Source organism: Antennarius striatus, chromosome 9 (assembly GCF_040054535.1).
Source record: "Antennarius striatus isolate MH-2024 chromosome 9, ASM4005453v1, whole genome shotgun sequence".
Classification (NCBI taxonomy): Eukaryota; Metazoa; Chordata; class Actinopteri; order Lophiiformes; family Antennariidae; genus Antennarius; species Antennarius striatus.
In genome coordinates, this window is record NC_090784.1 from 23,224,329 (window position 1) to 23,293,712 (window position 69,384).

The 69,384-nt window shown below is 46.6% G+C and overlaps 5 protein-coding genes and 1 long non-coding RNA gene across 19 annotated transcripts; 5 read left to right on the forward strand and 1 right to left on the reverse strand.

Annotated features, from left to right (window-relative positions):
- The first annotated feature begins 3,477 nt into the window (after positions 1-3,477).
- tmem106ba (transmembrane protein 106Ba) lies at positions 3,478-6,846 on the forward strand. The gene is made up of 8 exons (XM_068323744.1): positions 3,478-3,614; positions 4,382-4,594; positions 4,670-4,733; positions 4,826-4,985; positions 5,063-5,203; positions 5,375-5,424; positions 5,508-5,561; positions 5,675-6,846. The coding sequence occupies exons 2-8, from the start codon at positions 4,396-4,398 to the stop codon at positions 5,793-5,795; spliced, it is 789 nt and encodes a 262-aa protein (XP_068179845.1). The 5' UTR covers positions 3,478-3,614; positions 4,382-4,395; the 3' UTR covers positions 5,796-6,846.
- A 1,867-nt stretch (positions 6,847-8,713) lies between these two features.
- On the forward strand, positions 8,714-11,522 carry seraf (Schwann cell-specific EGF-like repeat autocrine factor). The gene is made up of 5 exons (XM_068324051.1): positions 8,714-9,086; positions 9,441-9,536; positions 10,219-10,323; positions 10,974-11,069; positions 11,149-11,522. Exons 1-5 carry the CDS (start codon positions 8,885-8,887, stop codon positions 11,259-11,261), a joined length of 612 nt encoding a protein of 203 aa, XP_068180152.1. The 5' UTR covers positions 8,714-8,884; the 3' UTR covers positions 11,262-11,522.
- Positions 11,523-11,660: 138 nt separating this feature from the next.
- vwde (von Willebrand factor D and EGF domains) lies at positions 11,661-25,895 on the reverse strand. Of its 2 annotated transcripts, XM_068324050.1 has the most exons (31): positions 25,711-25,895; positions 24,326-24,516; positions 23,745-23,976; positions 23,594-23,668; positions 22,875-23,104; positions 22,692-22,781; positions 22,442-22,592; positions 22,144-22,358; positions 21,992-22,065; positions 21,611-21,884; positions 21,331-21,527; positions 20,375-21,159; positions 19,532-19,668; positions 18,910-19,074; positions 18,728-18,832; positions 18,336-18,450; positions 17,903-18,159; positions 16,874-17,093; positions 16,664-16,801; positions 16,411-16,584; positions 15,499-15,840; positions 15,330-15,425; positions 15,164-15,259; positions 14,989-15,084; positions 13,713-13,808; positions 13,532-13,627; positions 13,362-13,457; positions 13,028-13,123; positions 12,428-12,523; positions 12,247-12,344; positions 11,661-12,153 (listed from the first exon to the last, which is right to left on the reverse strand). In XM_068324050.1, the coding sequence occupies exons 1-31, from the start codon at positions 25,769-25,771 to the stop codon at positions 12,139-12,141; spliced, it is 5,109 nt and encodes a 1,702-aa protein (XP_068180151.1). In that variant the 5' UTR covers positions 25,772-25,895; the 3' UTR covers positions 11,661-12,138. The 2 variants fall into 2 exon arrangements, with proteins under 2 accessions (XP_068180151.1, XP_068180150.1); XM_068324049.1 differs by having other exon boundaries at positions 16,664-17,093.
- A 2,420-nt stretch (positions 25,896-28,315) lies between these two features.
- Positions 28,316-30,242, forward strand: c9h7orf78 (chromosome 9 C7orf78 homolog). Of its 3 annotated transcripts, none has more exons than XM_068324431.1 (5): positions 28,316-28,399; positions 29,063-29,428; positions 29,536-29,620; positions 29,712-29,884; positions 29,984-30,242. In XM_068324431.1, exons 2-5 carry the CDS (start codon positions 29,261-29,263, stop codon positions 30,074-30,076), a joined length of 519 nt encoding a protein of 172 aa, XP_068180532.1. In that variant the 5' UTR covers positions 28,316-28,399; positions 29,063-29,260; the 3' UTR covers positions 30,077-30,242. The 3 variants fall into 3 exon arrangements, with proteins under 3 accessions (XP_068180532.1, XP_068180533.1, XP_068180531.1); XM_068324432.1 differs by lacking the exon at positions 28,316-28,399 and adding an exon at positions 28,445-28,623 and having other exon boundaries at positions 29,107-29,428; XM_068324430.1 differs by lacking the exon at positions 28,316-28,399 and having other exon boundaries at positions 28,688-29,428.
- A 1,167-nt stretch (positions 30,243-31,409) lies between these two features.
- arl4aa (ADP-ribosylation factor-like 4aa) lies at positions 31,410-34,888 on the forward strand. Of its 11 annotated transcripts, none has more exons than XM_068324173.1 (3): positions 31,495-31,535; positions 33,376-33,461; positions 33,535-34,888. In XM_068324173.1, the coding sequence occupies exon 3, from the start codon at positions 33,639-33,641 to the stop codon at positions 34,239-34,241; it is 603 nt and encodes a 200-aa protein (XP_068180274.1). In that variant the 5' UTR covers positions 31,495-31,535; positions 33,376-33,461; positions 33,535-33,638; the 3' UTR covers positions 34,242-34,888. The 11 variants fall into 11 exon arrangements, with proteins under 11 accessions (XP_068180281.1, XP_068180274.1, XP_068180280.1 ...); XM_068324174.1 differs by lacking the exon at positions 31,495-31,535 and adding an exon at positions 31,600-31,641; XM_068324171.1 differs by lacking the exon at positions 31,495-31,535 and adding an exon at positions 32,113-32,226.
- An 11,030-nt stretch (positions 34,889-45,918) lies between these two features.
- Positions 45,919-47,344, forward strand: LOC137602092 (uncharacterized). Its single transcript, XR_011037128.1, has 3 exons — positions 45,919-46,004; positions 46,079-46,303; positions 46,861-47,344. It is a non-coding gene; the product is annotated as an uncharacterized lncRNA (long non-coding RNA).
- Positions 47,345-69,384: the final 22,040 nt, after the last annotated feature.

Genomic DNA, 69,384 nt, shown 5'->3' on the forward strand with positions numbered 1-69,384 from the left:
CATTAAATCCAATGAAATGATGTGAACTAGATTTTAATTTTTCCATGTATTTTTTTAAACTGACGTATGATCAGAACGACTGAACTCTAAATGACCTGGACATGTATTTTATTTATTACGTGTTTTAATGTCCTGTAATTGTTTCTGGCCAGTCTGAGGGAATCGTTTTTTAGTAGAGTAGTAATGACATTTAAATGACCTCTAATGGAGATTACAGTAATCCCTCGTTACTCACGGTTAATGGGTTCCAGGAACCACCCGCAAAAACGAATTTCCGCGATACAGTGAGGAACTATTAATTTTATTATTTACAGTAATTTAAATGTTTCTGAACCCCCCCCATACTGATATTAAACCACCTTCTATCTGTATTACCTTTTCACAAACTCTCATAGACTGTTTAAAGCACTTTTGTCACTTTTCATGTGACTGCCTATTAAAAATCCGCGATGAGGTGAAGTCGCGAGGGATTACTGTATAGATTTAAATGTAATAAATAACGACTTACGAACAACCTCCCAGAATCGATTATGTTCGTATGTTGAGGACTTGTAATCTCTTGACTCTTTACTATTGATCCTGTTAGATTGATAGGTGAGCATCTCTCAGTGATTCCATCTAACAGGTTCTAAGCTATTATTAGCCCTTGGGGGACATATGTGGGTAACAAAGTGGCGTGTCTATTACGTATGAAGGTCATGCTTTTGCCTTGCAGCACTGGAGGAAAACAGAAATCCGGTGAGTCGCCGCACAGAGGATTCATTTTCCTTTTTCTTGCTAGTTTAAGGACGAGTTGACACCGCGCATCAGAAACGACAAACTTGGAATATCCTCCACTTCACCCGGCGAACGCCGTCTTTAACGCGTTTCCTGTGAAGCCCTGCTTCTCGGCTTGAAGTGCTGACACCTGAAGTCGGCTGATGTTCGCCTGCCGCTCACTGCTCCTTATCGTGGACTCGCAGGCGGCTTCCTCCCACAGCGGAGTGGCCCGGCACCCCCGCAGCCCGGCGCCGGGGGGGTTTGATATGCCCTCACGCTGAGCCAAAATGAGACGGTCCTCTCGGCGGACTACACCACTCTATTGATCCTGTGAGGCGCGGTGACAGCAGAGGATTCTGGGATCAGGGAGGACAAACTGTCCGTCCACGTTTACACGTGTCGGCATCACGTGTTCTTGTTTGGCGGTGGTTTTATTCCATTCTAGATCTACTCATCGAGAGGTTTTACAGATGCAAAAACCCAACGCGATGTGGAATACGGTAGCCCCTCGTTACTCGCGGTTAATGTGTTCCGGGACCACCCGCAACAAACAAAATTCCACTAAATAGCGACAAAGTATTTATTATTTACGGTAATTTAAACGTTTATGAACCCTCCCCATACTGGTATTAAACCACCTTATACTGTATCTGTATTACCTCTGATCTTCTTCTTCTTCTCCTTTGGGCTTTTCCCTTCAGGGGTCACCACAGCGAATCAACTGCCTCCATCTAACCCTGTCTTCTCATCCTCTTCTCTCACACCAACTACCTTCATGTCCTCTTTCACTACATCCATAAACCTCCTCTTTGGTCTTCCTCTAGGCCTCCTGCCTGGCAGTTCAAAACTCAGCATCCTTCTACCAATATATTCACTATCTCTCCTCTGGACATGTCCAAACCATCTCAGTCTGGCCTCTCTGACTTTATCTCCAGAACCTCTAACATGTGCTGTCCCTCTGATGGACTCATTCCTGATCCTATCCTTCCTGGTCACTCCCAGAGAGAACCTCAGCATCTTCATCTCTGCTACCTCCAGCTCTGTCTCCTGTCTTTTCCTCAGTGACACTGTCTCTAGACCAAACAACATCGCTGGTCTCACCACAGTTTTGTACACCTTTCCTTTCATTTTAGCTGAAACTCTTTTATCGATAGACTGATAGACTGTTAAAACAGTATAGTATATATGTATATAAAACAGTATATAAGCGAGGGATTGCTGTACTACCACGGGACGATTTGAGATTCATTTACACGATACAGTCTTGGCAAACAAGTCTAGGTGTTCACATATGGCTAACATTGGCATCAACGTCAAAATGATGTCCAATTGAAAATCTCCACATCTAGAGGCTTTCGCAAACATCTCCTCGCGAATTTTAGATCAAAACCAAAAATTTAAAGTTGTACAAATTTTCTATTTTATGCGCAAATGGCAAGCAAAACTCAACAAAATTTACAAGACTAAAAACCTTCGATTGGACATGGATAGAAAAACTAGAGTCTTGGTTCTCTTTGCCATCAGGGAAGGAAATCAAAAACATCTCAAAGCCTCAGTTGGTGGGATGAATCATAAATATATTCGTTACACAATTCTTCAGATGGGAGAAAACAAAGCGTAGCGATGGCCTCCTCCAGAAGCAACTGCAGCGCTGAACAATGGCTGGTTTCCTGCCAGGGCGCCTAGAGAGTCGACAAACCCACCACCACCTACTGGTTCTTAGCTGGTGGCGTCTTCCAACCCAGTTCATGAGAGAACAACTATTTCAGATCTGCATTTTCTTAAATCTTTTGAAACGTGTTAATTTTTGTTTTTCCTCGCTCGGAAAAGATCAGCTTTTGCTTATTGTGAACCTCTCGCTCTCAAATCTGTTTTAAGAGGATATCCAGATACTTATTTCTGTCATTTAGCGCTGGCAAGATGACAAACTTGTTGACAGCGCCAAGTAGGTCATTGTTAAAGCCAGTCTGCGTCAAACAGCATTTGCTATTTTAGTACATTTTTTAAAGTGACGACCAGACGGTCTGGGCACGCCGTTCCGCAACTCGCTAGTGTCGGTTGAGAAAATTTTTGTTTGAATTATTTACCCGGATCCATCTGGTTTGCAAATACATCCCAAACTTACGTGCGTATGATGTTCAGACCCGTGTTACACGCGTGTGGATATACTTTAAATCTGCAGGGGCCCTAATGGTCCCTCAAGGCCCAGCGCTATGGCCCTGGAGCCGGTCTTTTTATTCCCTCGTATTGGTTATGTTTTATTCAAAGCGTCTCCTCTGAAAACAGATTAATGATAAATCTATTTTCTCTGCAACTTGGAGCCGTTTACGCGCTTTAATGACCACGTTGTTGTTCATAAAAGGTTTTTTGGACGCGTTGCTGAGTCACGGAGTTAGACATGGCCGCTCACTGCCACCTTGTGGCTGAACGGAGGAAGTACATGAATAAAAAATATTAAAAATAATGTTAAAAATAACATTTCTTTCCTAATTACGACTGGATTTCGATTGGCTGCAGATTAATTCATTAATAACAAATTTGTCAGAATATTTCTGACTTTTATTTGACTGTAGGAGAACTATTTGTTTATTTCAATAAAACATCTCATATTTGTCATATTTAATTCACATTTTTAATTCTATAACATTTACTTCTATAATATTGTATTCTATATTATTTAATTCTATTTATAAAACGAGGTGGCGCGTCTTGTTTGTCCCTCAGCATCATTCTGTCCAATGAGGAGTGGCGGGGGGCGTTCCCGTCTGCCTCCGCCATCACCGGCGCGTGAACCACAACAACAAACGGCGACGGGACACCGAATGGGCGACGCGTCGGTGTAACCTGCCCCCCAGGTGAGACGGGAGGGAACGGCCCCCATGCGACAAACGAACCCCCCCCCCCTTCTTTCCACGGAGCCGGTGACGTAAACAGCCGCGCGGATGAAGCGAATGAATTGCGTGTCATTTGCGTATAATTAACCGTTACTGCGTCGGTGCGCGACGCGGCGCGTGTTAAACGCGCGGTTTCAAGAACAAACGGTCACCGCGGCGCGTGATGGACGCGGGTAAACCGCCCGCGAGCCGCCGGGACGCGGTGTTCTCGCTACCGGAATGGCGGCCGGGGCCGAGGTGCGCGCACACCGTGACGGTCTCTGGGCAACAGGCCGGAGTAACGCAGTACTTCTACTTGAGTACTGGTGTCAGGAAGTATTTTGGAACGAGGATCTACTGAAACGGGTTTAAATAAAACAATATCATGAGGTTCATTAAATATATAAAAAATATCCGGTTAAACTAAATAAACCAGTTTGGTCAGATAAAATAAACCAGAACCTGTTGATTTTAATTATTTTTCTCAGCCCTTATTTGTGTATATTAGAATCACCTGCTCAGTATCCCCGCCTCCTACCAGTAAGTCCACTGGGATTGGCTCCAGCAACCCCCCCCCCCCCCGCATACCACCGATTTCTAGAATACGTCTAATTATTATTACGACGCCATACAAACGTCCTCCAGTTCCTGGGAAATATTTTGCGGAACTCGGCCAGGTGTGGTTTCATACCTGTGTCGTGTTGAGTCGTCGCGCCTCGCTGCACCTTATCTTCTGTGTTTGTGTGCAGAAATACCCGCAGCTATGGGCAAGTCCCAGTCACACCTGTCCAAACACAAAGACGAGAGTCAGGACGCGCTGACTGCCGACGGTGAGTACCAAGACGGTCCGGCGGACGAGGATGCCAAGAACGGAGACGTGTCGCAGTTCCCCTATGTGGAGTTCACGGGGCGGGACAGCGTCACCTGCCCCACCTGCCAGGGCACCGGCAGGATCCCACGAGGTAAAGTTGTCTAGAGGCAACCAGGAAAAGAGCCTATCGGTGTCGTACGTCTGTAACGTCCGTCCCGTCCTACAGGTCAGGAGAATCAGCTGGTGGCTCTGATTCCCTACAGTGACCAGCGGCTCCGGCCCAGCAGGACGTGAGTCTGACGTGTTCTCGTAAAAGACCAGTTGACCTAAGCGGGGGTGTGACAAAACTCCATCTCTGTTTTCTCGTTTCTCCCCCCTCAAGGAAGCTGTACGTCACCATATCCGTGGCACTCTGCCTGCTGCTGTCCAGCCTGGCTGTCTTCTTCCTGTTCCCGCGCTCCATCGAAGTGTCATACGTCGGCGTGAAGAGCGCCTACGTCTCCTACGACGTGGAGAAACAGATCGTCTATCTCAACATCACGGTAAGGCAGTAGTCGTAGTTTGTCCTTACGTTTTCCTCGGCAAGCCTCCGTCTCATCCTTTCGTCTTCTTGGTCCAGAGCACTCTGAACATCACCAACAACAACTACTACGCCATCTCTGTGACCAACATCACCGCCCAGGTCCAGTTCTCCAAGACGGTGATCGGGAAGGCCAAGCTGAACAACAGCTCGGTGATCATACCGCTGGACGAACGGCAGGTACGGAATCCCCGGAGCGTCATCAGCATGTTTACACCTAAGATGGATGGTATCCCGTTCTTTTCTCGGAAATCCTATTCAAGCCTGGTTGTCTTCAAGTTGTGTGACGTCACAAACAAACTTTGGTTGTGTGTTTCTAATGTTCTCTTTGTTGTTCTTGTGTCGCTGCAGATGGACTTCATGGTTCCCACCACCATCGCCGACGAGATGAGTTATATGTAGTGAGTTTTTGGTCACGAGTGGTAGAATTATCGGCCTTTTCACGCCTGGATCACTACCAATCACAAATTTGCTTGTCTTCCAGCGACTACTGCACCCTGTCCACCATCAAAGTTCACAACATCGTGGTCATGATGCAGTAAGTACCGCTGAACGCACAACGCCCTGTAAAAGAAAGATCCGTAGCCCATAGGGCTAAGGTTAGTTTGCGAATACCTGCCCTGAAATAACGCGGATTGCCTTTCCTTGCAGGGTGACGGTCACCACGTCGTACTTCGGACACACAGAGCAGGTCTCCCAGGAGATGTACCAGTACGTGGACTGCGGGGGAAACACCACCTCCTTGCACGGCCACGTTCAGGTCTACCAGTAATCACACCAACAGGAACCGCACCCCGCCCGGCCGGCCGAGGTCAAGGTTCTCACGGAGACACCCGGGCTGGCCAAAGATGAATCTTTGCACAGTGACGAAGGAACCATGTACAAGGACATTCCATTAATTAGTCACGTGGCTCATCTGTGTTTAAACCCCGCCCCCAACCCAACCGCTGTCTTCCCCTTGCAGGTCACAGGTGTAAACTCATGTTGGATTTTGATCAGATTGCCACAGGATGTCTCTGGACAAGTATGTCCTCCTTGCGCCAACAGAACAGATGTTTAATATTCAACGGTTTCACAAATGACGCACTTTAAGCCATTTTCATCTCGGACAGAAGTAAGAATGTTGAACAAATTCAAGAAGAACACCTCAACTTTCACCACCTAGAATATTATTCAAAACTTTGGAGGAAACAGAAGCAGCAAGAAGTTTCTTGACTGAAACCACTCACCTTTTTTTTACCAGTTCTCCCTGCCCCCGTTTTGTTTTCCTAAGTTATCCTTCTTGATATTGTGTCGTGCAGCGTAGATTATATACGTCATCTGTTTGGGAGAGGGGGGTTTCAGAGGTTTTCATTTTTAGCAGAAGTAGTAAAAGTCTTTTGTTTGACCTTCATCTCAGAGATTTAAGTGCTATGACTACTGCGAGGACTTTTGAGTATGAGAGACTAAATAACTCAAGGATAGATTTTAATTCCTTAAAGTGAGATAATAAAATAATATTTAAATATAAAATATCTACTTTTCTTTTTGCTTGCTTCAAACATCTGATATCAAGAATAACCGTTAACCTGGGGGGGGGGAACTGTTCACCGTTTCTTTTTTCTGGTTTTGACTTCCTCTTATTATATCTCGGAAACAAAGAAATCCCCAAACGAAACTTTTAATCTTGAAGCTCTATTTGTCTACCCAGGTCAGAAAAACGTTGTAGTGGTTTTAAAACAAAAGAACTCGGATCATTCCTGATGTCTGGTGTGAGTTCTTCTCTGCTCTGACTTTACTGCAGTGATTTTGTGTTTTTCATGCATGGACTTGAAAATAAAATTGTGAGTGAAGTTTTCTTTTTGAGTTTTTTTCCTGTTGTTTGTAATATTCCTGGTTCTCACTAGATGGCGCTGGTGGGTCAACTGAAGTACATGTTAGTGTTTATGACAGCATTAACATGTCCCCCCTCAAGCCGCAGGTGAAACAGATTCAGTCAGAATTGCAATTTTGGGATTTCTTTCCAACTCATTAACCCTTTAATCTTTGACACACGTAACTGTTTGCAGGACAAAACCTTAAATTTAAGCCTTAAATATTTAGCATTCTGCTTTCGCTCCGTCTCTGGTTGCATCACGTCAGACTTTTCGTTGCAGACTTTTGACATCTGTTCCTCTCATTTACTCATTTCCTCTCCAAAGATCCAGGTCAATGCTTTCAGTCCCTGCTCCCATAGTAGAACTGGCTCAAGGCTGTTTCCCCCCTCATCCATCACCATAAATACTAATCCTCTGCTAACAATAAGTGGTTAAAGTACAACATCGATATATTACTACCAGCAAGTTATCACATGACCATTTGGATTTTGACAGGCAGTCGGACAAAGTCTGGAAAACGGTAAAAGCTGAATGTTCGAAACGTTCCTGATTCCGTTTCAGGAGGCTCAGCGATTGATTTGTGAAAGTTAGAACGTACTTATTCATCGTGACGGCACTGGATCAACCTCAGGCCTGATTTAATGTCTTGTTTATGGACTTGAAAGTCATGGGAGACTTAAATCGAATGTGATTTGGAGGCCATGACGTGCAAAGACTAAGAGACTCCTGGGCTTTAATGGAAATAAGTGCGAGAGCGGAGCAGCTCGGATCATATGGAAAGCTGCTTTCCTGTTCTGGTTGTGTTATTGCCATCAGAGGCCTTCCCTTCACCCCACAGCTCGTTCAGACACACACGTCCTCTCACCAGGTACAGGAAATGGCTTTTACACGTGTGTTCTCCAAGCACTCCTCTGGTTTCCTAAAATATGACTCTGGTCGACTGCAGGATCGCGTTTTGTTCCGTCTTTTTACTACGTCGACTGGTCTGACCGCCTTCCTCTTTTCTTGCAGGCAGTTACTACTTGTGGTTTTAACAGTTTGATCTGTTTGTACTGAATGACCTTTCAGGAGAGGTCAGCCGGGCTAATTGTGGTAGAGAAGGTCCTGCTAACGGCTAAGAAGTTCAATTAAAGCAACTTAAATGGACCCTTATTTCATCATGAGCAACACGTCTGATTCACCAACATAAAATATCTGCCTTATAAACTGCCATTAAAAGAACTTAAAATATCTACATATTATAAGTGAAGGGAAAAGGGTAGATGCTGGAGGGGAAAGCTGAAAGCAGAAGAAGACGACTTTTTATAACGGCATTTTTATATATAATGGCAGTTTTATATAATGTACATAAAAGAGTAATATATAAAAATATATTACATATATACACACACACACAAATGTAAATCAATACTAAGTGTGGATAATATCCTGATTTTTAAGTGTTTTCAAAATAATGTGTCAATTATTGTGATATATATTTTTTGTGATATATTATTGTGACTGTATTTTTTATTTTTTATTTTTTATTTTTTATTTTTTCTAAAATCAGGACAAACACAAAAGTATTTTAAATCAGCAGCATTTTTTCATTCATGTCAAAATAATAATATTAAACAGTAAAAATCACATGCTAGCTGAAACTAGCTAGCCTCGTTTAGCTGAATCCCTTAGCATGCTAGCCGGCTAACCGCTTTAAATGAACTGTGAAACATGCTAACGCAGCTAGCCTGGTGCTAATGGGGAAGAGTGTGTGATAAAACACGTGAATCCTGTTGAATCCATCTTGCTGGAGCTCCAGTGTGGAGCCCCCCAGCCGTGAACCTGCGACCCGCAGCCAGCCCCCCCACGCGTGGACACTCCCCCCACCACCACAGCTCTAACCTGGGCGCAGCTTCCCACTGAGCGCCAGCGGCTCGACGCGGAGGACTCAGCCCGGCCACTCGCTCTCCATCCCGGTCTACCTCCTGCCTGTGACCCGCTCTCCCCGCCGCGGACCGTGGGCAGCATGCGGCTCGGTTCGGCTCTGCTTCTGGCCTCCCTGGTGGCTCTGGGCTCCGCGGGTTCGGACGCGCCCCGGGGGGTCCCGGTCGGGTTCGTTTTTGACCCGAGGGCGACGTGCGAGCCTCAGTGCGAACACGCAGGGATCTGCATCCGCAACAACACGTGTTTGTGCGCCCGCGGATACGAGGGGGAAAGCTGCCAGTTCGGTGAAGTCACCTTTAAAACTATTTAATTATTTTTTTATTTATTTAAAATTATTTTATAATGAGTTATTTTAATTTTTTTGTTTGTGATAGTAAAATGTAATATATCTGTTAAGATGCAAAAATTATAATTTAGAAAGTATTTATACAGTCATATGAGCAGAATTTAAATACCATACAGACTTATTTGTTTAAAGTGTGTTTAATGTATTATTTTTAATTTATATCCAGAAATGAACTGAAAATTAATGCAAAATCATCTAAAAATAGGTCCCTCATCGTAACTTTTAAGTCCAACGAAAGCGGTTTTTGTTGTTTTAAATTCACACTTATGTTTTTATCGTTGTGTGTTTGCAGCCAACTGTTACCCCAAATGTAAGAACGGGGGAGTATGTCTCCGGCCGGGGAAGTGCAGATGTCCTCTTGGACTGGGAGGGAGATACTGCCATAAAGGTGAGCGGGTTCGCTGGCAGGGAATTTCATCTGTGGTCTGGAAGATGTTCAGAGCTGAGGGATCTGCTTTATTCATTCTGCCCTGATGTCAGAGTTCTGTCCATACATTCCAGCTCTTTCCAGACATCCGTATTACTTCTAACATCCAGTAGGAATAAATATGTTTATATTCTGCAAAAAGTCATCAAATGTACTGATCTTATTGTTAGACCTGACACTTATCATCCTATTGGTGTGTCAGATATTATGAAACTCAGGCTTAAATAAACCAGTGTTTCTGAAACATACAGCTCCACAGATTATTTTCATAGCCAGAAAAATAAAATATTTGGAAAATAAGATCTTCATGGATGAGTCTCGCAAATTTGTTGAAAAAAACTAACATATTTGTATAATTGTACAACAATGTAGCATAATTTTGCTTTAATTTGTAAAATTTTTGCATGCGGACACATGCATCAGGTTTTTCAGGAAAAAACTTATAAGGTAAGTCTCGAAATCCTGAAAAGCCGAGTGAATTTTGATGCCTTAAAGGATTAAAGTACAAATAAATAAAACTAACACAAGACTGAAAGATGATTTTAATCAAACCAGAAAAGCCAAAAACTTTGACAGCAAAGATTCCAGACAAGTTAAAATAAGAAATGAAACATAATTTAAACATCGTGTCCGCCTCTCGCAGTGGCGTGTGAGGGCGGGTGCTGGAACGGAGGCGAATGCATCGTCGTCAACGGGGTGGCCCAGTGTATCTGCCCCTCCAGCTGGACCGGCTCCAAATGCCAGGAGGGTACGTTCACACCCGCCTCTAGTCACCCCGGTAACAACCCGGGTCATTAAACTTACTGAAGAGACGTCGTTTCATGTTAGAATTTTATTCTTGCGGTTCCTGATTAGCTAAGCTATTTTAGCTAAAATCACCTGTGTTTGATAGAAATACGCTAGAGTTTCTAATTAGCTAGCAGGGTTAGCTGATGAGTCAGCTGAATGTTTGCCGAAATGTATGCTAATGATATTCTTCTCGCTGATCTTCTGTATCCAAACTACTTGTTTTTAGGTACCTGGGTTGTTAGCTAGCTCGTGTTTACGCTAGTTAGCTAACAAACAGACCAATATTTGGAGGGAAACAGCTAATTGTTTCCGTTATGCTAATCTAAACTGAAACTAGACCTGTTTTGTCTCGTCTGGCTAGCTAGCAACGTTAGTTAACAAGAAAAATCAGAAAACCGATGTTTGGAAAGAAAAAGGCTAATTATTTCCTTCCAATGTCTTGTACGTTTAAAGACTGGTTAGCCAGCGACATTTTCTTTTTGTGGATTTTCTAAATTAAAAATAATCCAACTAGTTTTTCTTAGCCGTTAGTTGAGCTAGTTAGGTTGGTAGCTAGCTGTTCTAGCTAATTAGCAAGACCTAAACTCCAGCGGTTTGTTCTCCGAACAGCGATCTGTCCTCAGGGATGTCAGAACGGCGGGATCTGCGTGGCGCCGGGAATCTGCAGCTGTCCAGAGGGCTGGCTGGGCGGAGCCTGTCATACCGGTGAGCCCCGCCCCTTTTTGGAATATACCGTGCGTATTTAACTTATTAATAACTAACTGGTAATTTTGTGTTTTCGTAGCGGTGTGCGATCTGCGCTGTCTGAACGGAGGGAAGTGCTTCTCGCCAAACAAATGCCGCTGCCGCCCCCCGTTCTCTGGCCCCCGCTGCCAGGAGAGGAGAAAGTCCTATTAGGGTGACCCCCTGTTGGGGTCAAAGGTCAAATGGGACCCAAAAGGGACTCCTTACAGATGGATGTTGAAACATTCATAGTTTTTTTTTTAACGCTATACGATTTGTTCTGACATTATATAAAGAAACTGGTTTTACCTCCTGGTTTTTGAGCCGTTCTACGGATGAAAGACAAATGAAATGATTTACAGACAGGAAATGGTACGTTTATTTTATCTCATGTAATTTGTACCACAATATAAGCTGCTGTCGGAATTTTTTTTTTATAAAACACATTTTATATAAACTCTAACAGGTAAAAACAACCTTTAATACATATTGGCATCAGTGTGTGTGTACTGTATTGTACGACTTAAACGGGGTCCAATCATGTACTGATGAAAACAATAAAGACAAATAAACAAGTTGTTGTATCCAAAAATATCCGACGTATACGAGTGTATGTAGTCTAACTGACGTAACTGACGTCTAACTGACGCCGTCTAAAGAAGACATGAAGCATCAACTGACAATGCTCAGAAACAAACGGAGCACATCCGACAGCGACGTGTCGAGAAATCAAGATAAAAGCCTGCTGTGTTAGCCTCGAGTTCTCAAATGAATCGGAACCGGAAGAGATTAATTACTTTCTTATTTCCCATAATGCATTGCTCTCAGTTCGACACAGACGAGTCGTTTTCAGCCTTGAGGTAGTGAGACACGGGGACGCCAGGGCGAGTGCAATACGTCAAGTCCCTCTGATGGCCTTCAGAGACACACACACACACACTCACACACACACACACACACACACACACAGACACACACACACACACGCACACATACACACACACACGCACTCCTCTCCCGGTGTATCTTTGTAATCCCTCTCTCTTTCCCATCATGCTTGTGATGCCTGTAAATGAATTCAGGATGTTATATTGTGCTCATCTTTCCTGCTACCAGGTGTGATCGGGCCCCGGGGCCCCAGGTGTGACTGGATACTGGCCTTTAGTGCACAGGTGAGACCCTTGAAGCCTTTCCGACAGTGGCAGTAGTCGGGGAGGACGCACCTTCCGCCGTTCACGCACCGTTGTCTGCAGACGGCTGAGGAGGGGACGGGCGTGAGCGACGGTTAGTTCACGCCGGACGGCGCCCTGGGTGTTAGCGTGTTGCTGCGTGACACTCACGTGTTTGACACTGGAGCCCCTCCCAGCCGGCGGGACACTGGCAGGTGTTCGGTCCCAAGCACTCGCCGCCATTTTTACACTTCTGCAGGCAGACGGCTGCGGGGGGAAACACAGACGGAGGCGTGAAGGCGTTAAACGGCAGCTGGTCAGCAGGTGGAGACTAATTTTACCCTGAATACAGTCTGTCAGGCAGCGGTCCCCAAATATTTCAGCACCACAAAACGGTTAAACACCAGACGGTACTTTAAAGTGTGATGGATAAATACAGCAAAATAAAATAGTTTTATTCTAACTATAATTATAAATATGAATCCTGTTTGTATCAACTTTATTAGCAGCGTCCTCGTAACGTCACATTTTTTTCTTGCTGGTTCTGCTAGCTTTGGAGTTTCAGTTTAGCGGTAATCTGTGTTAGCAGCCGGAGCGGCCCCTTTAAGAAGGTGGTCATGTGACAGAGGGAAGCATCTCAACAGATCCCCAACCACTGCTCTAAGGTGGTGACGGCCTCATGTCTGACCAATCAAAAGCTGTATTTGGGAACTGGTTACACACTCACCTGCGATGTGTTCGGTCTACGGGAAAAACAACGTGGTTACTCACGAATATTGCACCTCTTCCCTCGCCATCCCGAGGCACAGGAGCAGGTATTGGGTCCCACACACTTGCCTTTGTTCATGCACATGGGTTCACACACACCTGGAAACACGTCTGTTGTTAGATCGGCAGAAAACCGTCGGTGGAAAACTGAAAACTACTAAAATTAACGGCGCCGTTAATTTTAATTTATTTATTTTATTTATTTAACAATTTATTATAAAATTATTATTATTATTAAATTTAATTTAATTTAATTTAATTTAATTTAAAAAAATATTAAAATTAAATTAACCGTTGGTGGTATACTTGAACAGACGCCGTCGGCGCCGTTACTCACTCTTCTGGCACCTCTTTCCGGTGTAGCCCTCAGGGCAGGAGCAAACGTTGTTCCTCATGCACTGACCTCCGTTCTTGCAGGGCGGACTGCAAACCGCTGAGGAGCACAACAACGACGACACTGAACCCCACAAACACCGGACAGACATCACTAAAGTATGGTCGTCTCACCGATCTGACACTGGGAGCCGTAGAAGCCGCTGGGACACGCGCAGACGTCGGGCTTCACGCAGCTTCCTCCGTTCAGACAGACGGGGCTGCAGACGGCTGCGGGCGACGCAAAACGCCCACAGTTTTGTCTTACAGGCGTGTTTCTGAATCTGCAGGACGCGTGAGGCGTTGGGTTACGTACCTGAGTTACATGTCGGTCCGTACCAGCCCGGTTTGCACTCGCACACGTCGGGAGAAACACATTCGCCGCCGTTTTCACAGTGCCTGTTACACACCACTGACACATGTACAGAACAGTCACACACACACACCTAAAGGGGACACACACCTCAGGAGAATGACATCACAATGACATCACAGCGTCTACATATAGCTACTGTTTGAGAGCCATAGTGAGGTAACGGGCGTTTGTGGGCAACCCGGCAACGTGCAACCCACAGCGTTAGCGGGTAATAGCATTAGCGGCTAACTAAAATAAGGATGAGATTGACTGTGGAATAAAAAGTAAAATTAATTACAGTATTTTCCGCACTATAAGGCTCACTGGACTATAAGGCTCACTGGACTATAAGGCTCACTGGACTATAAGGCTCTCTGGACTATAAGGCTCACTGGACTATAAGGCTCACTGGACTATAAGGCTCACTGGACTATAAGGCTCTCTGGATTTTAAGGCTCACTGGACTATAAGGCGCACTGGACTATAAGGCTCACTGGACTATAAGGCTCACTGGACTATAAGGCTCACTGGACTATAAGGCTCACTGGACTATAAGGCTCTCTGGACTATAAGGCTCACTGGACTATAAGGCTCACTGGACTATAAGGCTCACTGGACTATAAGGCTCTCTGGATTTTAAGGCTCACTGGACTATAAGGCGCACTGGACTATAAGGCTCACTGGACTATAAGGCTCACTGGACTATAAGGTTCACTGGACTATAAGGCTCACTGGACTATAAGGCTCACTGGACTATAAGGCTCTCTGGACCATAAGGCTCACTGGACTATAAGGCTCACTGGACTATAAGGCTCACTGGACTATAAGGCTCACTGGACTATAAGGCTCTCTGGATTTTAAGGCTCACTGGACTATAAGGCGCACTGGACTATAAGGCTCACTGGACTATAAGGCTCACTGGACTATAAGGCTCTCTGGACTATAAGGCGCACTGGACTATAAGGCCCACTGGACTATAAGGCTCACTGGACTATAAGGCTCACTGGACTATAAGGCTCTCTGGACTATAAGGCTCACTAGACTATAAGGCGCACTGGACTATAAGGCGCTCTGTCGGTTTTTGAGGAAATTCAAGACTTTTAGTTGCGTCATAGTGCGGAAAATACTCTAATTGTTTACTGTCGTAAACTATCCCGTGTTGCCGTGTCGTAAGCCACAAATCTTGCTTGCTATGTCGTAAAACAAACGCGGCAGTGTGTTTGGGGTCTGGTCTCACTAATTTCACATCGGGGTCCGACGTAGCCGTACGAACAGGTGCACAGGTTCCTGGCCAGACAGGTGCCTCCGTGTCGACACGGCGGCTCGCAGCTCGCTGCGGGGGAAACAAAAGACGCCGGTCGATATTACGGCGTGGAGCGTGTAGGACAGGTGTGAACAGGAAACGGGGTTACCTTCCTCACAGGTGGGGCCGCCGTACCCCACAGGACACTCACACACGTCCGGTTCCACGCACCTCCCCCGGTTCTTGCAGTCGGGTCGACACACGGCTAAGGGAGGAGAATCACGGACGGTATTTAGAGGGTTAAAATCGTCGGAGTCGACGCGATGGCGTCTCACCGATGTGGCAGCTGTAGCCGGTGTAGCCGTCCTTGCAGGTGCAGGTGTTGGGCAGCGAGCACGCCATGTTCCTCCCACACGGGTACCTGCACACAGCTGGAGCCACAGGTTTACTTCACCCGACCCGGAATCGCACGACGTTCCCCCGATGCGTCCGGAGCGCCGGTACCTCGACACGAGACGCCGTCTCCGTGGTAACCGTAGGGGCAGCGTCCACACCGGAAGGAGCCGGCAGCGGTGGGCTCACAGGGGACGCCGGGGAAACACGGAGAGTCAGCGCAGGTCACGTGACGGGACGGCGACCCCCTGCTGGGGGGGAACGCCCCCGATGAGGTCCGGTCCTGAGGCGTCGTTGTGGACTTCCTGTCACTGGGAGGAAGTCTCCTCGTACCGGAGATGGTGGTTTTGGGTCTGGTCGTCCTGCTGGGGGGTCGTCTAGGCGAGGTGGGGGTGGGGGTCATGTCCTTGGTGATGTCATGACCATCTGCTCCAATGGCGCCCGACCCCCCACCTGGAAAACACTGGAAGTTATGACTTAATAACTAACAGCTCTGGTCTTGGTTCTGTGAATGAATTAAAATCATGAGTTCAACTATTTTAATACTAAAATCTCACATGAAGTTTTAATCTGGATCAGTTCATTTAAAATATTGATTCCTGTAAACTTAATAAAAGTTACTTGTGCTGGATTTTTTGATATGGGCGTTTTTCCCTATTGGTCCCAGGACTTAAAGGGTGCTGCCCCCTCCTGGTGACGTTTGGAGCTACACCCTGAACACCCGAACAACCACCGAGGAAACTAAACACGATCGATAACGGATTCAATCTGTGCGTTTGTACAAGAACAAAATTTGTTTGTTTTTTTATTCATTTTTTTGTCTTCATCTTTTGACAGAAACGATTTTAAGTTTTCTACATACAGAAAACAATATTTTATGTATTTAAACAAAAATTAGAAAAGCTACATTCAGGATTGGATTCATAACATTTCACTTATTCTGATAATTAAAGAACAAAACCAACATCACCTGATGGTGATAAACAACAATAATTGTTGTCATTTGACCGTTTTGTTTCTCACCTGTCGCCGTGCACATCCGTCCGTCTCCATGGAGACCGGGGGGACAGGGTCCGCAGACGAATCCAGCTGAGATGTGGACGCTCTCGAAACAATGGACCCCCGGGTGACACGGGCGCCGGGAGCAGGGCGCCACGCCCGGGGGCGGGGCTTTGCCTGGATTGACGGCGCCTTCAACTGGAGGGAAAAGAGAAAAAAAAGGACATCAAGAGCAGAAATAAAGAATTCACGCCGTAAACACGGGAAGACGACGTACGCGCGCAGTTCGTCCCGTCTCCGGCGAATCCTGGCGGACAAGCGCCGCAGACGAAAGAGCCCGGAGTGTTTCTGCATCCGACTCCAGGGAAACACGGCTGGGCGACGCACTCGTCCACGTCTTCTCTACACGTATGACCTGGAAACAAAAAAAAATACCGCAACCACACCGGAGCAACCTTTACGATGTCGTACTCCCCACGTGTCGTACCCGTCATCCCTGGGGGGCAGATGCAGGAGAAGGAGGCGACGCCGTCGATGCAGCGGCCCAGCCTGCAGGGGTTGGGTTTGCAGTCGTCGATGTCGGTCTCGCACCTGTCGCCGGTGAACCCGTCCGGACACACGCACACGTACGCGCCGCCGCCGGACGGGCGCTTGGGGTCGGAGGAGCAGGAAGCTCCGTTCAGACAGTCGCAGGAAGTGACCGACACCTGAGAGGAACAGGTGCAAGACGAGGAAACGGCGTCAGTGTGAACACAACTAGATCTGTTGAACCGATCTATGGAGTCAAGAACCGAAGATCGAAGGTTGTTATCGCCCTCTAGTGGATGGAGGCAGCAAAATGACAAAGCTGAATTACTAATGTTACTGTTAGAGACCCACAGCCCGACATTTGTCAAGAAATGACTTCATTATTAAGAAGAACCTCGAAATACGAGTTTAATCCGTTCAGTGGTTGAACTCGTAAGTCAAAGAAAATTTTAAATAACTTAAATCATATTAATTTGTTCCAGCCAATAAAAAAGCCCCAAACCCCCTAAATTATGGAAAAAACATTTTTATCAACAAATCGACACGCAGACTTTACCTGTGTGTAATTAATTATATATAACTTATGTAAATAATGATAACGAATGAAAACAAACACAAAAGTCCTGAGAACACACGAGCTACGTCTTTACTCCACCAACCAGAACGAGATCCGGTCTCACTGATGTCGTATCCATCCGCCAACACGTAAAGAACGAGATCCGGTCTCACTGATGTCGTATCCATCCACCAACACGTGGTAAAGAACGAGATCCGGTCTCGCTGATGTCGTATCCATCCGCCAACACGTGGTAAAGAACGAGATCCGGTCTCACTGATGTCGTATCCATCCGCCAACACGCACGACTCTTCTCTCATATAACTGGTATCTCCAGGTTCTACTGTTTCTGGAACTATTTCTCAGGTAGATTCTATAAATTCTCCTTCAGAGGAACAGAATCACAATCTGTTTCCATGACGACGATCGGACCTGGATGGAGGTTCTGGTCTCCGCCCCGCAGTCGTCCTTCGCCGTGACCTCCAGCATGTGCGTGTCGGTGGTTTTGTCCGTCGCCCTCCACGTCAGCAGGCCGTCGGGCGTCAGGGCGGCGCCGTCCGGACCCGATTCCAGGGCGAAGAGCACCGCCGAGCCCTCGGGGTCCCGCGCCGCCAGCTGGAACAGGAAGTTCTCCCCCAGGAAGGAGCGCAGGGGAACCGGGACCGGCTGGAGAACCGGAGGCTCGTTCTCTGAGAGAAGAAGAGAGGAAGTCGTCACGTCTGAATCAACCAATCACACGCCAGTAGATCGTCTCATCAGGGCTGCTACTTCCTGTTTATTTACTTTTTTATTTTTTAAATTTGATAAAATAATTGTTTATTTATTGATGATGTGTCTCCATAGCAACCAGACACTCTTTACGTACTCTCCTCTACCGACCACGTATGTCTGGACCGATCCGGGCGACACGTGAAGCAAGGGCTGCTGGGATTGGCCTCCCCCTCGCTGTAACACCGGCCCCCGATGCTGCAGGTCTTCTCCTGGGGGGGCCGAGACAAATAAACGTGTTCAGTGTTCATTACCCTTTGAGACAGACTTCCATCCCGGACACAGGGAGCAGTGTTCAGAGGGGGGGGTTCGCGACCCTGACCCCCCCAGTGAGAGGCAGCGGGAGAACAAGGCTGTCTCTGTTCGGAGGAAACTAAACATTTGGTGCGAGGACAACCCTAATTGGTACCCGTGTCCAGGGACACAATCAGATGGATTGGGGGGGGCGGGGGGGTACACTCTGATCCACGCACTAATTTCACGTCTTACCTTCAGCGTACACAGGACTTCGGTGTGGAGGCTGCACACCTGACAGGCGCCGTCGTACAGCGTCAGGATCTTGGCGTTGCTGTAGCTGTAGCCGTCGTTAGAAACCTGTCCTCAGCATAGATCGGGTTAATCTTAGTCTGGATTAAACTGACAATCGTTACTGAAGTTCACCAGAGACTGACTTTAATCTGCCAGCGGGCCAGCGGCTGGTTTGTGGTCGGTTCCACGTCTGAGTCTGCGGTACCGTGACTGTCCACTAGGGGGAGATGGCACTCCAGAGTCGTCTCATCCAGAAAGGAGGCCGAGACCAACCGGGGCTGGTCCAGAACCCCCTCGCCATCCGAGAACTGGACCAGAGACACAGAGGGAGAGGAGGAGGATGAAGATGACTCCCATCACTTCATTAAACAGTCTATCAGAATGTTTTAAAGGTAATACAGAAAGAAGGTGGTTTAATATCAGTATGGGGGGGGTTCAGAAACGTTTAAATTAACGTAAATAATAAGATAGTTTGTCGATAAATCACGGAATTAGCTATTCACGTGTGGTTCCTGGAACACCTTTACCTGGAGTATCGAGGGATCACTGTAAACAAACTGAACCCACAAACCCTACATTCTACTTCATATCACAAACTCTCGAGGGTTGCCCTTGAGCATCGATAAAGTCACGCAAACGTTGGCGGTCGATCTCCAGATTTCTCTCGTCCGTGTTTCTAAACTTGTTTCTGAGTCAACTTTGTTTGAAAAGAGTTTGTAGTTTGTTCACCAGGGAAAAGAGCGAGAAGCAGAAAAGCTGAAGTACCTTTTCTCTAACAAACTCACACTTGAGCTCGAAGGAGTCCTTGAAGCCGTGACCGTAGACCCAGACGATGGAACAGTCTCCCCGCTGGACGTCGCACAGACCCTGGTTCTCCAGCTGGGCGATCTCTGGGATCTGGTCTTCACAACATCACCGACATGCAGACAGATGGGGAACGTTAAACCAGACAAGACCACACGAAAAAAAAGGTCTTGCAGGTGGGCCAACCAACGAACTGAACCATCATCAAAACACTAGGTAACACCTAAACTGGGACAGGACAGAGTCTATACTTCTGCCTTTTCTCCCAACGGGATTGAAAGTGATAAAAGAAATACTTCTAGGACTTCTCAAATTTGAAGGTTTCTTTCCTGAACTTTGTGAAATTTGTCCCGTAGTTTTTGTAAAAGTCTGACAAGGCAGCCAGCGGACACGAAAACACAAATCCTGATGGAGGCAATTGAATCACCTCGAAACGCTTTTCCAAGTTCAGATTTTAACGACTGCAGGCTGACAGACGTAACATCTATGAAACATCACATCCTTTTAAGTTACCAGTGCTGCTAACACAGGCTAACATCAGCCGATGCTATAAGACAGTGGTCCCTGACGATTTAGCTCCATGGATCGGTTGAAGGTGAATATTCTGGTTCTGCTAGCATCTCCACAAGCACCAAGAGAGACTCATAGACAGACTGTATGTGGAGGAGAGAATCCACTCATTTACAACCGCGTTCACGGACCGACCCAGGGACCGGTACCGGTCCACCACCCGGGGGTTGGGGACCACTGCAATAGGACACAGCTGTGTGGGGCTAATGTGGCGGTGCAGGTGCAGGACGTTACCAGACAACACGCTGCAGTCGTACGACCCGAACCCGGGGAAGCAGACGCATCCCGACTCGGAGCAGCGGCCGTTCCAGCTGCACAGACCGGGACACCTGAGCGCGGCCAGAACCTCGGGGTGGTCCTCCTCCTGCCTCCTCTCCTCCACCACCCGCCTCTCGCACTCGTTCTCCAGCAGGGGGAGCGCCGCCGTCAGCCAGGCCAGCTCGTCCTTCAGCTGCAGGTCGCTCACGCACATCGCCACCACGTGGTTGATGATCCCCTCCCCCAGGAGGAGCCTGCATCCAGACGAGATGCTGGAGTTCAGCACCGCCTCCCGGCACTGGGTGGCGGCCCCCTGCTCCGTCAGGCCAGACGGCGTGGGCCAGGTAGGGGAAGAATCTGGTTGGACGGCTTCTTCGTGGTCCTCAGGAAAAAAGTAGGTGAACCCCTCCAGATCCGATTGGCTGAGTCTTTGGGGCGGTGAGCTGTGAAGGTAGCGGCGGTTCTGCCTCCGGCTTCTGGTCGACGTCCCTCCCCCGGAGAAGCGCCTTCGGCTTGCCCGAGTGTCAGTTCGTAGCTCCGCCCAGTGGGCGTACTCGTTGGTGACGTCCAGAGAGGGGATGATGCCGGACAGACGGACGTTGGTGTTATGGGAGCAGGCGGAGTCGGAGGAGGTGGTGGGCGGAGCTATGGCTCTCGGAGGGGTCAGGCGAGGTCCTGCCTGACAGGTGCAGGACTTCTGGGGGGTCGTGGCGCTCGGGTTGGATGGGGCGGAGTCAAAGAGGCTGGTGCCCGGAGGAAGTCTGAGGAAGACGAGGAGGCGACAGGAAATGAAGAAGCAGCTAACAGGTGAACAGCTAGCACACGGCTATGCTTATTTAGCTAGTCAAACTAGCCTGGAATTAGCTTATAGCTAGCCAGCTAACTAGTTAGCTAGTGATTAACACCCTCTGACGGATCCGTTAAACACCGACCTCCACTCAGACAAAAACGACTGCAGGTCCTCCAGGTTGGCGCCCCCTGCTGACTGGAGGTCGTTGTCTGGTTGTCCATCGTAAGTCCCACACAGGCCCTCGGTCTGGCCCCGGTCTGACCCGGGGGCCCTCAGGGTCAGACTCATCCCCCAATCGGACACGTCGGCACGAACCAACACCCCCGACGAGAAACTCATCTGTGACCAGAGGGAGAGGCGGTTAGCTCCAGCTACGTTAGCCGGTGACGTCGACGAGCTCCTTCCTTCCCGGCTTCCCTCACCGTGACCTTGCGACCTTGGTAGGACTCGGTGATGCGTACACCGCTCCGACTCGGGTCCTTGACCTTCAAGGAGAGGCGTGGTTTGGTTTCGCCTGTTTCTCCGTTGCACATGTCGAAACCCACGACGTCGCCGCCGTCTCTCGCCACGAAGCCGCAGACGCAGGAGGCGGCGTGGACGACGCTACCGCACTCCCACTGACGGACATGGACCTCCAGGGGCCCCGAGCGGCTCCGGTAGAGAACAAACGTTCCTACCTGGTAGTTGTCATAGCGCCTGGAAGCAAATAAACACAGCTCTGAATCCGGAGCAGCGTCGGAGTCGTTATCATTTCTCATTTATGGATCTGGGGTTTCCTGATTATCTTATGAGGACTGAAGTACCTGCCATCAAACGTGAGGATGTGAGGATCGGTGAATACGTAGCAGTACGCTGAAGGGACGTCCGTCACAGTTATCTGACGCGGATATAGAAACGGAAATGGAATAATCGAAATCAGGAATAGGAGAATAAAAAGCTAAAAACCCCCGTTTACCTCGACGGGTTCCGGAGAGTACCCGTTCCACAGGAAATCCTGGGTCTGGATGGAGTCAACGGAGATCCGAGTCGTTCTGTTCCCGTCTTTAACGAAGTCGGTGACTGGGCTGAAGTGGATCCGAGCTCGGCTACAAACCCCGTCCCTGCAGGGGCCCCGATCCAGATCCACCGCGCAGGAGGACAGGGTCAGGTCGGCCCCCAGGAAACCCTCATCTGACGTCGGTAAAAGAAGATCAACTTTCAAACCCACTGATTTAACACCTTTAAAAGTAAAGACCGCTAGCGTTAGCGCTCACCGGTGCTACTGGTGCTAAGGTGCAGCGACAGAGAGCAGTGTCCCGTAGAGGAAGAGGCGGAGCCATCCGGACACGGGACAGGAACCGTGCTCTCAAACAGAAGCTCGTACATCCGCCCATCTTCAGGTACGCTGCTCACCTCCGGTCTGATCTGCTCATAACCACCAGTTATAAACGCTTATAAACGCTAGCTTTTAGTTAGCTTTTAGCTAAGAGTTAGTTAAAAGAGCATCACGTCACCATGACGTACTTTAATCCCCACGAAGAACTCCGGACTTTCCGCCGAAGCGCCGCTAACATCGGGCACGTCCAGGAAGAAGCTGGAGCAGGAGCAGTAAATCTGACCGGGGGGGGGGGCAAACGTCCTTTAAGCTAATAGCTCCAAATGAAAGTAATGTGAGACGGACACGCTGAAGTTAGCGACGCCCATCACCTTGTCTCCCAGGCGCAGGTTGAAGCCGTCCAGCTCGATGACGACGGACGTCTGGATGGTGGTCTCCTGCTTCAGCTCCTCCTTGTGGCCCCCAGGGGACAGACGGGACCAGGCCACCACGTAACCCAGGGAGACGTTGGAGCTGCTCCCGAAGCTGCACCTGAGGTAGACGGCGTTCCCCATCGCCACGGAAACGATCTCCGGAACGGACGGAGTGGGAGGCTGCTTTTCTAAAGGGATGACGACGGGAGTGAAAGTTACGAAACCAGAGGAGAGAACGGAGATGTTCGAGGTTCTATCAAGAAACAAATGTTGAGAAAGTCTGACCAGGTGACCTGAACAGGAAGTCCTCAAGATACGAACATCTGACATAACAGCACTCATAGATGAACCACATGCCACCGTGTCCGACTACTGTAGTTCCCCTTTCTGCCACAACCCCCCCTGAGCAGCGTAACATTAACACTCCATAGATTCAGATTTCAGCAGACCATAGAACAAATTTATGTTCATGGAGACGTTCACCAACATGGAGACTGAAGACAATTCGGCTTACGAACAACCTCTCTGAACTGGTTGTGTTCGTATGCTGACGACTTCTTGTTCTATATTAGCAATATAACGAAAACAAGTCTAATAGAGGTAAAGCTCGCTCTTTCTCTTTGCGTCCACAAATTTCCCAGAATCCTCCCCGTGTTTGGCCAATCGCGCAATCTCACTTTGACACGTTCCAGCGAGGTCCACCTCGTCGGGGCCGCAGGTCGGTGACGTCGAGGGTAAAGCGTCCGACATCTCTGTGAGACAGACGTGAAGTCGTGAAGGAAGGGACAACAGATCGGAGCGACCCGGGGCCGCGGCCCCCGGACCTACCCTGCGCGCAGTACCCCATGCATCCCTGGGTCGGCTGGAGCAGGTAGACGTAGAAACCTCCGCAGTTGCGAACGCTGACCGGGATGCGGAACATGCAGCAGTCTTTGCCGCCGCCGGAGAAGAACTGCCAGGCGGCGCACGCTGTCAGCTGACGGACCTCCAAAGGACCCGGAAGGGACTCGCCGGCCCCCAGCGATAGCCACACGGGGGCCTGGGTACCGCAGTGGTTCACCTGCAGGTGCGGGTACATTAAAAAAATGGTTATGGGTTTGTGAAAGCAGCAGTTTGTTGGAGCTAATCCCACTAAGAGTCTTCGACATCGTCAGTCTTTCTGACATCGTCTTTCTGACATCGTCACAGTCGTTTCTTACCCATCAGCCACCGAGAACAGCGACGGAGGAAGGCTAATACCGTAGACGTGATGTTAGCATTCCACGGTGTGAGGTCAAGAGAATTCTCCAACAGAGATTAGCCTGTTTTACTGACGACAGTTTGATTTATGTGGATGTTTTGGACACTAATTGGACAGATGCTAAAACAGAGCTAGCCTGGCTACACCTACCACCTTAGGTCTTTCTCACCTCCACGCACTCGGTGGGCATGACGGCCGGCTTGTCAAAGATCTGGAACTGGTACCAGCCCGGCGTGAGGGAGTGGTCGCAGATGAAGTCCTGCAGGGACGATTGCTGAAGCCAGCTGGAGCTGAAGGTGGCGCTGCGGTACGGGTTCTGGAGGACCGAGTGGCCCCCCAGGGAACATTCTGGAGGGAAGACTGCAAGAGAACCCAAAAACTGTCACCGCAAACGGTCAAAAAGTTCTGCAAACTGGGAGGAGACACTTGGAGTTCATCACCTCAGGAAACAAACTTTTCCTTTTTTTTTGGTCCATTCCAAAAAATAAATTCCGACAAACGCAAAACCTACAAGAACGACAACGTCTCTAAAACTGTCCTGACTGGTCGGGTTGTGAAACGGCTTCAGATGACGGAAGGTCAAAGGTTAACTGAGAACTTTAAAACTAACACTTTGGTTGCTTTGGGATCAGTAGAGTCATAACATAAAATCACCTGAGGACACCTGAGGACACGGATCTGCTGGCTCTGAAACAGGAGACAAGTTGAGGACAGAAAAGCTGATTGACCTCCCATTGAGCCCATGACCAGGAGGTCGTCTCTAGACGTGACCCAACGAGGAACGTAACCTTCACAACCGTTCAGACAGAAAGACGAAACAAAAAGCTCATGACTCAGGCAGAAAAGGGGATGAAGATGAGAAGATGACCTTGAGAAACGTAGGACAAGGTCAAATTGTAACTTTTGTACACTCAGGAACTGGATAAGACGAGGAAGAAGGCCAGTGTGTAAGACCGTAGATCAAAGCTAGTGTTTTGATCAATGACAACAGGTCAGAGCATTAGCTTTGATCTTTGACCTGTGCAAGTAGGTCAGGTAAAATTTCGAATTCAGGGGTGTCGCGGGATGTTGCAGCCTGTGACTGCCTTGGTTCTAGTTAGCATCTGTTAGCATGTAGCTAAACTTCGCTGATTCTTCCGGAGTTGTAGTTTCCACGAACACAAACAGCAACAGGTAAAGGTAAATAACTCACAATTATCTGTGGTAAGAGTTCTTAACACGACCCTCGTTTGACCTATGACCTGCTGAACTTCCTGTTTAGCAGCTTGGGTCCAAACTCTTTTTCTTTGTTTTCTTTCATTGTCTCTCCTCAGAGACCATGTGGGTCAAACACTCTGGTTCCCATGACAACCCACGTGACATGCACGACAGCGACGTGAGGCACGAGAAGCTATTCGGTAAACGTCATCGGAGCTGCGTGGGATCGTGACGTCATCACCACCGGTGGATGAGAGTTCAGTAAAGTCACGTGTCTCCGGTAAACCGATCAAAAAACTACGCACGCGACACCCCGAGCCTCGTGTGACCGGTGCGCGTGACGCGAGGTGAGCTTACCTGTCTGCGCGCGCGCCGCGCGTAACAACACGAGAAGTGTCCAAAGTGGCTCGAGCCCCATTGTCCAGCCGGCGCGCGACTTCCTGTCCGACACAGCGCGAGCACCGAGCGCGAGCGCGGTGCAGCCGTCCAGACCGGTGGAGGTCCCGCCGCTGGCTCTGCCTCACGAGTCCGTCTGCCGTGACCGCGCGACGCCACGGGCACGCGGAAAGCCGTCACGCGCGCTCCGGTGGCGCGTGGAAGGAGGAGCGGAGTGGCTCGGTCGGTCCGGGGCGCGAGGCTGCAGCATCACGGCCGGTGAGGAGCTGTGACGTCATCGATCCCTGATCGATCCCTGATCGATTACCAGCTCTTTGGGCTCCAAAACAATAAGAGAGAGAATTAAATTAAACGTCGATGCTTTTGTTTGTTTGTTTCAGTACAGATCACGTGGTGTCACGTTTACCTGGATAAAAATGTACATGATGTAACTAGGATGAATGAACCGGAAGTTAAAGAAGCAGGAATTTAAAAAAAAAAAAAAAAAATCCACTTATGAATGTTCAAACAACAAGAACCTTTATTTAGCCTTTTTTTTGGGGGGGGGGTGATTTATTGAATAATTAGCTGTTATCTGAGCCCTAACATCTGATCTGCCATTTCATTGGTCGCCACAAACCGTTCTAACAGATGGCTGCATGCTGCTCTCCTCGGGGAGGCAGCCGGGGCCAAACCGGGGGCCGAACCGGGGGCCTTTGGATCAACCACACATCACATTCACGTCGTTTCCAGGCGGCCCCTGTTCCGTTCTCACGCTCTCCCCCAGCAGATGTGAGGTTTCCCTGGTGGAACCCGAGGAAGTGGAGCTGATTGGTCGGTTTGAAGACCTGAAACCCAAAGTCCTCCAGGGAGGAGAAGAAGTTGGGTGGATTCATTCAGGGACGGAGACTTCAGTCGAGGTGTCTCCCTCCCAGAGATGTTCGTCTACTTGACTCCCAGGCGGAGGAGGGATAGAACCCCTCCCTCGTAAATCTCCTGGACCTTCGGCGTGTGGGGGACCTGGAATAACCATCAGGTACGACCTACTTCCCTGAACGGAACGACCGGCGACACTTCCTGGAGAGTCAGCTGTTCCAGCTCCACCCACAAGGAGGCGTCGACCCCAGTCATGTGTCCTCAGGTGATCATAAAAGAGAAGTTTATGTGGAACACGTAAATAAATAGAATAAACAACAACAAACTCTAAACCAATCCGTTTCCACGCTGAAGGGTTTCTGTGGAGGACCAACGCGACCCCATGTTGGTGGGTCAAGACAGGAACTATTCCTGGATCCGACCCCCAGCCCCCATCACATACCCCGACCCAGACTGAGCTCTGAGCTCCCCGCCCAACAATGCCAACAATTCTTCAGTCTGGTCCAGAGAGCGACTGGAGCCCAACAGGGGGCGCTAACGGGGTTGCTAACGGTTGTTTCGAGTTGACCCGACTTAGTGAGAACTTCAGACAAGACGTAGAAACCAGCAACGGAACGAGGAGAAACGTCAAAACACGTCTAGTTTGTGAAGCAGATCTCTAGCATGCTAACCTGCTAGCCGCAGCCGCTTCTGTCTAGACGTCTAGTCGCACCTGGTGAGACAGTAGTGTAGTTTAGTCTGAACATCACTTCCTGGCTTCGTCACATGGGTTTGACCACTGCCCCGCCCCTTTCACTGAACATCCTGCCCCGCCCCTTTCACTGAACATCTTGCCCCGCCCCCTTACTTGAATGTCCTGATCCCATTTCCTCTGAATGAGATCACATGACCGACTGGAAGCGACCAATGTCGAACTCATCCACAACCAGAATGTCAGAGCTGACAAACTCCAGCGTCGCCAGCATCATGGCGGTGTGGGGGGGGTCAGAGGTCGGTGGGAGCCTCTGATGGTGGCAGATCCTGATTTAACGGGGGCAGTAAAGTGGGGCTGGTCGGGCTCCGCTCCGGTTTCCTGTTTCCTCGTCTCAGCTGTCCGGGTCGGGAGAACAAAGCAGAACCGCCGCAGATCGGCTGCTGTAAATCTGACGACCTCTGACACGCTGCTCGACTGTAGCGGGGCCTGGTTTACGGGGCCCGGATTACGGGGCCCGGTTTACGGGAGGAGGACCCCAATGAGACGTTCCCTAGAATGTTTTCATTCACTGTCAGCTCAGATTGAACGTTAATGTAAACCTTACATTGTAAAGACGTGAAGGTTAAAGCAGCTCTCCTCCACCTCGGGGATGCTGCCCCCTGCTGGGACAACTGTGACATCACAACTTCAGACATCACTGCCAATGTGTCCCACTGCATATATATTCTGGACTAAAGTTTTGTTTCACTTTTCAATGTTCTCGACTCTTTTGTTGATTCATTCATTTTCGTGGGTCACGGGGGTTGCTGGAGCCTATCCCAGTAGAATTACTTGGACTAAACCAACTTAATTTAATGAGGTCATTCAAAGTTGTTAAACTCAACTTTACTTTTGTGAAGCAACGACTTGATGATGGAAGCGCATGTTGCTCATCACAACTCAGTGCTTTTATTTTGAAAGCTGTACATTTCCACGCAGTTCAAAACCTGAGAATAAACTCTGGAGTCTTTCTGATGTGCATGACACCCCCCCCCTTTTTAAATGTGTTTTAAATAACACACTTAAAAAGCAGGTAAACAATCTGGAACTACTTAACTTGAGGTTCGTGAAGAATTCCAGCTGTTTAAATCAAGGCTTTGACTCTTTTCCACCATCTTTGATTAATTGAAAGTTTCTTCCTGTCGTCTTCTGTTTCTGTTTCATCTTCCATTTTACTGTGTTTATTAATCCTTTTTATGTGTCTTTTTATTGTTTCTTTCATTTTATTTCTAAAAACGTCGACGAACTTAAAAGTACGGACTCTATCTGGGACAAATTATCTTGAGGTTTGTTCGCGTCTGGATTTACAGTTTGCTGCTTGAATTTAATGAAAGCCTTTGCTGTTTATTTACGTGTTGCTGAACTGCTTCCTTTTCTCACCGTTTATTTGACTCTTCTTCAACGTCTTTTACGTCTGGGGTCTGTAACTTTATTTATAAGGTGTGTCCAGACTCTAAATGTACACAATCTGCTGTCGATTCAGAGTTTTTGTTGTTTGTGCCGTTGCTAAGTTCCTGTTTTTGTGGTGCGTCGACTCACAACTCCATTCTTATTGTGAAAAAAGACTCTTGTTACCAAGCAGCACTTTTAATGCATTCAATCCTCGTGTTGTTGGTGTCTAGACGCCAACAAAGTGTCCGTTGATGTGGATTTATTTATCTATATAACACCTCCTTCCTCACGATGGCTCCCTACAGTTTGCTTCCACTTTCTGTCTCTTTTGAGGATAAGATCAAGTTCTCCTCCGCTCAGCATCTCTCTGCTACCAGGAGCAAATGGTTCGACCCCCCCAGGGTGAGAGGTGACGGCGGCCGGTGGAGCGTCAAACCGCCAGACTTCTCCCTGAGACTCTACAAATCTACGACGGCTCCTCCGAGTCTAGGGCAACAGAAAGGTGTGGCTCCACCAAAGACCAGGACGGCAATGTGTCTGCCGAAGCTTCTACCCCAACTCCACCAGAGAGAAGACCCCCCCACCTTCATCACAACCTTCAGGCCTCCTGACGCTCTGGCGTCCCAGCTGAGGTTTGTCCGGATGGGGAAGTTCCCTTCTCTTCCCTACGAGAACCCGAAACCGCACGTCTTCAGACCGGTACGTCTCTGGACACCAAACATCAACACATGCTGGACTCTTCACGGCCACAAGGTGGCAGTAAACAGAAGGAAAAGGACATTTAATGCTGGCTTTTTCTCCCACAGCTGGACCAGGACCTTCTGGACGTGGTCACCACACACGACAAAGATCCCGGGAACATCAATTTGAAATTGAAGACGTTGGACTTCTGTAAGTCGATGGAAGTGCGTCAAATAAAACCCTGCTTCTCCACATCTTTAAAAGCTTTAAAGGCACTGCAATGTTTGGGGGTTTTTTCTAGTTGGGACCACCAGGACCACGACAGGCCACAACGGACCACCAGGACCACGACTGGTCAGAGTTCTGAGGGGAACCCAGACCAGGATGGACACCATGAAACCTCCAGAACCTCAATGGGACGCCGGACTCATCCTGCCCAAGTCGCCATGGCCTCCAAAATCAGCCTCCTATACGGTCAGCGGCTGAAATGGTTTTATTCCAACAGATATTTTATCGTTTTTAGCTTTAACGTTCATCAATCCCTCGATTCAACGCTGAATGTCTGTTTCTCAGAGACACAGAAGGAGAAGGGGAGCGTACGACGCCTTCCTGGACCGAGTGGAGGAGAAACTGTCACCAATGTGGAAAAATAAGACATGTGGTTGAATCTGATGGAGAGTGTCTGACATGTCTGTGATTGTACGGTAAAAACCTCGAGATACAAGTTATTTAAGAGACGAGTTCAGTCACGGAAGGGACTAAACTCGTGTCTCAAGGTTCTACTGTCCAAGAAAATAATCCATGTCCCTCAAATAAAAAGTTCAGAATTACAGTACAGAATATTTAGACTCTCAAGATGCATTTTGGGTATTTTTTTGAGAAAATTTGCATGAAGGGATGGAGAGTAAGCAGTTTATAAAAGCAGACCTGCCGATCTCACGCGGTATCAGCAGATTCTTTCATCTCAGATGCGATTTCAAATATGTCACGAGATTATGTGACCAAAAAGCCCCTCATTACCACAGAAGAAGAAACGATGTGACACACACAGCGTGGAGTTCGACCCCGCCGACACGTGGCGACCGCGGCGTCATGGAGATCACAGCGCCGCGTCGCCGAGCCCCCCCACAGCTGTTCCTCCAGCACTCCAAGAATCACAAACATGTGAGGCCTGTTCAGACCACAGCTGAAGGAGCTGCACGTGTGTGTGTGTGTGTGTGTGTGTGTGTGTGTGTGTGTGTGTGTGTGTGTGACTCAGACTATATATGAAATGATCTGCATGTCAGTCACAGGCCGCCATGTGTTCCGCAAGGCGTTTGCAGCATGACGAATATTCTGCTTCCTGATAGAAAATCTGTGCGTTGCAGTAGTCAAAGCATCAAAAGGTCAAAGGTCAAACTGTAAAAACAAACGCCTAACGTCAGATAAGAGTTAAATCGCTGTTTTTCCCATACTTTTCATATTATTTCTTTAGTTCTTAATGCATTTTCATAAACTTCAAGCTCATTCTGACTTCACGTGTTTTATTAGTTAGATTGGTTTAATGTATGCGTGAAAATGTCCTCTCCCAACACACCACCATCAAACTGATGAATAATTTAATTTTCAATTTTTTAGGTTTCATTTATTTTATTGATTCCTGTAGGAATTTTTTTTTTAGTCATTTTATTAACTATTAATCAAATTATTAATTTAATCTTTTTTTTATATTGGGTGTCTGTTTTGTTTTTGAACCAATCCATTACCTTTATAGATCTTAAAAACGCTATTTTATTTTATAAACGTTAGTCATTTTATTTTTTAAACGTTATTTTAGTTTTTATTTTATGAATGTAATTTTAATTTTTTCATTTTTTTTCTTTTATTTTGTTAACATTATTTTATTTTATTTTATAAACATTATTTTAGTCCTCCTTCCCCCACAGAGGGTGGAGCAGGGGGCGGGGTTTACAGACACCCCGCGTGCGGCTCTTCCTGCCTCTGGACCAATCATTTCAAACGACAACAGCACGGAGGGAGGGGGGGCGGTGCTGTTCCTGCTTCCTGCCCTCCCTCCGCTGGGATCGCACGCTGAGTGGGGCAGAAGCGGGGAGCCACGCCGCGGAGGAGCCGAGCCCGATCCACGGTGAGCCACGTTCGGCTTGTAGCGCTGCTAACACCTGCTAGCATCGGCTAGCTTCACACAGCCGCCGCCCCGGGGCGGAAAAAACGTCGTGAATGCGCGTAAATCGGTGAGTAGCGGTTATAACGGTGAACGTGAAGCGTCACGGGGTAAATTTACTCCCGTGGATCGTTTTTAGACGTTTTTTTTGGGTTCCACGAACTCCATTTTGTCTCATTTATCCGCAACTTGCTGCTACATACCTTTAGACGGTAGAAGTACACGGTGAGGGCGGGGCTTGGGTTACAAACGCGTATTTTTTTAATTAATTGAACCTCTTTTGTATTTTCGGTTGCTTTTTATGCTCAAACTGCTTCAAACGCGTGGCTTCCGATCAGCTAGCTGATCGATCAGGTTAGATATCGATGTTTTTAGTAAGATGGTGTGACGGACACACGGAGCCAACAGGTGATTCTGATTCCCGGGCAGATGCTTGATTGACAGCGGTGTCAGCCAATCAGCGCGCAGATCCCCGCAGTGCGTCCACCAATCGCGTGCGCGCCTCTTGCTGCTCTGGGCGTGGACCCGGGCTGACAGCAGTTCCATCCGCGGCGGAGCCTCACTGAGGCGGAGGCGGCGGACACGGACGGTTCCCCTGGTCCCCTTGGAGCGTTCATCCGCGTCGTTCTACGGGGAGACGTGGCGGAAATTCCCCGTGAGTTGAATCTCAAGCGGCGGGGATAACCGGAGGGAGACGCGTCGGTGGTCGCGGCGGATTTAGACCGATGGGTCGGGCTGGTAGGTGGGAATGCAGGAGCTGACAGGATTGGTTCCAATCCGTGGACATGTCGGATCTCAGTCAGATGTTATTCATGTTGTCTGCAAGTGTGTTTTAATTCCATTAAAATGATATTATTGATATTATTATAGAGTTGGTGTTAAACAAGAATAAACTAGGAAACAGGCTCCTGAAGGAAAGATGCCATCCATTAATTTATCCTCAAATAAGACATTAAATAAGACATGTTTTTTTCTTTCTAAAATGGCATTGTGATTGTTTTTCTTGGATATTTTAGATTGTGATCCACAATTGTGGATTTTATTTTTGAGTGGAATTAACATTCCAGCTCCGTATGTTTTGGTTATAATGCAAATTAATTCTCTTTTCCCAGAAAATATTTGTATTTGTGATTTCAAAACCAGAAAACAACCAAAAATCATCGTATTTTCAATCTAAACATATCAATACTTTGTTATCTGTGCTAATTCATGCGTTATAGTTGTCATTTACTAAAATAACCCTTTAACGTTCCACGACTCTAGAGCGCAGTGACGTAACTTCGGACCCAACAATCCTCTTGTAGGAACACGCAAGTAAAAAAATTAGCAATAGTGATGAACGCCGTGACGCATCTGTAAGGATAGCTGTTGCGTAATTCTGTGGAGATTCTTGAGTAACAAAACACTCCCTTTTCATGAATCTGTGAACTCGGGGTTGTGCCGCTACAGCCTTGCGTGTTCTGGTAACACCAGCAGCTTACGGTGGATTATGTTAGCAAACATTGTTGTGTAACTATTACTCATATTGTTGATTTTACGATTCCTTCACTTGCGTAAAAACTACGTCCTGTCTTGCCTCTTAGTCGACCTTCATCATCTGTATCCACCTACACGGAAGCAGTGGTTTATTTATCTCCTTATATGTTGTCTTATAATGTTTTTCCTTTGCTAAGTCCCGCCCACAGTGCTGCCTGATTGGCTACGTGACACGAGGGAGTCAGTTTGAGCCAGTAGCAGAAATTCACATTTTTAGGACACGTCTTGTGATCTATGTCCATGATGACGGTCGTTCCCATTTTCCCAGGTACACCCCAGAAAACGCCTGAAGTCACAACATTTACCTGGATTGTTAATTGGTTGCGATTGGACGAGGTTTTTCAAATCGAGGAAGTGAGTTTCCTCGTTGCGTTTTCGCATTCCAACTGCTTTTATCAGCCCATAATAACATCCTGTCTGCTTTCAGGTAACAGCTGCATTGATTCTGGATTATCGGCACCTCTGAAGACTATTCTCGGACCACTGGATCGACTTTCCCGGCTCATCGACCCCCCCTCCTGGTGAGGAAAGATGGGGAACGGCCTGTCAGAGCAACCCGGCTTCATCTCGGGCATCCCCTTCTTCCAGTCCTTCCACATCGCCATCCTGGGCCTGGACTCGGCTGGGAAGACCACCGTCCTGTACCGGCTGCAGTTCAACGAGTTCGTCAACACGGTGCCCACCAAAGGCTTCAACGCCGAGAAGGTCAAGCTGTCTCTGGGCGGCCAGGGAACCGGCACCTTCCACTTCTGGGATGTGGGTGGCCAGGAGAAGCTCCGCCCCCTGTGGAAGTCCTACACGCGGTGCACGGACGGCATCATCTTCGTGGTGGACTCGGTGGACGTGGAGCGAATGGAGGAGGCTAAGACGGAGCTCCACAAGATCGCCAAAACCTCCGAGAACCAGGGGGTGCCCCTCCTGGTGGTGGCCAACAAACAGGACTTGAGGCATGCGTTGGGACTGGCGGAGATCGAGAAGCTCCTGGCGCTGAAGGAACTGGGCCCGGCGACCCCCTGGCACCTGCAGCCGACCTGCGCCATCATCGGGGACGGACTCCGGGAGGGTCTGGAGAAACTACACGACATGATCCTCAAGAGGAGGAAGGTGCAACGGCAGCAGAGGAAGAAGAGATAGACTCGGACTCGACTGCCGTCGCACACGAAGGATTTTCTCCTCCCCTTTCCCCCCCACTAGATTCAATGTACGCTGAGTTTTATCAGTTCAAATAAGAGATTTGTGACGATGCTGCCAATCAGGAAGTGACACGTAAAGGATTACAGTATGAAGACGAGAGATGTTCCACATGTGGATCAAGAGCGGATTTAAAAACGCACCGAGGGTTTGGGGTCTGGGAGGCTGACAGGAAGTGAAGGACGATTGGATGTTTGACGGACGTGTGATGGCTGTTCCGGACAGTAGAACCAAAAATAAAGGATTCGGTTCCACATCTAGTCGGCGAGAGATCAAACCGGAAGGGGGCGACGGAACGTACGATAGTCGATGTCACTGTTTTCTGTCATTATAGCGTGTTTGACACTGGACTTGTTCCTCGTTTCCATGCATCATCCCCCCCATCTCGAATCTGTTTGCAGACGACGTGTTGCTCGCCGTTTGAAAGCACTTTAGATTATCGCTTCGTATGAAGTCCACAGATTTTAAAATAGAGGATATTTGTGTAGGGTGGTGCGGAAACGCGACGGACGCTACTGTAGTCGCTCCACGTTGTCGTTAGACAGGTGATTGCATTATGTTTTGCTGAATAAAACATATTTAGAGCAATGCTGATTGGTCCAGGAGGGTATCATTGCGTCTGATGTTTTATTGCATATTTAACAAGTTGCTCAAGTGTGAATTTTCCCCCGCCGGAGGAGCTAAATCGCTAACAGCGCTTCAGTTCTAGGAACAAACCCGAAGGTGCAGCTACGTCTACAAAGATGTATTTGAATGTCCCGAAAAAACACCGCGAGGCGACGCAGCTCAGAAGTGGAAAATGTGGTCGGGGCAGTATGTAAAGCAAAACCCGGTCCGACAGGCTGGGTCGGGCGGCGGCGCAGCCACGGCGGAGTATCGATGCATTAACGCCGTCTGCTCTCTCATTCTTCTGAAACAATTAGCGGCCGAGCCCAGAGGCCCGGCGCGGCAACTGGAGGCTAAAATAACCCGACGGTCCGACTGCCTGTTCCAGTTTAATGTGTTAATTTGTGACCTTGATGCGTCTCAGGGGTGTGTTGGATTTAAATATAACATTACCGTGACCTTCGCGCCGGTTTCACGCGTCGTCCTGATTTGGTATGGAACCCAAGATGCTAACGTAAATCTTTTAATCAGATGAGTCCGTTTTGATGTTGGGAAAGTTTTTGTGACAGGCGGTGAAACATAATCCTCTACAGGAGCCCAAAGGGCCAAAATGAATTCAAAAGAATGCTATTTACACATTTTGTTCCTTTAAGTTAGCCCCCAAGCTAAAGCATTAGCATGCAACTTCACAGCGGCAGGTAAACACGCCGAGGTCATGACTTCTTGTTGATCTTCTCTATGACGCACGTTCTAGTTGATGCATCTGCCTCAAACGCGATGCTAACGCTTTCGCTACAAGCTTAGGGGCTAACGGGGGAAAAAGCTAATGTGTTTTTAAATGTTAAAATAAAACCTGCGTCAGCTGTTCAGGAGAAAACGACTCAACGTTTCCTGGACTGGAAACCAAACCCACCCCGTGAGAACGAGTGCGAGCAGCTCAGGTCGTGACACCAAAGGCTAACGGTCGGGTTCTAAACCCCGAGTGCCGGCTGTCAGGCGGTGTCACACGTTGATGGACGATGTTTTCATGGTTGCTTTTCCTTGATTGTTTGCCAAGAGAGGAAACGCAAAGGCCAAAGGTAGAAACCCACACTTCTCCTGAGGCCACTTCCTGTCCGCGGCGAGCCGTGTCAGCTTTCAGCGCGTTTGTGTGGAAATCAGCTCGTATTGTCCTGCGTCTCCTCCCGGGCCGTTTCTCTTGATGTGGTGAAACAAACGCCCACCAGGGATTACAGCTTGAATGAAAGTGTGCTTTTTTTGCCCGACATAATCTGTCGTCTATAACCGACGCAGGAAGTCGTCCTGGTCCTGGAGCGGTAACGTCTCCAGTGATGGGGAGGTAATCTCTCCTCTGGGGGGGGGTGTCCATTAACTTCGGATGGCGTGCCTCGGCGTGAAAACACTCCAACCGGCACGGAATGGAAGCACCGGTGTGTTTTGTTGGGAGCAGCTCATCCGTAGGAGTCACATCAGCTGATCCTGGGGGGGGTTCAGGCTTTTATGTTCAGGCATTGTGTGTCTGTGTGTGTTTCATGGTAAGAACAAAATGTTTGATGATAAAAAAAACTACATTACCCATGAGGCTCAGCCATTGTTTCCACCCAAAACAAGTCACAGACTTCAGAAGCAGATAAAATATTTTAATTAAAAACTTAAATATCTTCTTTTATACAGTGGACTCATTTGATTGTTGACCTAACAATCTGGGGTCTTAATCGAACGTTGAACCACATGGAGGAGTTGGTTGCACCCCCCCCCAAAAAAAAATATCAATGCAAAAACAAAAAACAATTCAAATTTTAAATTTAAGCTTCTTAAAAGCGCCTCCATGAAGCAGGTGCTCATGGGGGAAATGTGGAGCCGCTGACTGCATACCTCCACCCGGGTGGAATAATCCCACAGGTCTGTTAGGCTGGGCTGACCTTTGACCTTTCCCCCTCCTCCTACACACACGCACACAATCTGCTGGATATCAGTTCAGTGGTTTTGGTGTTAATTAGGGAGTTTTTCAAGTTGGCAAAAAAAAAAATCTTAAACGTGAATTATCTGCTACAAGCCCCGCCCACTTTCCTCCAAATGTTCATAAAAATGGAATAAGTTCTAAAAACTAAATAACAGCTAAACCAAACAGGTTTTTCAGTTTGGTCCAGTCTGACCGTCAGGCTCCACCCTGGCCAATCACAGCGTATGATCGCCAACAACTGTCAATAAAGCTTCATTTGGAAGCTCTTGCGGGTCGGGTGAGTCTGTTCACACAGGGTTCAGTCGTATGCGTGATGAATGGACTCGTCCGACTGTCTCGATGGCCGGTTGGGGTCGCCAGCGAAGCCCGACGAAGCAGAAACGTTTCTCTAAAGGTGGAATTATAGCATGATGCTAATCTGGAAGAACAGTGAGAATTTGATCCAGAAGATGAAGTAAAATCAAAAACTTAATTGTGGTTTGAGAATAAATTCAGAATGAGAGCTTTAAGAAGGGGCAGAAATGCCTTTCCTGACCTTGAATCTCAGCACTCAGACACCCGAAGGCATCGCCGCTGATTTTTGAGCAGAACTGCACGACTTTATTCCCATAAATCCACCTCCAGACTCCTCTTTTTCTGCTGAGTGTGGAGATTTATCCCATTGTGTGCTAAAAATGGGGGAGATGCTGCAGAACATCAGTCCTAGCCTGCGTTTTGTGCAAGGTTATCATGAAGGGATTCATTTTTCTTCCCCGGTCTATTGAGAGCGAGTGGCCTATTTACATGTGAATTCCTGCCGCAGCCTCGTTCAAAGTAGTGAACGGGGCCACCTGCAAGGAGAGGGGGGGAGGTGGAGGACGAAGACTAGGAGGAGGAGGAGGAGACTGCTTGAGGAGCTGGAGAAGTGCACTCCTGTTTTCGTTAGTGCAGAGAAAAAAGCTGGCGGAGGTGAATTGAACGCATGAACCCCCCTGGAACGGTTCACGATTGTACTGGTCTGAAAGGAAACACAAGGTGGATCAGGATCCACTGGTATTTACAGTCACCTGTTTTCCCGTATTTATGAGGAATTTTGCCTCCAAATAATCCAGAGTAGGAAACGGGATGAAGTAGGAAACAAAATCTCTCTCCAACAGCAGTAATTATCTGTAATCCTTCCATCGATTTCGACCTTAAGAGGCATTTGGAAGTTGTAAGAACCAGGTTTTATCCTGAAGTCCCTGGTTCCAAATGTTCTCCGGGTCTTTGGGCAACAAAATCTGGCAATTACCACACCTATATTGGTTTGAACGCCTCAGTTCGGAGGTTTTCCAGGCATTTCCATCTGGAGGTGACCCCAGAGCGGACCCCAAACTCTCTAGGGATCACATATCCCATCCCTGGGGGGGGGAGCTGGGCCATTTTTAGCCTCCACATCATTCCCAGAGTGACGTTCTGGGTAACATCCTGGGTAACATCATCATCATAGTGGTGTTGAACACTCGTTCACCTTCCAGTCAACACCTGGACCATCGGCGGCTGAACTCCGTATCAGTTCGTAGGATCACAAACAATACGATAAGCAAATGCGTTTCATTCTCACTCACATTGTGACCCTGGACCTTGGACTCCACGCCCACGGCCAGACACAAATCAGGCCCACAAACAGCCGTGCCCCCCCACCCCCACCCCCAGTCTGGGTATGGTGAATCACAAACCTGTGAAATCTGTCTTTGGTCTTGTTGGGGCGTGAAGGATTACGATGGGTTTAAACCGCGGTCTGCAAAGCTTTTTGTCTGCACACTGATTCATGTGGACTCGCTGGACTTCCATCAGTCGACAGATTTTATCCCCCAAAATAGATGAAAGAGCCGAGATTTAGAGAGTTAGATGTGGTTTGCAGATATTTTTTAAACTTCAACAGTAATAAAATGCACCAATTAGGAATTCATGCGGTAACGAAAACTGCATCAATCATTTCAGCCCTCGATTGATCGGGTGCGTCTGTCGCAGGTCGCTGGACTCGTCAGCCTCTTGGCGAGTAAAGATGGAGGACAGCGGTTGAGTCTAGACGCTCTTCCCTCTGCGTCACGATTGAAATTCAAATCAGATCCTGTGTGATCGACGCTTCTCAGTAGCTTTGGCCCCGAGACGGAGAAGCCTCTGCATCGGGTTCACAGGCGGGTCACACACGTCTGTAAAGACGTTTTTATTTCGTGTTTCGTGATAGTCTGCAGGACAGAGGAGGGAGGGAAGTTCTGTCAAGGTCGTACGTGGGATTTCATTAGAGAAAAACATGTGCTGACACCCTGCTGAGTCATTCTTCTTGAGAACTGCTTGCAAACGTCATTTATGGGAAAATATTCAATTAGTCGGACTGAATATAGTCAGGACATTCCAAACAAGACAAGCCATTACGTACTGTAATTAAAAAAATAACACCTGGAAATCAAAGAATGTCTTACCCTTAAAAGTAGGATAGCCTAAAATGTTGTTTTTACATATTTTGCTAATTAGAAATAGTTCCCAGAACTTATCTAGACTCTAGATTGACTTGTTGACTTCCTGGAACTCCTGTCCTTTTAGAGAAACTTCTTGAACACCCTGAGAACCTTGGCTCGGATCAGCTAGCTAACATCCCATTAGCTTCATTAGCTTAGCCGTTAATGATTAGAGTTGGGGACATTGGGGACTGTTTTGGTGTCTACGTTCTCCTGAAGGCCGTTTCTAGCTGATATAACCAGAAGAGAATCTCTACCAGTCCGTGTTGTAATGTCATCGATGCAATCATGTGTTTGTCGTTGTGGTGAACCTTGCCTCATCCTCGCTTGTGAAAGTCTGAGCGTTCCGCTGTCGGAGTCGTTCGAGTCCCGTCTGTTAATAATTAACCCTTTAACCTGTGAAACAGGTGTTTCTCACATTCCACAGCTCTCTGGTCTGTCCCGACTCGCCTGATCCACGTTGCCGGCGTCAGAAGGAGGTTTCCTACAAGTCAAAGTTGAGTCCGTGTCAAAAGAGATGAATGAACTAGAATTCAAAGTGTTTACAGATATATTATGTATCTCGAGCTCAAGAAAAAGATGTTTATATCATTTATTCGTTTACGAAAAAGCTGAGAGAATTTCTTCCAACGTGGATCTCTGGCAGCTGTTGCGTTTTTGTTTTACCTTTTAGAATCGCGGATTTACGTTTAAAAATATATATTTACCTTGATATCTGATTATATGTTGTAATCTTATAAATCTGTTCAGAATGAAAGAACAGATTCACCAATCTACAATTATCTTGTTTGTATATGTAGAATACTATTAGTTATACTGTACTCTAGCTAGCTGACGGTTCTCCGGCTAATGTTGTTAGCCCGGATAATTAACTCTTGCCCACCAAACAAAACAAATAACCTAAATTTAAACCCATGCAGCCATCAGAGACCCACCTCACATTCCCTCTAGATATAATAGTGTCATTGCAATCACGTCAGATTGTAATCTAATCTAATTTGATCCAATCTGCAGAGACACTTGACCAATGGTAAGTCATTCCAGTAGACGAGAGGCTTTGATGTCTCAACTGGCGTGTTGTCCCTACCTGCCCCCGCCTTGTATAATGATGCCGGCGCCGCCGACTTTCTTGGTATGAACGGCACGTCGCCTCTGATATCGACAATAACATTGACAAAGTTGTTTAAGCAGCCACGGCATGAGGACTCCCGTCTACGAGTTCATTAACTGCAAATAAAGGCCGGATAATGAAGCGAGCCCTTTTTTAGCGGGGAAAGACGAGGGGCGGGGGGGTTTATTGATGCTCCTCCGTGATTAGCACTCTGGAGTTGCCAGGCCGCAGTTTCTCAATCTGCCTCCATTTCCATGGTAATCTGAGCCGAGTCTTCAAGGGTGAAGTTTTCTGCTTGGGTACCCCCTGGGTACCCCCCAGATTCCAAAGGGACTGGATCATCTGCCCACAGATAAGAAAGGTCTGACTCATGTTTTAAAGTGTTGTGGGTGTCTTTTGTGGGCGTTCTGGACCTGGCATGCTTATCTGAAGTCGCCTGGGGGGCGTACCCAGGTCACCCCTGAAGGAATGGGGGCTTCACCTGATCTTGTCAGGACTGGTGACTTAGATTAATCCACTATCTGGATCTGGATGGGGAAAAACTAGGTTTCCAATGAGAACCAGACCCCTACCCGGTGCAAGGCCTCCCGCGGACGGGGGGGGAGGGGAATGGGATCGGGAGGGAGGGCTGGGTTGTGTCCCCTGGACCTCAGGGCCATAAATCAAAATAAATTAAAGTCAGACCCTCCCTACCCCAGATGGCGCTCCCAGGAACCGGGTCCTGGCTGCGTCGGGGAAGGTCATTCCGGAGTCTTTAGTTTCAAAGCAGCGGTTTTTAAAGATATATCTGTAAAACTTGAGGAATATCTTAACTGTGAGTTAGCTATCTCCGTTTGCCCCCCTCCCTTTCACCGCCTCCCTCTATTTTCCACTTCATTTCGTGTACGGTAGTAAATTCATCGCGGATCGTTCTCGCTGTCAGCGAATCGCCGTTAAGCCTCTTATCGCCGTCGCTCCCACAGTCCTCTTTTGTTCCGCTCCGGTTCCTCCCCGCTCAAACTCGCCGGCCCAAATTTTTGGAGAAATCCCTGCTGGAGGTTAAAAACAATGCTAGCGCTCAAAGACGTAGCAACACATGGGAACACCACCTACAAAGCATGACGAGTGTTGTCATGTGCGCTTTTTCATAACATGACTCCATCCGTCAGACGGTTTCCGATCCGACCCGGTGTCGCTGAAGCGTCACTCGTCTAAATTCAAGCAGGAATCCAGCGTTAGCATGTAATTAGCTCCGCCCACAGCAAACCCACATGTGTGTCACCGCCGCCCACCACACTGAACGTCCCTGATTGAAAGTTGTGAAATCTTTTACGTTAAAAATACTTCATAGTTTGTTTCTGGTGGTTTACAAATGAATACGTGCAAGAATTAGCGAATGAACCGGCAACCGAGTTAAAGTCTCACACGTATATTTAAGGGTTTTTAATGTGTCGCCATGGAGACTAGGGTATATTTTAAACCAGCTGATTGTTGGTTGGTTGTTTTTTTAAAGCAGAATTAGAGGGGACGTGGGGAAAAAAAACACTTAAACACTCTAAACTACAAAATCAATCCCGACGAGACATTGTGGAGGGGCGGGGCTTGGGCTAGGAACCAATAAGAATGTTTGACCATGAAAATAGAACATTGTGACGACTCAGCGATATTCAGAGCTCATATCTGACTCACAGCAAAGGAACTGATTCTCATTGTTGTACGAATAACGAACATTTAAGGCCAATTTATGACATTTTCATGTCTTATTTCTCTTTCAAACACAGTCCGACGATCCGTAAATCATCCAGAATCTCCGGTTTCAGAAATCTGAGCAGACCAATTGCGTCTCTGCTCGTTTTTTTCATTATATTTGAAACCGGAGACGTGAGTCGTGAAGTCAGATCCGGGCTCTGGGACTGGAGTCTCATTAGTAATCTGACTTTGTGGTCGGCGAAAAAAAGAAGAAGCACAAAGCTGCTTTGTCTGAGCTGGCGTTTGATTGGCTGGGGCCCCCCAGCTCAGACGACCGAAAGTAGACACTTCAAAAGTCTCCAGTGTTCACCTCCACCTGCCTCCGAAACCACAGGAAACACAAACCAGGCCTTGTTACTCCCCCACCACTGGTCACTGGCGCCCCCCCCCCCCCCCCAAAAATTACCACTCGACGCCCGACCTGAAGCCACATCGCACTTTATTCTGAAAATCCCATTCCCATTTCGGGGCCGGGGGGTGGGGGGCGCCAAGGCATTTTTATTTGCTTGCCAAACGCGCTGCAGGAACTTCAGCGTGGGGGTTTCAAAGGAAGTTTTTCTCCCCCGCCAGCTGTGTTTCCAGCGCGTGGCCAACATTCTGACGTCAGAAAAACCTGAATGGGAGGAAAAATGAGCGCCGCACAAACGAGGAAGTGGAATCATAAAGGAGAGCAGAGATGAAGACGTCGATATATTTAGAGGATCAATGTACTCCTGGTGTGTGGAGACGGATGTTCTGGAGCCGTGTTCAACGGGGATGGGTTGTGTTCGCGTGGCTCATCCTCACCCTACATGTGGAATTATTAAAAAACTGATTTGAAAGGATCATTTTCATTAGCAAACGTTCATGTGAGGTAGTTATTCCAATTATTTTGTAAGTAAGATGCTTAAATTCAACAACTTACTGATTAATATTTGTCACAGGTTTAACATGCAAGATTTCTAAAGGGGTATAAACATCCTCTTAGTTTTTGGATAAGAAAATACTATATATATATATATATATATATATATATATATATATATATATATATATATATATACACACAGAGAGAGAAATCCCTTGTAATTTGTAGTTAATGCGTTCCAGGAACACCCGCGAAAAACAAAATTCCGCGATACAGCGACAAACTATTTATTTTATTATTTATGGTAATTTAAACGTTTATGACCCCCCCCCCCATCCTGATATTAAACCACCTTCTGTCTGTATTAGCTTTTCCCACACTCTGATAGACTGTTTAAAACACTTTTGTATATAAGAAAGGTCTTTCTTTAATACACAGAAGCGTTTCGTGAGTCTCGGAAGGCAGTGTCCGCCAATGGCGTGTGTGTACGGTATCACCTGACTACCTACTACCAATCCGTGATGTAGTGAAGCCGTGCATCTTGAAGCGTGAACAAGCGGGGGATTATTGTAACCATGAGTTCACACTCCTCTGCAGCGGCTGATGAACAAACCCAACACACCACCGGGCGACGTTTGTTCTTGGCGACTGGACGGCGTTCTACTGGTTCAGCAACTTTTAACACAATGAGCTGCCGCCGAGAGAACACCCATGATGCTTTGGGCTCCTATGAGACCAGTCAAACCAGAGCAGGTGTATCCTCGTCCCGGAGGAAGTCGTGGCCTGGAGTCCTGCAGACCGGCAAACACGTGGGCGGAAAGGACAAACCTTGCGGCGAAACAATCCCTCGTCAGCTTTTGTCAACACCTGCGTGATTCGCTTCAAGTCCGAAGCTACGGCTTTTACTTTTACAGCCGATAGCTTGTTAGCTAAAAACGCCAGGAGGTCGACTGGTAAGCTGACACCAAAGCCTGAAATGTGATGAGGAAAACTTTATTTAGAACCCTACCAGGAAATACCCGGAGCAGAAAAGTAGGTTGTGAAAGTTAAAAGTTAACGAAAAGTGAACTCAAGGCCAAAGGTTGGGAAATGACCCCCCTTGTACGTCCACATTGACCTGTTTAAAAAGGGTTTACTTTGATTTAAATATACATTTAAGCAAGTAAAATCATATTTTGCCGTTTCTTTTAACAAATGCTGCCCATCTTCTGCAGAAATAAATCCTCCCAGATCGTTTGTTGGCGACGTGATTCAACTTTATTGTGAGGCGTTAACCTCAGGTGGCTGCAATAAAGGTGACGGGCAATTTAGGATTTTACAGGAGGGCGGGGCAGATAAATGCATCAATCACACCAATCACACCCACGCAAAAGTCAACATTGACTTCATTGATCTTTTTACTGCTACTAATCAGGAAATAAACTCTTCTTTGGATGAACCTTTAGAACCGTAAAGAACACGCTACACACACGCTAACAGAACGGTAGAATCACTGACGTCCAGACAGTTAGCCTTCAACAGCTGCACGTTGCTACATCTCTAGCCTCTTGTTCCTCATTGGTTTTGCAGGGTCAGCTGACTGGGTGTGACATTCTCACGCTCTTGTGACCTTTCACGAGCGTCACAAAGCAAACGAAAGCCTGACGCCGTAGAAGCTCGCGTTTTACCGTCATCTTCATCGGTTCTCGCTGAAGACAAGAACCGATCTCCACCTCAACTTCCCCAAAAGTTCCCCGTTTTCAGTTTGTCCAGGAACGCCCCCCCCCCCCGAATATCAACACCGCTCATGTCAACACGTCTCCGAGTCAAGTTGCGTTACGGAGCGCAGAATTGCATCAGTGTCTTGCCTGTTAGCATCAGTTGTTATCGCATGCCTTCGTTGGATGTTGCTGTTCTATTTCTACAGGGGGAATCTGTGGGTTTGGTCCACCCTCAGCTGTCCCATCACTCAGTAAGGGAGGGGGGCATCCTTCAGTTCTTCCCTGTTGCCCCTCCTCCCACTCCTACGACCGATCCTTTCATTCTTAGAGACAAACACAGGGTAGACGAGGCAACTGGGTCGACCTACAGCCATTAAAGCCCCCCTGCCCCCGGTGAGACAAATGGGCCCTACTTCAACCCAGACAAACAAAGGCCTTTGCATCCATTAGCGGACTCGGCCCCCGCTTGCATCCAAATGAGGCGAGGCTGAAGGGGACTCTCCTATCTTTGTCGGTATGCTCGCTGGCCAGGAAACACAAAACCTTACGCAGCTATGCTCAGGGATCCCGGTCGCGACGAAGACGGAGGACGTCTGAGTGAGCGCTCGATTGTTTTTGGGAGTCCTGCCCTCGGTTAGCCTGTTAGCAAACATGCCACAGGCTACGTGTTGAAATGAAGCTACCGAGAATTAGCATTTAATAATAGGGATGTCCCCTCCCTCCTGCTGCTGATGGATTGCAGGCGGTCTCCTCAAATGAAAACCTGAATTATTCAAGCACAAAACGGGGGGCTGGGATTTATTCATTTCCTGTTCAATCCCACCGATTGATGGGTATTTAGCAGCCGCTGAATGGAGCATTAAAAAGTCATGGGAAACTATCTTTGAGAAGTGTCCCGCCAAAAATAGAAGGTCTCTAAATGCTACGGGCTTCATCTGGATAAAGTTTTTCTTGAATTTGAAAGACGAAAAGAGAGAATATGGAACCAGGCTAGCAGCGAAATGCTAAATTTCATAAATGCTAAAAACGTAGCTGACGAAATATTTCCGTCTGGGCTAGCGAAGGGGTATTCCTCGTCAGATGCTACACAGTTAGCGTAGCTTGTAGCGCTCAGAGTTCCACCCTGTGCTCAAACAAACCTCCATTAGCCACCCGATGACCTGCCGTGATGTCACTTGGCAAACAGCGAGGAAGCCAGCTGGTTAATAATGAAACACTTCCTCCATCGTTGGCCCGACAGGTGCTGTGAACTCCGTCCTGCCTGGACAAAGGTAACGCGAAACCCCAAATTATGGGATGTGAAGCAAGGCAACAACAGTAATTAGTGTGGATTGTTTGTTTCCAGAGGCGTCACGTGCGTAGCGTCTCCGTTGGGTTTGAATCCTGACATCTGTTCCGACCTGCGACTGAATCAACATCCTGTTATCCTAGTCTTTTGGCGCAGCCCCTGGTCGTCCTCGCCAGGTTCACCGCAGCTCCATTCAGGTTGTTTTTTTCTGATGTCATGAACCCGAAGGCATGGAAAAACGTCAGCTGGCGACAAAAGCAGCTTTTGTTAAATCCAAAACAGGCAAGTTATGATTACATGAAACAATCCGCCGCTTCATGCCCCACATTCCCCTTATTTATTGACGATTGCGTCATGTTCTAAAGGCTTTCCGTGAAGCTCAGGCCGACGCCATCTCACCAGGGTCTGACTCATCAGTTCACCACGGTGGGGTTGAAGCCATGATTAGGTTTAAACAGGTGAACCGAGTAAATATTTACGTCCTTACAAAAAGGCATCAATCAGAGACGTTACGTATGTCCCCGTTTGACGAATCCAGGAAACCAGCAAGTCTCCAAACGATGCTGAATAAAATGTTTCATGAATTTGATGCTGCCTTGGAAACAACCAGCTAATAGCAATTAGCAAATCGCTAATCCACCAAAAATGTCCTCAACTGGAAAAACCAGCAGATGGTTGGGGAACCCATCAACCGTCACGTTCTACCCAACAATCATTTCACCCCAAAATGCTAAAATTCTGTTGTTTTGTGTCGTTCCGGTTGCAGATAAAGTTCACGAAAACAAAACTTCTGCAAACAGATTTAAGAGTGAAAACTTTTTTGTACTCCACTTTACCAGGTCACGGGGGTTGCTGGAGTCTATCCCAGTGGACTTACAGGCAAGAGGTGGGAAGACGGTACCTACATGTAGCCAGGGCATTGCTGAACCACATGAAAGACGCACAACGACGCATGCACACACTCACACCAACGGACAATTTGGAACCGACCAATCCACCTGAAATGCACGCTTTTAGAGGCGGGAGGAAATTGAACGCAATTCCCATCTATAAAGACCCATCTTTTGAAAACACGCGTGACCCGGCAAGGCCTGTTTTGGTCTCCACCTGCTTTTAGAAACGGCGAACACAATGAGGCCTGTGGACGTGGCAAACCGCCCCACGCTGGTCATGGAGCCTCCGTGATTTGAGGTAGAAAGAAAACTGCACAGTCAGCAAAACCTCCGACTGAAAAACAGTTCGCTGAGGAAACAGTCTTATCACGAAACGTCAACCTGATGGAGAGAAGCAGGAAGCAGCCGTGAAGGCTGGTCAGAAGAACCCTCAGGAACCCTGTGGAGCCTCTAAATAAACTGTTTAAATACTACTATTGTCTCCCACCAAGTCATTGTTTCTGTGGTTTTAAAGGGTTGCTTTATAATCTCTGTGCTGAACGAGATTATAATAACGTAAAAGAGATGAGTCATCGTTTGCAAGTACGTGCTTCCTGCATTCTTATAGAAAATAAGACCACGAAACAAGGTCGAGGTTGTGAAAAGCGTGACAAAGGACTCCCATGGAGATTTGAACAATGTAGTTATTGGGATTAGTAAATGTTTAATTTTTGATTCAGGATTAATCCCAGTTTATTATCAGGATTAACTCGATTAAAATTCTCGATCAATAACTTTGAGTAACCCCCGGATTCTCGAAAGTTATTACAAATACTTCTGTAAAGGTAAGGCAAATGGTGTGTGTGTGTGTGTGTGTGTGTGTGTGTGTGTGTGTGTGTGTGTGTGTGTGTGTGTGTGTGTGTGTGTAATCCAAGTCATGTGAGAGTCATATTTACTCCGTGTGAGTTGGATCCAGATAATTCCAGGTTTATTCTGGTCGTCTTGACTCAGTGACGCGACGGTGAATTCATACTTGTGAGAACAGGAAGTGGTTGTTGTTCCGTTTGTGGACACAAACACACAACCACCCGTCTTTTAATTAGCGATGTTCTGACTCGAGGCGCTCTGGGAGAGCAGCGGCCGTTAAACCAATCAGAGGTCGGTCAAACGTGAGGACTTCCCACGACCTTGGGAGTAATTGGTTTAGCGGTAAATCTGCAGCGGCGCCGGCGGCGAGCTCGTCTTTAACGACATCGACCGTTTTGTCTGCAGAAATATTTAACACGAAAAGGTGATTCGGCTGTTCGCTTAGAGCTAGCTGGGTTAGCAACTTCTTGATCCAGGGACATGTCTATTGCTAACTGTGTATTTGTTTTCACCGCCGCTAACGCACTGGTGCATTGTGGTCATACCATCCCTGTCCTAGTTGTGCAGCTAAGTCAATAATAGCTCCAGTAGCATGGATTAGCATGTCCTTCCTCTTCATGGGCATTAAATTACTGTCTTTGACAGATTACTCATTTATTTAATAGCGCATTCGTAAAATATTGTGTAAATCCGTTGCAGCTAGCGTGCAAACATTCCTAAAGGTCGTGTTCACATCAGGTGTGGGGCGCTCCTGGGACCGCCAACGGGCCCATCGACACACACCGAGTTGATTTTCATGATGCATAATGAATAAAGAAAATAATTACGATATTCAAATTGAAACTTTTTCAGTGTGAAACTTTCAGCCACGCCTTTAAAACCTGATCCAGGAGCGGCTTTTCTTCACAAACGCCTCAGCAAAGGGAGTTGTTTGGAAAGGTCACATCTGAAGTTTGGCCCCGATTAAGAAGCTGGAATAACTTGATGTCCTGCCAGCGCGGCGGACGAATCAGAGCCCGCCGCCGCCGCCAACATCCCTCAGCGTTCAGCCTGAGGCTCCTCCTCCGCCCTGCCTGTGGGAACACAGGTGTGTTTAAAGTGCGTGTGCGACGCAGGCGTGCAAGTGTCTGCACGTCTGGAGGTTTGTTTGTGCGCTCATCTGGTGGATTCCTGCACCGCTTTTTAACTCTTGAAGTGCTGAAGGGGCTGGACGGAGCTGCAGACATGACCCTATTATTAGTCTCTATTAAACCACATTAAAAATGATTTAACATACCCATGCTTGGTATGTTTAGCTTCAGCACAACTTCAGCCATATGAAGAGATAGTTTTTATTTCCCTATAACTTATTATGTTGACATATTGGGGCAAAATAGACACAGTCAAATTCGAAAATTTAACAAATTGTATTTTATTGTACATAAAAACCAAAAACCTGCTCATTGAATTGATTTTGATCTACGTACAGTTTGCCATAGGCTTTATAACATAACTACATACAGTTTGTGTCACTTGTGCCACTCTTCAAAGGAGTTTTTCAAAGTAAATGCACCAATCACGGTACATGTTTGCATCAGGTGACAAAATGTATGAATCGCGATACGCGTTCGGATCACGTGAATTTGAAATTTATTTTTGGTTATTCATATTTTTCCACATTTAAAAAACAATACGTACATGAATACATGCATCACCGCTTGTACGATGGCGACTACATGGATAGAAACACGTGACAGACTTTATTTGTTACAAATGGTTTAAAAACGTGATCTGATCACGGGGGCTGTAAGGGTTAAAGTGCACGCCAAAAAAAGCGAGGTGTGTATATATATATATATATGTATATATATATATATACATATATACAGTATATTACATATATATGCGTGCATAAGTTAAATTATTTTCGCTGATTCCCCACAGACTTTTCAAACCCTTACAGATTCCGCTTCACTCGGGGCCACGCATAATTTACAGCTGCGTAAAAAAGGACCCAATTATTCTGTGTGTTTTGCTCGACTAAGGGCGACGGGAGTTTTTTCTTTTTTTAACCAAAACACTACAAATAGAAGCCTTTGAAATGAAAGCATTTGGGGATCAGAGATGGTAAAGTCAACAGTGCCACAGTGTGTAGGAATCTATAATCCGGCGTTTACATACGTTCACGTCTGCAGGGAATTCTGGTCCGGAGAGAAATAAGTGTGTTTATGCGTTAGTGTGGGGAGTTAAATGGAGGGTGGCGCAGCCTCCTGTTCCCCCGGGGGTGGAGGGGGTTAACGGCGTGGAACACAGGGGAGGCGGGGGGGAGGGGGCGCTGGTTGTAAAGTCATTTGTTTTGGTGAGTGCTCCTGTCCTCTGTGTGCGCCGCGTGGAGCTAGCAGGTTAGCAGCGTCAACAAACAGTAAATATGTTTGTCTGGCTGCTCCGTCTCCATGGATACGACGCAATTCAGTGATTTTATATCAGTAACGGTCAAAATGTTATGTCAGAACCCCCAGAGATGGCATTTCTCCATTTAAAACCCTTTTAGCATCTTTAAGGTCGTTGTTTTGGTTCCATATCTGGTGTCTTTGAAGCTTTGGTTCATTCTTTTTAAACACCAGAGTTGAGTCACATTTTATTTTCGCATTTTTAAAAAAATAAAAAAATAAAAAATTCACGGACAGATTGAAAGAAAATAATGTGAAGATGTATTTTAATGATTTAAAACTAAAACTAGACATTGTGTATCTTTTATTTTTGCTTAATTATTAATTAAATGAGGAGTTCTGTCACTTAATTAATTAAAACATCTAAATACTTTTTCCTGTTTCACAAAAAAAAGAAGAAACTGTCAATGTTAGCAACTAGGAATTAGTTAGCATTACCAACGCATGACAAAGTGGACATCTGCGTAAAAAACAGGACTAACGTGTGAATCATTTTGCTGCATGGATGGATAATTTTATTAGCATTAAGTTGTTTTCTGCTCAAATTCAGTTTTTTTTTTTTGTGACTGGAGGAGTACAAAACTGGTGAAAAACGATGGATCCCAATGCCTCCAACCTGACCTTTGACCTTCTTGTGAAGACAGTATGTTTCTTTTTCCACAAACTCCGACGCGACACCAGCGTCACCAAGAAGCAAAGGTTGTTGTTTATTGTGTTGTTTTTGTTTTCTGAGGCTTTTACCTCAAAGGCATCAAATCACTTGCTGACATTTGCTGCCCTCTGGTGGCCAAACGTGAAAACACGAAGTGTGTGTTATTATATATTATATATTATATCTGACACTCATTTTTCCCACATTTAGGTAAATAAAACCCAGATAAATTTATTTAAACATAAATCCAGACTTCTGAATGTTCTGAATGTCATTTTTTCATTCAGGATTGAGACACTGATGAAGAGGTTCTTCTTCCTCCTGTGGACTTGCTCTTTCAGACCACCGCCTCTAGAGGGAGCTATCGTAGCTCTGATGAACACAGTTTAGTTCTGTCTTTGACTTAAAACTTCACCGTGTTTCGTTCACAGCCAGTCAGACAAACTGGGTCCATTCTTAATATTTACATCACAACCTGAAGGCATCAGGATCAGGATTGGCTTTTGAGCAAAAACTAAAAACAATTTTATTTGTGAAAATTATTCGTAAATCCGTTTGGCTGGAGTTTGAAACTTCCTGTTTCCTGTTTAATCATATCTGATTAAATACGTGTGACCAAACGCAGCGAATCGGATCAAATACCACATTCACTCATTTTGTACAACCTCAGACCAAATGTGAGAATTCTCCCATAATGCATCATTCCTAACTGCAACAGCACTCCCAACCGATGTGATGGATAATCAATAACTAAAATCAGACCTGATGCTTTTATTTTGAAGGATGTGTCGCAAAGTTTTTCCAGGTCAGAACAGAATTAGCTCAATCAAGCTAATTAGAGCGCAATCAAGGCTTTATCATTATTTAACATTTCGCCTCTTTGATGTTGATGTTTTGGGTTCATCGCTCCGAGCAGCGCGCACACACACACACACACACACACACACACACACACACACACACACACACACACACACACACACACACACACACACACACACACACACACAGGATCTGCATGCCAGAACTCGCGTAAACACAATAATAAACTTTTCATTTGCTGTTCAAACTGATTTAGCGTGATTAGCACATTGCTAACGCTAGGCTTTAAGGCGGGAAAAACTCGGAAATGTCAAAAGTTCAAACATACATCATTTGTAAACGTCACGAACGCTGGACTTGCTTCCTTTGGACGAGGCGTCCTTTAGGGTCGCTCTCATTGGTCCGCTGACCCGGCGGGGGTCCCCCCTCTCCCCCTTTGACCCCCTTCCTTCCTGTCCCCCAGGACGCCATTAAGGCGCCAAAAGGTCCGAACCCGTCGTTTGACGCGCGTTGCATCACCGTCGAGCAACAGAAAGCGACTGAAAGCCCCCCCCTCACAAAACAAGACGTTGTGCTATATTTATAAGACGGTCTTTATAAACACATTTGCATAAATCAAGATGAAGAAGTTGTTTGAATTGGGGCCGATTTGCATTTGGTGAAACATATGGCGGAGCCGCGGAAGCCATGGGGCATGCCTTCATTACCCCGACTCCGTTTCATCAGCCCCCCGCCCCCCTGCCAAGCCACCCCACGGCGGAGCCTTCTGTCCCCGAGGTTTCAGTGACGGGGGACAATATGTCCCCAAGGTGAGGAGCAGGGGGGGAGACGGGGGGACATGGGGGGGCTCCTCCCCACATCATTTAATCAACCCAAAGACCAGAGACGGACGGAGTGAAGCCCATCGGAAGTTTGTTAAAAAAAAAGAATCAGCATGAAAACAATCTTTAAAGTAAAGTCAGATTTATTTATTATATATTCGCCCACTTTTTGTGTACTTTTATTAATTTATTGCTACATTTATTTGATCGGTTTTATGTAGAAAATAAAAGCCGTCATCTTTCATCTTATTCATCTTTGATTTATGAATTTTATCCTTCTGTCTTTACCGACATATTTTTAAAAATATTTCTTTTTTTACTTTTTTTAAAAACATTTTTATAATTTTCCTTGTCTTGTTTTAACTTCATTTTTGTTTCAACCAATCAGATTAAAGACGCTCTGCTTGATGTTTCACTACTAAACAGATCATAATAAAGATCGGAGTAAAGTGATGTCATCGTGGTGACATCATAGCGTGCGTTACATCTGATTGGAGATGAACTAGATACCGGAGGAGCGCTGGTGGTTTTTGTTGGTTGGAGATTCTGCAGGTGAGGCTTCAGGTCGCCTCGGTGGCATTTGCATGTGCAAACGAGCCCCCCCATGTCGAAAGGCTGCGGCGCCCCACCACCACCACCTTCACGGCGTTGGAATTTGTTTGAGCGCTGATTCTCGTCCGCGGCGCGGCTCGGGTATTTTGTTTTCCAGCTGACGCCTCTCAGGGTTATTTTCCACGAGGGTTCCTGACGGGGGGGTTGTTGGGGTCACAGGTCACCGTTTCTGCCCTCAGTGTTTGTCTTTCTATTCCCAGACGCCCCCGGAGCCAAATTCAGACGCAGGTGGTCGGTTTCAGGAGGACCTGCCCACAAAAATCCACCTGAGAGGCTAAATGTGGCTCTAAGACACGCCGTACGTTAACGTGTTTATGGAGCTATATGTGTCTCCATCACGGTTACGTACAGATAGAACAGGAACATACAGAACGTCTGTGGCTCCACGCTGACGTGACGCTTATTAACATGTTATGATGGAGAGAACATTACAGGTCTTTCACCTCCACGGCGGTTAGCATTTAACGGCTGTTTGTCTGTTAGCTTTAGCAGAACGCGTGTAAAAGACAGGAGGCCCTCGAATCGGAAAAAGGGAGGTGATTTTATTTTTAAAGTGTGGATCTGGAGTTTTATGTAAAATCATGTTCCTTTTGGGGATTAATAAAAAATAGTTTGCTAACGCTAATTTTAGCGTTATGTTTTTTTAGCCCAGACTCTAAATTGCTCATAGAACACAAAGTTTTCTATTTCTGTTCAATGTCACATTTTGTCATCAGGTGGTTTAAATTATATTATAGAAATAATAAATAATGATTAAGTCTTCCATTACTTCAGTTGTTTCAGTTGCTAAAAGCTAATTATCTTTCAATCACTCTTAGCTAAGCGTTCGTCATTACAGTTTAAAATTCTCAGTTTAATTTGTCAGATTTTAAAGTGTCTTTTATTATTTTTAGTCAAATGTTTGTGTTGCTTTGAACTGAATTTTCAAGTGTTTTTCTATTATTTTTAAGTGTATTATTTTGGTTAGGTGGTTATTCCTTGATTTTAGCTAAAGGTTTAGTTACCGTTAACTAGATGTTATCATTGTTAATCCATTCCGTTGCCCTTTAGCTGATTATCCTTCACTGTTTCTGTTAGCTAACTGTTTAAGTGTTCGACCCAAACTTTTAGTTGTTTATCCGTTGCCTTTAACCAAGCATTTAAGTGTTCCACTACTGTTAGCCATTTTTAAAAATTTAATTACATTTTTAAAAATTCTTTATACACTGTTATAATCCCCAAAGCGAAATTAAGAACGCACGCACTAGTTTTTGTTAGTCAGTCACACGCGTGCATATTAGTGTGTGCAGGCCCCTGTAATACACACAAACACACACTAGGGGGCCTGTGAGCGTGCAATTGGAGGTAGAGTGGCGGGCAGCCCCTTTGTGGAGCCCCCAAATGAGCAGCTTGTGAGCGGGACGGCGCTTTTACTTTTAGCTAAATGCTAAATCTGTCCATTACTTCTAAGTCTTTGTTTGTGTTTGCCTTGAGGTGTTTATCCATGCGTTTTACCTGTTTCCATTATTTTAGCTAACTGGTTATCTGTAGCGTTTCGCTAAATGTGTTTGAACAGTCATTTTAGCTCGATGTTTATCAAATACTTATATTGGTTTCAACTCTTTGCCTGTAATGTAGGCAAATTTTAAACCTGTTATCTGAGGCTATGATTAGCGTCTATTCAATCCAAAGTACCTTACGATGCAGAAATGTTTGGAATCCGATAAATAAAACACAGCTTCTTAAATCTGCCTCCAGGACAGCGGTTTAATATAATCTGGTTGGTTCTAATCTCACTGAAGGAATGGGGCCATTTAATCTGAACCCTGACTAAAACCACTGCTCAACTATGTAAACAACCAATTCAAATAACTGGTTTAATTAATCTCCTTTTATGATAATGATTCCACGGGCCAATAAATAGTCATTCTACGCCCTCGTTGTAACTCCAATATTATTCCTTCTTGTTTTCGTTCGGAGCTAAAACGGGGGCAAACAGGAAGAGCGCGTCATTAACGCCACAGTCGACGTGCGGCAACTTGGGAAAAGTATCCCGTTTGTTAATAAGTAATGACTGCCTGAGATCACAGGAACCTTAAACAACAAAACAAGTTAAGCACAAGCTTTGATAATGACTGTTAATAATTCAATATCTGTAATTATCGCTTTACAGGAAAGCATAATGGCGAGACGCTGCGGGGACGGCGGTGGAGCAATTAAACGCCAGAGAAACGGAGACCGGCGGATGGGCGGGAAGTCAACAAGCGCTGACCTTACAAGTGTTGTTACGCGAGATTCGTCCTCATGTCTTGATTAATGCGAAAACCTTCTCAGCCTCCCCCAGGACGGTGTGAGCAGTACGATCCGCGACCTGCTACTTCCTCAAAATTTGCTTCCCCATTGTCCCAGAGACCTTGATTCACACTAGCCAAATGTCGAGGTGGCACATTTGCAACTCAAAACTAGCCAGATCAAATGTAATCACCCTGTTTGTCATCCCGATATTTGAATTTTACAATGAGTATGTGTGTGTGTGGATGGGGGGGGGGAGACGAAACCGTGGCTGACTTCGACTTCTCGGGGAAATCAATGTCCTTTCAGCAGCCCTCCGCTCCTCTTTGACGGCGAAGGGCATTCACGAGCATTTGGCGGCCATTGTTGGCAGCAAAATAACTAATCATAACATCATTGATGTGTCAAAAAACCCCAAAAACCCGACGACAAGACGACGGCGCCAATGACAACCTTTGCTCCCCATCCAGAGAGAAAGAGTTAATTTGATCATGATGACACCAGCCTCTTTCAAAACCCCCCTTTTCAGCCGCCGAGCAGCTGGAGCTTGGAAGAGCAAGCGATGGGATGAATCCTCGGCAGTGAGTGGGGAAGAAGAGCGGTTATAATGCCTCCATTTTTGGGACTGAGAGGCAATTTCTGAATTGCCCCTGGATTGCGATCCTGCACTCGTTTTCATTCCTATATAGTCTCTCCGAGGCGGCGAATGGGCCTTGGGCCAGTGCGAGAGGCGCCCAAGTTGGAACAAGAATAAGATCACAATTGCATTTAAAGCCCAGAAGAGGAGGAGGAGAGAGCAAACGATGGGAGCCGATGAGCTCTAATTGCCAGATGGTGAATATTTTTGCTCTCTTTCAGCGGCGCATTAATTGCAGGGCTGCCCGGGGGCTGAGACGTACCGATCAGCGTGGCAGAGGATCCTGACCCTGATTATCCCCCCTCAGAGTCACACCGCTGGAGAGACACTGAGCAGTCAAAGGGGGTGGTGGGGTGGGTGACGGAGGGGGAGTTTAGCAACAGTTACTCACCCAATCATTTGCCGATCAAGCCACCTGGGCCTTGACACTTTTGGGTTTTCTAATTGGGAAGGAGGCGACGGCGGCTCTTTTTTGGGGGGTAAGGGAAGGGAAAGCCAGAGGATAGGTAGGGTGGCAAAGGGGAAGAAGGGGAAGAGGACCACCCTCCCTTCCCCCTTGCCTCACCCCGTCTCCTACCCCTCCTCAGCTCCTCGTTTACATATCTCCCAAAGATGTAATTGAATTAAATAAAGCTTTCCTTGGGGGGCAGCTGCCACAGCTGCTGTTTGCAGCGTGTCAAAAGGCCCGCCACTTTAAGAGTACTTACATATGCTCAAAATTAGCAGGTCAGATAGGCGGACGCTCGATGACAGGGCCGAGGCTGCCAGCGCGACAAGGGGCCCGCAGCTGCGAGCAATTCACCGCCGAGTGGCGGCTCTTTCAGACCCCCTGATTATGAAGGGCGACGCGACACGTGCTCATACATGCTTACGCGCACGCGAAGGCGCGTGTGTGTGCGTCGGCAGCGTTAGGAAGGAATGGCTGGATGTACGACCCAAAGGGCGCGTAGCTCCGCTAACGCCGCCGTCATGGATCAGCTCCAATCCACCAGGGGGCGCCACCCAAATGTAAGGAATCAGATCAGGGTCTATTTTTCATTCTGCTAGTGTCTCCAGCCCACGTGGGTTAGGGTCCACATCTCGATCCATCTGCATGATGGTATACTAGAACCTCGAGATACAAACGACTTGACATACGAGTTGTTGCTCTGTCCATAGTTTTGTTTGACATACAAGCGAAAACCCGAGATACAAGTCGTGCTTCAGGACACCAACACTAGTTGTTGGATGGATACAACATCAGTGAGACCGCATCTCATTCTTGGTGGTGGAGTCCATAAGTAAGGAGTTGTTTGACTTATGAACCCAGTCATGGATCAATCAAACTCGTATCTCGAGGTTCTGCTGTAGAACCACCTCTGAATCGGATCCTCGGCATAGGAACTACCTGATCTTAACCCTTAATCTGAACATGATTTATTGATCCGTCCTGCACACAAGCAGCCATACTTCCATCACTCGTTTTTATTAAAAGTCCGCCGTGAGGAACTTCAGTCTGCCTGTGGGGCTGATTGTTGCACAACCAGTTGAGCTTTTCCCGCATAAACCTCGCGTTCAAGAAAACAGGATTTTAACGCGTGTTCAAGTAAAATTAAGTCAAGATATTTAGTGTCATTGTCACCTTTTCTCTACATTAGATGAACTTCGACATCCTGAGTCTGAAGTTTTACCGCAGTGAGGTTACAATCCTCACCTCTCCAGGTAAACATTTAAAAAAAAAAAAAATCAAAACCAAAATAAATATCCTGAGATTGTGTTTATTGATGGTTTGGATGTGATGAGCCGAGGCCTCTTAATGTGATGGCAACACTTTACTCCAGCGACCTATCCCACCTGACGTATCGTAATCAACCGTCGTGAACAATCATCTAATGACTTGTCACTCAAGGTCTGCTGGGCAATTACGCTGCATTTGCATGGCGGTGAATGGTGTTTATGACAAATAACCATGTCCTAATTGCTTGTCTGTTTTCTTAAAGACGTGTGCTGCTGATAGGATGTGATTAGCTGCAGACGCTGACGTTGATCGTACAGGTTGTGTTCATTACGGGACGCCACAGTATACTCGTCTGAAAGACTTTTGGTCGTCAATATGTTGTTGTTTTTTTATTTTAGGTTCCCCAAATTTAATCCAGTGTAAACCTGATGATTTCTAATTTCCTGTTTGCACTTTGACAGGACAGAGGATTTATTATGTGTCTCCAAAAACATTCAGAATTAGTTTACAATAAACATTTGAGTAGATTAAACTCCTGTCCATGGCTAATTTTATGAAATTTTCGTTTTCCTAGTGTAATCTATGAATAAATCATCAGATTTTTTTCTAAACCTTCATTATTAGAAGTTTATTTTGTAATGACGACAGTAAGACTGTATACTTCCACAAATTCCATTTTAATTAAGTTATACCAACACCATCACTAGTATTAGTTGTCCTCAGGTTCTGTGCAAATTTTAATTCTAAAATCTGAATACAATTTTCCAAGTTTCATGAAAATTTGTGGTGCGCTGGCGTTGCATGCAGAAAGTCCCTTGCCTCACACCCCTCAGTACGCCGGGATAGGCTTCAGCCATCCGCAACAACGTACGAAGAGGGTATTGAAAATGAATGAAAATGCATTTTAAATCACAGATTAGTTCGATTCAAGACCTTCTTTAAAAAAAACACCAGTGCTTTTGACAAAAATGGGGGGAAAAATTATTTAATGTTTTAAAAACAAAAATAAATCTGTAGTATGCATTTCAGGCCACTATTTGGCGGTGTCGCCTTTCAAAAACAACACCACAGAAAAAAATCACAAAAGTTCTTTTTTGGTGCTTTAATTTCCTCGACATAACAATTTTTTAATTGTTACCTACATTCTGTGAACGTGAAGAACTTTTGCAGCCATGAACGAAGTGGCATGATCACATCACAGTTTCATGGTAACGGTACAACGGCAAAATTCTTTTACTAAAAATATCTATTTTTACGCCACGAAAATCCTGTTGATGTCAAACGACTAAAATGCTTTTTACACCCATGAACAAAGAGAAACCACAAACAAAACCAATAAAATCAGTCAGGTCACATTTCTGCACCCTGTTTAAATAAAATTCATCTTTTGACCTTATGTCCGAACGATAAATAATAAATTAACCCTTTCCCTGCGCTCCGTCTGACAGGCCACACGTCGTCCCGCGGCGGCCACGAAGACTGTGACTCAGCTGTTTGCATCGGAGAATAATGGATGTGAAGGTGCACCAAACACAACCTTTAAAAATGTATGAGCCCCCCCACCTCCAAAAAAACCCCCAACCTCCCTCTCCCTCACAGAATAGAGCTATCACTGGTGCCTGTTATCTCCCCGAACCCCCAGGTAGAAAATGGTAATGATAGCACTTAACATCACTGCACATATGGAGGGAAAATGGAAATGCCAACAGCACCTCAACTATAAAGCAAATCAAATTGAAATATTAATCCGCTGATTAATTTAACATTACGAGAGCCCATTCTCTTTGTTGTTAAACAACAAAGGGTTGCAAAATAAGCAACTGCCTAAGAGGTAAGGGGTTTAGAAGAGTCCCACCGAGGTGCTAAAGCCCCTTTCAAACATCATTACTCTGCATAATGTATTCCCTTCCACAGTGCTGAGATTTGATATTGATGTTTACTCATTTATTTTTTAATTAACGTTGGTTGTTAATGAATTCTTTGATGAGAGGCATTTTGTAAATCATTATCCTTGGAAGAGGAAAAAAGGGACGCATTTCTCTTGCCCCTTTATACTCATGACAGAAAAGAAAATGCTAGGTGTAAGGGGAAAAGTTGCCAAGAGAAGTAGGGTCATTGTTTAAAGTTTGCCCCCACACCACCACCAAACACCCCCCACCCGTTGCCTCCTCGTTGTTTTTCTGATTGCATCTTTTATCCACAGGGATGAGCTGACAGAGATGGTGTGGATACTTGGCTAATTACAAGATGAACATAACTCAAGGCTTTCGCAGTCGCACCAATGGGGTGGGGGGGTTGGGGGTATGGGGGTGTTTGGGTTGGGGGCATTGAAGTTGACAAGTCGCAGCCCTTGGTGGAACTCTCTTGTCCTTCCCCTCTTTAATATTGATCGCCCGGGATTAGGTGGAGTGTAATCGGAGACGGGAATGTTTGTCCAACCAACACTTTTTTGCACAGAAATGCCACAAAGAGCTTTTTCTTCTTCTATAAATTGAATAAATTGATTTGTTAACTTCCCAAATAATTATGAAACAATATGATTTTTCTGAATTATCCCCAAAAATCCAATTTCTCTGGATATGTTTCTTGAATTTCTTTCAGACTACCAAGTATGGAAGGTGTGACCCGGTTCCCCAACCTCCCTTTGGATGAAACTCCGAACAAACAACCAACCAGTAAGTAAAATGGCTCTAGAATGAAAATATTTGGCTGGTTACTGGTTTCTTAGTACATTATTAAAATATCTTTGCACGTCTTTAATGGGAGTTGAAATGTTTGTTGGGGCTCGAGGATACGCGCAATGTGTCTTGGTGCGAAACGCCAACTATTTGTTTACGAAAAAACTCCACGGGGCACCTTTAGAGCAGCGAGGGGAGAGGTCAGCTGGGAGATGCATCATTTAACGACCCTCCAACGACGGCAACACGGTGCAGGGATATGTGGCTGGGCCGCCGTTGGGGGACCGGCGGTCTATGATACTCTAGGCTAGTCTCAGCGTGATGTTTGGACCAGTTGGCCGCGGATGAATCTCAAGCCCCCAACCCATCTGGAGCCATCTTGGAGATGAAGCGAAAAGCTGGAGCTTGTCCATCTCTTGGCAGGACCGGCCTGGTCTCGACGCACACGAGGCCGATCGTCTCTAATCCTACCAAAGAATTAGTTGCCTAATTGGATCAATTAGATATCCCAATAGGTCTTGAGGTGCGGTGGGCACATTAAATAATTATGAATCTATGTTTAAACAGACTCAGCGGGTGTTTTTTACCCAGGTTTCTCGGGTCGCTGAGTGATATTTGAGATCCTAGTTTCGGGCGACGTCATTTCGCCCGTCGACATTATGCACCGCTCGTTTTTGAGACAGAAGAACTATTTTCATGACTTATGGCATTTGCAGTATCTCAAAGATCGCGCTGCTGTTTTTCTCCCTTCAAGCCAGTTTTTAAATGGAGCCAAACTGCACGGCTTTAAAGGCACATTCATCAAAACGTGAGTGTGAGCGTGTTGCAGATGCTGCCACTTTTTTCTTTAAAAAAAAAAAGAAAAAAAAAAAGGGGGGCAAAAAAAAAAAAAAAGATTGCAAGTAGAATTACGGCTTTTCATCAGCCGATAAATTTCACTTGTGATTAATTGCAACGCTCACTTTTGGGATCACTTCTACACAAAAGAGCATTTCTGCTTTGTAAAATTCATATAAAAGAAATGCAAATCGATGGTGTTCTTGGCACCAAACATATGCTGCCACAATGCCAACAAGCCTGCCCCTGACAACCCCAGCTGGAGGCTTGTAAGACTTGCTCTTGGCAAAAGACGTTTTTTTTCCACCCGCTTTGCAAATGATCACCAATTAATACGAACAGCATCCAATTCTAATTTTGCACCTGGTAAGATTGTGAGATTCTTGTGAAGCTCTTATAAGCTATGGATCCAAATTACTGGATGGTTTTGTTTTTTTTTCATTCCCGTTTTGGGACAATGATGGTGAAAGTCCAACCAGACTAGCATCGCTAGAGGCCGCGAAAATAACATTCCGAATTAGTCGAGGAGGGATTTTACGTCGTAAACGTACAATCTTGTTACGTATGTATTCGCTGCATCCGCATGAAAACACCCAATTTTCTCCACTCAGTCTTTGAGAGGTGCACTAAAGAAAAATGGAGGCGGCGTTTCATCATTTGGCGACGCAGTGGCATCCATCCACGTGATGAATTCTGTTTATTTCCCCAAGAAATGAAAACTATAACAATTCAGCGGCGTTTTCACGTCTCTTAATTGCTCATCAGACTTTCTCTGCGTTCTTCTCGCTCTTGAAATTGATACTCGCCATACGACTTATGATGGATAGGAAGCTTTAATGAGCTCTTACAAGCAATTAAGTAATCAGGGAACCCTGCTGCTCGGCGCCGGAGCAAAGCAAGAAGCGCTGACAAAATGGGAGGCCCATCAGCGCCGCAATCAGCACAGGACACAGTCACCGCTGCTCGCCACCTTGGCGGCGGCCCGAGCAGCGGGGTCCCGCCTCACGCCAGCCCCCCCGTCTGCAAAGACTCTCTGAACTTTGCCAGTCTTTGCTGGAGTTCTGGCCCCCATGAGGAGTTATTTTTCTCCAACCGGAGTGAACGTCACGCTATCGGCAGAACGACCGGAGCGTTTGGTTTCTAAAATATCGATCGTGCTTCTGGAGGACTGGACGGTAATGAAGCGCACCGCTCAGGGTGTGAGTGTCAAACAGAGCAGGTAGACCTGCACACCTTTATAGAGGAGGAGCGATGATGAGGAGCAGCTGTGGAGGAAGGTCATTAAGGAAAATACTCACACCTGTTTGAGGGAAACGAAAGACAGAAATAAAGAAATTTTTCCCTTTTAAATGCTTTTACTGAAGTTTAAATTGCAAAACATGAGTTCAAATGTTCACTGAAAACACTGATCTCCTATATTTTGATGATTTGAAGACTGATTGTGTTAAATAATAAAATTTATTTACTGCAATTGAAAAGGAAAGAATGAATCTGAAATCTGAAACATGAAGGGATTATCTTAATTTAAGAGTTAGTTATTCCTTTTTAAAATCCAGTCTTTTTATTCAAATACAGAACAAAAAATTTAAAGATTTCTCAACGCAAGATTATATTAAACAGGATATTCAACAAAAAAAATACAGAAGGTGGTTTAATGTCAGTATGGGGAGGGTTTATGAATGTTTTAATTACTGTAAATAATAAAATAGTCGCTATATTACGGAATTTCATTTTTCATGGGTGGTCCAAAACCGGGAGTAACGAGGAATTACTGCACCTCCAAAATTTCCCTAAAAAATTTCAGAAAAGGTTAAAAATATTCTTGAATCCATTCTGAAAAATAATGATTTCCTTTTTCCTGCGTGAAGAAACCTTTGTACCAGGTTTCTTCTTCAATCCGTCTTGTCGTTCACACACAACAGACCAAAATCACGCCGCGCTAATTCCCTGTGCGCTGTCACGTGACCAACCCCCTCCCCTCCCGCTAAATGTCCAGCAAAGACGATGTGGAGCTCGACGAAAACCAACAACAACAACAAGAAAAACGTGATGACAACGCGACGCCATCACCAGCTGGCGGGAACAGGCTGGATGCTAATTAGCGTAGCGGGCCGGACTCATACCTGGTGTTTGTTTAGCAGCTCGTTCGCTAGCAGGTTGAGTTGTTGCGCGTTTCACGCGTCCACGTGTGTCCGTAAGGAAAAAACCAAAACCCAACCGCGGGGATTCGCCGTTCTCAGCTCCGCTGCTCACCTGGGGGCGTTCTCACCCACCCGAAGCATGCTGGACGCCCCGGGGGTAGCACGACACGTCTCCCACAACTCCCTCTGAATAATTCTACACCCCGAACAAACGCTTTTTTTTTTTTTTTTTACGTGGTTCACATTGAAAATCAAATATGTTGCTTATTAATAGGACGATGCTGAACGGTACCTGGAGAAACGCCGGCGGGGCGGGGGAGGGGGAGCTAGCGCAGGGGCGCGCCTACGGAGTGCAAAGGCAAAAACAGCTGAGGGTGCAGATTTTCCTTCACTAAACTGGCACAGTCGACACACAAGCAGACACGAGTGTGCACGAACACTGTATGGAAATTAGAACCAGGGATTCCAACCTGGTTTTTGCACTAGCGGCGAAAAGCGCAGTGTCGCACTTTTCGTCGGTGAAAATGACATCAAATTGGTTAAAACAGCGACGTTTTTAATTCGCCGCCATCTGGGTGGCCGTGTTCCGTCTTATTTTAACAAGGACTCCTCTGTTGTAGCCTGGTTAAGCTAAACGGCTGCGCCGCCGCGCGGCTAGCTTGGCGTCATTTCCTTGGATTCGGTACAGATTGCACCAGCTAATTATGATCTAATAACTGGCAGACTGTCTGTTTCAATATTATTACAGGAAGAGTAGGTTAAATGAATAGCTCATCATCTGCCCGGCGTATCAGTCATGTTGTTTTAATGATCATAATTCCACCATTAAATCTTAATAATATGTCGAGATCAGAAGCGAGACATGTCAATTTGGGGCTTCAATGAGAATTACGCCAAAGGAGCGCTGAAGTCGAGCCTGGTTTTTTCCTGGGGAGGCTTGATTGCGTTAGCTGTGGCCTCACACACACACACACACACACACACACACACACACACACATAACACACACACATGTAACAGACACACAGCTGTTTGCGAGTCAATCTGATATCCAAGCAATGAATTCATTGTGGTGATGATGATGTTGAGCAGAGAGGAAGCCGCGCTAAATGTTTTCCAGTCTTGGTATTTTTTACAGATTTTAAAACCAGTTGCTCAACTAGTATCGGTTGTTTGTTTGTTTGTCTGCAAACCGTCTCGAGGAACCCGTTACCAAATCTTTTTCTGGATGAATCTAGAAATCACAAATTGAAATTTCAAAATTTTTTGCATTTAAAATCTGCGTCAAGCTTAGAATCGTAAGTTGTTTGATGCTTCATTCTCAGTTTCAGCACATTGGCCTTTGAAAGGTCTCCAAGGTCCGGAGGTCGTTTTGGGCAGACTTCTAGAGACTTCTAGAGACTTCTAGAGACTCGGTCCTCTAATCATCCCCCCCCCCCCATCAAGGTTGTCTGTCTGTGAGGCAGTCGGTGCATACTGCTCCCAGATAAGAATAGCTGCAAAAGAAGGGGGAGAAAAAAGCCGAGCGACGCGAACGGCAGACGGAGACACGACAAAAGAGGAGGGAGGAAAGAGAGGAAGTGGCGACGGAGGAGAAAATAACTCAGGAGTGAGAAAAAGACTCCGTCAAGGAGTCAAGTGGAGTAAACATCATCAGCGCCAGCGGCGGTCACTCCGTTTGGGACGCAACGACGGGACGATCAGTCTCAATCAATCACAGGTGCAAGGGGGTGGGAGGTGTGGTCATGGATAGGGGTAGGCAATACCATTGATGGGGTGTACCCCAACCCGAGGTCATTGCCCCAGTTTGTCCTTCGCACCACCATCAATCCCTCCATCCACATACGATGACTTCTGAGTCATACCGGAGTCCGAGATCACAACATGAACCCAGGAGACGGGCGTCCACTTCCTGTGTGAACCAAACGCTCGTCACCGATCGCTTCGTGGACGTCACCGCCTAGCTTCTGTTGCTAAATATAGCAAATGTCCCGTTTCACGTTGAGCGTGTCAGAGAATGTGTCGGATAGGGACGTGGGGTCGGTGTTAGCCTACACTATCTATCTATCCATACCCTAAATCTATCTATCTATCTATCTATCTATCTATCTATCTATCTATCTATCTATCTATCATAGAGAGCAGGTAAACTAGTGTTGTCTCTTCTCTCTCTGCTGATCAATAGTAATTACCTACCTGTGACCCCGGCCGATGGACCCGTTCGGACCCCTGGGGGTCCAGACAGCCGCTTCAGGACAACTCCGTAAGACAGACCTTTTAATTGCCCCGCTGACTGAGAGTAATTGAGGGTTGGAGCGTGTTTGCCACGAGGAGTGTGACTTCACTTGGCCTCCACTTAATTACGCCCATAACACGAGGCTTCTTCCTTTAATTTTCACTTTGCACACGACATCGCGAGGTGCGAATACAACTGGAAAATGTTGGTTGGTAACTGTACACGGCGTGCTGAGCCAGATGCGCCACAAACGCCACCATATGGACAGCCGGGCGGGTGTTGCTGTGTGGATTCCGCGGCTGTGCGGGGGAACATATTGCCCACGTACCTTTTTAGCGCCGCCACCGTCCTGCTGCTCGATTCGAGCTCATCCGTCGCCAACTTCCCAACCAGAGACACAGAGCTGTATCAATATAGCGTAATTAGCATACTGATTAATCAACTAGTTAATTAGACAAATTTCCTATAGGCTGATTATGCCTCCCGGACCTCGTGGTGTGAAGACATATAGAGTGCATGAGTAATGTAATTATTCTGACTGTCACAGGAGACGTGTCGTTTGTTCCGACACAATGCAGGAAAAAACAGAAAAGTGCAAGATTCAAAACACGACTCGTCTGAGTCCGTCTTTGTCTACCGAGCCTTTGGTTCGGACCGTCCCACCGCACACCTGTGCTTTAATCACGGCCAATCAGCATCCTGATCCTCTGCACCTGTGCCTCGTCCAGATGTAACTCCTAACAAACATTTTCCGTCCGAGATTTCGATCCTGGCGACTGACTTGGGCAAACCCAGGCGGCCCGCTCCGCTATCCGCCGGCTGCCGTCCGTCTGTTCGCATCTGAAGAAAGCAAAACTGCACTGTTGCTCACACTCCCCGATCCCGACGTCGTCATTGGCCGGCAGCCACCTATAGCGAGCCAAGCGAGTTAACAGACACTTCCGCTCGCCGCACAAGGAACCATCTGTTTTAAAGGCTCGCAAGAAAGAAACCAAGAACCTTCTCCCCCCCTTCTTCCTCACTCCCCCAACCTTCCATTATCTCTTCCATTATCCTGCACCTCACTCTTCATCGTTGGGCAATCTGCAACCTTGCAACCAGAATTACTCCTGAATGCCCCCACCACCCCCCAGTTTCAAACTGATTTCTTATTAAAAACATTTTTACTCCATGTTCTTTCAGGGTAAATAACTAAATTGCCAATTTATTTTCCTGTCCATCAGCAAACGTGGCCTTGCAGGATTTATTCTACACAGAACTCGTAATTTATTGGACATTAGCGACGGCAGAATTGTATTGAAGCCTGATGTTTGTAATATCTTGAAAATCACAGTCGCGCGCCGCCTTGGCCACTCGCTGCTTCTCAAACGTGCCAGCTTGGAGCTAAATAAATATTGGCTGAGGGGCATTTGCAGAAACATATTGTCCTGGCTCAGCACTCGCCCCCCCTGCCCTCTGTTGCCAAAACAAGCCTGACGGGGGTCCAGAGTAGCATCTCCTCTCACATGAGCGCTTTGGTTAGCGGTCAGCTCGCCGCCGAGGCCCGCTTTTGTGTCTAGGGGGGGGGACTTTCGCGGCCCCCCCTGGGTTCCAGAGCGCGACGCCTTTACCGGGACCTCAGAGTGGATCTTGGAAGCGCGCCACCCCGGGGGTATCACACTACGCCTTTGTTTGCCACGCGGCTTACGAGAAGAAGGGCGCGCTTGTTTTGCAAGATTGGCGATAACCAGAGACGTCTTTGTCGCTTCTATTCCTGACGCGTGTTTTTAAATACGAAGTTTTACCGCAGCAGGGTTTGTTTTTCTGGCATTTTTTTGTGAACTTCTGCTGAATTGTTGGCTTGTTTTAGTTTGTTTGTCTTGATTGCGCGTGCAGTCTAACTCAAGGCGGGGGCGCGATACTCTTATATCATGCCGGGAAACAGCAGCCATGATTATATTTATGTTTGATATTGTTGTTTCCAACAGAAACGCACAAATCAGATTTATTTCCTCTTGACCTCTTCGACCAGTTTGCCTCACATCGTCTTCATTTTTGTTTCGGAACATTTTTCTCTTTCGGAGCAACAGAAATGGCGCTTTTCGATTAAATTCCTGGCGCCTCATTCTCGCTGACAAATTCAAGTGAAGCGAGACGAGTGCATTATTCAGCAGATTTGACTCGGCTGCCACACATTTTGCAGAGAAAGAAATAATAGAATAAAAAGCAAGAAGAAGAAATCCGCTGAAAATAATTAATTACGCGGGTCTATTTCCACTCGTCCTCTTAAGCCTATTTAAAGGGCATTAGGTATTATGAATGTGAGGTGGGCTAAATTTACCCGTGTAATATCCTTCTTCATTTCACGACATTAGTATATTTTCCCAGGCTCCTTGCGTTACTATTTAAATCATGTTTTTCTTTTCTCCCGTCGTTACTCGGCGCTTTAACCCGTCTGTAACGTCGAAAGCAGCAATTGTTAAACAAGAAAAGATAAAGCCGACGCCAGTGTTTGCTAAACAGGTGAAAGTGGCTTGGAGAAAATGAATTATGGATACGCTAAAGAGAACTCATTTGGGAATTAAGGAGGATAAGTAGCAGTCAGTCCATTTGGAGCCTGTTAGGAGGAGCTAATGGGCGCTGGGATTGGGTAGGTGATGGAGTCGACACGGTTCGGGAGCTAACAATCATATGTTCAAATCCCGATCCCTGACAGGTTGGTCTATAAGGTGAATAATCTGCGAAATTATGACACTAATATGTTGAAATGTGGTGCGTATAAAAGACTAGAGAAGCGGATCCAATCGTTTTTTTTCCCCTTTCAACAGCTTAACATTTGAATGGATTTAATTTAGAAAAGTGTTTGTGAAGATGTGCATTAAATTTTTAAACACGCAGTGACATCAACGACTTTCTGTATCAGCAAACAAAACACATTTTTTTCTTTTGCCTCATGATAATCAAAAATCTTGATTAAAACTTGATTTTTCAGTATTTTCCGCACTATAAGGCGCACCTAAAGGCCTTTATTTTTCTCAAAAACCGAGTGTGCCTTATAATCCAGTGCGCCTTATATACGAAAAATGCTTAAAATAGGCCCTTCATTGAACGTGTGTCTTATAGTGTGGAAAATACTGTAGTCTATTTTCCATCCCTCTAATTCTTGCTCCAAACTAGCCCAAACCAACCACAGCTATTACCAACACGGTTTGTTTGTTTTCTCTCGTTCGCTGCAGATTTATGAGTGAATTTTTGAAAAACGCTCGTCCATCTATCGGTTTTCTCCGTCGCGTCTCATCGCTCTTCTCCTGCGCCGACGTTTTGACAAGAACAAGACATAAAAGTGTTTGTGAAACCGGACACTTAATAAACCCCCCCCCACCGTCCTCGATGCCCCGTGGCAGACGATTAGCCCGTCTTACGTTCCCGGTGATCGGATTAGACGATTCCCACAGTCTAGTCTGAAGCTACTCCCGCGCCGCCGCTCCGGAGAGCATCTCAATATCCAATTTCACAGCTTTCTAAACCTGGACGGCGGCGGCTATTTATTACTGTCACAGACTTCGTGTTGTTGGGGGTGGGGTGGGGGGGTCTTCTGTTTCATCTGCTCCGGATCGGGAAGGCGATCAACCGCCTGAAGAACACAAAGGTCCCCAATAGACCTCCAATCAGACTCCAGTGTGTGTGTGTGTGTGTGTGTGTGTGTGTGTTTCCTCTAATTGAAAAAAACCAAAGTTGGGTGTGGATTTGGGAAGAAAATTGGGATGTTTGGGGAAGTTTTTGATTACAGAG

Excerpts from the sequence above, each read along its gene's own strand:
- tmem106ba (XM_068323744.1), top strand. The coding sequence starts at position 4,396 with ATGGGCAAGTCCCAGTCACACCTGTCCAAACACAAAGACGAGAGTCAG. Across the intron at positions 4,986-5,062 it reads TCGTCTATCTCAACATCACG|AGCACTCTGAACATCACCAA; the intron begins GTAAGGCAGTAG and ends TTCTTGGTCCAG. Across the intron at positions 5,562-5,674 it reads AACATCGTGGTCATGATGCA|GGTGACGGTCACCACGTCGT; the intron begins GTAAGTACCGCT and ends CTTTCCTTGCAG.
- seraf (XM_068324051.1), top strand. The coding sequence starts at position 8,885 with ATGCGGCTCGGTTCGGCTCTGCTTCTGGCCTCCCTGGTGGCTCTGGGC. Across the intron at positions 10,324-10,973 it reads CGGCTCCAAATGCCAGGAGG|CGATCTGTCCTCAGGGATGT; the intron begins GTACGTTCACAC and ends TTCTCCGAACAG. Across the intron at positions 11,070-11,148 it reads GGGCGGAGCCTGTCATACCG|CGGTGTGCGATCTGCGCTGT; the intron begins GTGAGCCCCGCC and ends GTGTTTTCGTAG.
- vwde (XM_068324049.1), bottom strand. The coding sequence starts at position 25,771 with ATGGGGCTCGAGCCACTTTGGACACTTCTCGTGTTGTTACGCGCGGCG. Across the intron at positions 21,160-21,330 it reads TCGTTTTTGTCTGAGTGGAG|ACTTCCTCCGGGCACCAGCC; the intron begins GTCGGTGTTTAA and ends CGTCTTCCTCAG. Across the intron at positions 13,809-14,988 it reads CGGACCCCGATGTGAAATTA|TGGTGTGTAACAGGCACTGT; the intron begins GTGAGACCAGAC and ends TACATGTGTCAG.
- c9h7orf78 (XM_068324430.1), top strand. The coding sequence starts at position 29,021 with ATGGCTCCCTACAGTTTGCTTCCACTTTCTGTCTCTTTTGAGGATAAG. Across the intron at positions 29,621-29,711 it reads ATTGAAGACGTTGGACTTCT|TTGGGACCACCAGGACCACG; the intron begins GTAAGTCGATGG and ends GGTTTTTTCTAG. Across the intron at positions 29,885-29,983 it reads CAAAATCAGCCTCCTATACG|AGACACAGAAGGAGAAGGGG; the intron begins GTCAGCGGCTGA and ends TCTGTTTCTCAG.
- arl4aa (XM_068324180.1), top strand. The coding sequence starts at position 33,639 with ATGGGGAACGGCCTGTCAGAGCAACCCGGCTTCATCTCGGGCATCCCC.